The 72089-nt window shown below is 38.0% G+C and overlaps 4 protein-coding genes and 1 long non-coding RNA gene across 9 annotated transcripts; 3 read left to right on the top strand and 2 right to left on the bottom strand.

Annotated features, from left to right (window-relative positions):
* The first annotated feature begins 1992 nt into the window (after positions 1-1992).
* LOC105389702 (protein SYS1 homolog) lies at positions 1993-3481 on the top strand. Its single transcript, XM_011560864.3, has 3 exons — positions 1993-2394; positions 2655-2776; positions 2988-3481. The coding sequence occupies exons 1-3, from the start codon at positions 2035-2037 to the stop codon at positions 3175-3177; spliced, it is 672 nt and encodes a 223-aa protein (XP_011559166.3). The 5' UTR covers positions 1993-2034; the 3' UTR covers positions 3178-3481.
* Positions 3482-14964: 11483 nt separating this feature from the next.
* LOC125490094 lies at positions 14965-16071 on the top strand. Its single transcript, XR_007267435.1, has 2 exons — positions 14965-15494; positions 15945-16071. It is a non-coding gene; the product is annotated as an uncharacterized LOC125490094 (long non-coding RNA).
* A 20-nt stretch (positions 16072-16091) lies between these two features.
* LOC105389703 (mannosylglucosyl-3-phosphoglycerate phosphatase) lies at positions 16092-33210 on the bottom strand. Its single transcript, XM_048628228.1, has 16 exons — positions 33058-33210; positions 31748-31868; positions 30295-30402; positions 28250-28336; positions 27143-27309; positions 26274-26372; positions 25798-25920; positions 25283-25448; positions 24451-24629; positions 23022-23177; positions 22287-22388; positions 21873-21950; positions 19110-19234; positions 18514-18618; positions 18071-18167; positions 16092-17395 (listed from the first exon to the last, which is right to left on the bottom strand). The coding sequence occupies exons 1-16, from the start codon at positions 33208-33210 to the stop codon at positions 17315-17317; spliced, it is 1947 nt and encodes a 648-aa protein (XP_048484185.1). The 3' UTR covers positions 16092-17314.
* A 2041-nt stretch (positions 33211-35251) lies between these two features.
* On the bottom strand, positions 35252-36278 carry LOC125490090 (carbonyl reductase [NADPH] 1-like). Its single transcript, XM_048628224.1, has one exon. The coding sequence runs from the start codon at positions 36120-36122 to the stop codon at positions 35256-35258; it is 867 nt and encodes a 288-aa protein (XP_048484181.1). The 5' UTR covers positions 36123-36278; the 3' UTR covers positions 35252-35255.
* Positions 36279-43012: 6734 nt separating this feature from the next.
* LOC105391785 (lipase member H-B) lies at positions 43013-68867 on the top strand. Of its 5 annotated transcripts, none has more exons than XM_048628220.1 (5): positions 43013-43250; positions 47977-48107; positions 53232-53384; positions 63213-63366; positions 67583-68866. In XM_048628220.1, the coding sequence occupies exons 2-5, from the start codon at positions 47990-47992 to the stop codon at positions 68250-68252; spliced, it is 1095 nt and encodes a 364-aa protein (XP_048484177.1). In that variant the 5' UTR covers positions 43013-43250; positions 47977-47989; the 3' UTR covers positions 68253-68866. The 5 variants fall into 5 exon arrangements, with proteins under 5 accessions (XP_048484177.1, XP_048484178.1, XP_048484179.1 ...); XM_048628221.1 differs by lacking the exon at positions 43013-43250 and adding an exon at positions 47449-47602; XM_048628222.1 differs by lacking the exons at positions 43013-43250; positions 47977-48107; positions 53232-53384 and adding an exon at positions 57613-57761 and having other exon boundaries at positions 67583-68867.
* Positions 68868-72089: the final 3222 nt, after the last annotated feature.

Genomic DNA, 72089 nt, shown 5'->3' with positions numbered 1-72089 from the left:
CGGGGTTTTTTATGCATTACCTTGAGTATGGATCTTTGGGCCCGTTCTATGGTTATCATTTGTGATTTTGTGGAGCCACCCCAGCATGGGATACAGTAACTTAAGACAGATTCGCATAAGGCGGTATATACATTTTTAAGTGTTTGCAGATCAGCACTGTTTCGTAGAAGCCTCATTATATTGATGAGCTTTCTTGCTCTATTTGAAAGAGCGGTAATATGTTGAGAGAAAGATAGCTTTTCGTCAATGATGATTCCTAAGTACCGAAGAGAATCAACTCTTGTGATGGATTGGCAGTCACAGTGTTGAGATCGGTTAATGCATTTGGTTGAATGAATTTTAAGGGACTGTAAAATGAATTTGGGTTTGGATGCTGAGGTTTTGTGAAAGCACAGAAATTTTGTTTTAGTTGTATTCAAGGTGAGAAGATTAGAATCAAGCCAGTTCGAAACTTCAGATAAGCCTCTTTCCGCACTTAGAAGAGTAGCTTCCCAAGTTTTCTCATAAAATAGAAGTGCAGTGTCGTCGGCATAGCAGATTACTTGTGCGTTCCAAGAAGAAGATAGAGTAGGACCTAGTTCATTAATATAAATGAGAAAAAGGGTGGGTCCGAGTATGCTGCCTTGAGGGACACCAAAGTTAACAGGCATAGCATCGCTCAAAAGCTCGTTACATTTAATACGTTGATTACGGTTAGTAAGGTAGCTCTCAAACCAGTTTAGTGTGTGACCACGGATACCCAAGCATTCCATCTTCTTCAGTAGAATTTTTATGGACACAGTGTCGAATGCTTTCGCGAGATCCAGAAAAACACCTATGCAATGTTGTCCTTCATCTAGACGGGAAGATACCGAACTAGTGAGAGAGGAAGCTGCGTCTTCTGTGGATTTACCTTGTCTGAATCCAAATTGAACAGGAGAGAGTAAGTTGTTAGCTTCTAGAAATTTGACTAGTCGCAGATTAACAATTTTTTCCAGTAGTTTAGAGAAGACGGAAAGAAGAGAGATAGGTCGATAGTTGCTAGGTGTTTTTTTGTCTCCCGCCTTATGTATTGGAGTTACCACAGCTGTTTTCCATGTATCAGGGAATATACCGGTCTTTAAACTTAAATTTATAATGTGAGTGAGTGGAACAACTATGTATTTACAAATATGTTTGATTAGACTATTACGAAAACCATCCAAACCAGGAGCACTGTCTATTTTAAGTAGACGTATGAATGACTCTACTTCGATTTCATCAGTTGGGTTTAAGTAAAAAGAAACATGTGATGTGGTTGTTGCTATGGATGATGCAAGTTCTGATTCAGATTTGTTAATTTTCTGCATGAGATCTTTAGCTTTACATTTATTAAGTGATTTTAATGGAGTATCGTCGCAAGTAAGAAGTTCGTTTGGGGATTTTGTTTTAGCAGAGAGTTCACAAATACTTTTTATGGATTTCCAGAGATTTTTAGAGTTGTTCATGTTTTCTTGTAGCAATCGTTTTTCGTAATTAGATTTAACTTGATGAAGAAGGTCGTTACAGAAGTTTTTGTAGCGGTTGTAAACAAGCTTGGCCGTAGGATCATTTGGTGATTTTCGACATGTTAGGTGTAGGTAATTGCAACGACTGAACCGATTTTAATGCATCAGATAATGTTGTGTCGCTCCTTAGTGGTCGTTTCATTTTTCTGCCTATACATTTTTTCTCCCTATATAAAATGAGACCGCGGCCGATGTAATTATTTCGACGTCTGCCATTGCCGACACTTGAAAGCGAAGTGAGTGGTAGGGCAGTATGTAAACACACACTCCTCTCGATCCTGCTGCAGCAATATTTAGGGAATTATTGCCGGCAGCGCGAGGGGCAGCGGCAGGGGCTGAATGTAAATGGGGTATAAGATTAAAAACTTCGTTATGATTGAAATTTGTCAAAGTCGAGTTGTAAATGAACGGATCGCCACCATTGACATAAATTTGTCATCATGCAAATGTCAATTTGACAGCTGCTCATTTCATTTCATTGTCGATCGAAACGAAAACACAATAATTTATGCAACTATTTCATCACAAATTAATCAATTTGCGAATAACTTGGTTATTTTCTGACCCTAAACCCTCTCCAAGACCTCCAAAGTCGTCCTCTACCAAAAAATCTATCAATTTTCCCACTCCCATCCATGCCAATTCCCCACACTTCGCGAGTGTTTACTTTGTGCGTTCCCAGCTTCCAATGTCGAAAATGAAGAAGTTGACGGGCTCATTCCGCTATACGCAGTGGGACCCGTGCCTCATCACGTGCCAGATAGTGTCCATGCAGTCCGTCTGCTACTTGTCCCTGTGTGTGCTGGTGGCTATTATGGAGGATCTGACTTCTTCAACCAGGACTCTGGATCACATCTTTGAATATCACGTAAGAGTTATATTGTTGTTAATTTAATAGGTGGTCAGGTGGGGAAATGCCTCACCAGCTTGCAACAATATTCTGAACCTACATTGATTAGGTTATCATTGAAAATGACATGATCAGCACAACATAGCTCAACTGCTGTTTCAGTACCTTTTCCACCAATAATCATTAGTTACATTACAACCTTAAAATGATGTGTCACTGTGTCCCAAAACTCTTTCTTTTGATGGCAATCATACTCATAATCAATATAATGATTTCAGGAGATCCATGTAAGAGATGGAGAGGGTCGCTCAGTAATATCTGCATTTGTTCTGAATGCAATCATTGCAGCAGTTGCACTGTGGTTCATTGTTGGAAGGACTAAATTGTGTTTGGACTTCAGGTGAGATTCTGTTAAATATCAAGTTCTGTTATTATTTGATTAATATTGAATAATGAATGCTGGAGAAAAATATATTATATGAATATTGTAATATTACCATACAGCCATCCAATCCCTTTTTGTGACTTCATTGCTATGTATGGTTCCTGCTATCTACAAATTTATTTAAAGCCTTTTGCATATAAACTATAAAACTTACCTTGATTTCTAGTTGCACATACTACGGCATCCACCTCATAGCGTGCTGGATGTACAACGGCAGCTTTCCCACCACATTCTCCTGGTGGACGCTGAATGTGGCCTGCGCGGCCATCACATGTGTCTCCGGAGAGTTCTTGTGCTTACGGACTGAGCTACAAGCGATACCGTTGAGCAATATCGGTGCTAAAGTTGACTTATGAAAGTGTGGGAAACAGACAGTTGGATGTGCAATTTTAGTGTGAGCATAGCTCTGTGTACAGGGGAATAGTTGGAAAGTTAAGTTAATAAGAAATTTGATGTTTTTAGATGTTTAAACATTTTGTATACTCATACTTTGTTTAATATCTGGTAAGGCTCTTTGTTTAAATTTAAGTATGAGGCTTATAAATTTAATTTACTCATATTTAACTAAAATAACTACTAGTAAATTACTGACCAAAATGGTTTTTGATTGAGTTACTTTTCCTTGTATATTTTTGCCTCTCATTTATGATATAAATATAAATAACTATGATATCTAATACATAACATTAATATACCTACTTAAATATATTTATTTTATTCCATATATTCCTCAGCCTTAATCTGCTTCTGTGTATTCACTACGGGTATTTAATTAGCTATGGTTGGGATGACATAAAGAATCAGTTATTGAATAATAATCATATATTTTAAAAACAAAAACAATCTGCAACATAAGCAAAATATCACAAAATCTCACATTGTACCTATAGTATAAATTAATATCCACAATGTTATATCAGTAACGAACGCAAAATATATTCAGACACTCTTTCACACTTGCAACATTTTAAACTTTAGTTTATGTTTAAAATTACATTGATTTGTTCGCATTACTCAGTGTGAATCTCTAGTTATAATCGATGCGAATTGAGTTAATCTCAAGGTTATGACTACTGCCTATAATGTGCTTATAACTAGACTTCGCAAATTCTATACAATCAACAATTCAACCTCGTTACCCTTTCACAAGCAATGGTTGAAATATTACCACCATTTTGAACCGTAAGTATGCTATGGAGTGATGGTGGAAATAGAATAAAATATTTTAACTTTTCTGCCTTAGAAAGGGATAAAGAAGATCGACCTGACTGCTTGAGATTTATTCACTTGCACCTCATTGGTCTACCTATTCACATAACCTTTTTCACCTGTAGTAGATACAACAGCCCAGAGGGCCAAGTGTAAGTTTTTCTTAACCGATCGAGCAGTGAAAATCGACTCAAATTTGTATGGCGCGAAGCTAGTGCAGCGCGTATACCACTAGGTGGCGCGTGCGACTCTCCCGCGCTGTACAAATTCGCGTTTACTCGTTAATACTCGAATTTAATTAAGTAAAAACTCACACTTCCCATGCTGAATATATTATACACCATACATAAACAACTTTTGTGCAGTCAACCCTATTATACATTATACAAGTTTACACACGCATAATTATGCTAATAAAATTATATAATATTAACAATACCAGCAGTGCTACAGCAATCTTATTGCTCGTAAAATACGGCATACTTTCAAGTTTAAGCCAAGCGTAAAACTTGAGAATCATAGAGATATAAAACGATCGCAAAGGCACTGTAAAATATATCTTACAAGCATTTTTTAAAATGTATTGATATAATTTATTTTATTGGTAGGTACTCATACTACAGACTGCCGATGCTGAATTGTTTGATATCAAAAATCACAATTAACGGAAAAGACATAGGGGGTACCCCCTTATTCATAAAAACCGGCCAAGTGCGAGTCGGGCTCGCGCACAAAGGGTTCCGTAGCAGCAAATATAATATTACAGTTAAATCAACCTATCTCAAAAACTATAAGAGATACTTTGATCAAACCAAAAATCGTTGAAAGAGTTAATTAGCATGCATCACCTCTATTTTTTTTAGAATTTTATACCCCGTAGTTATAAAAATAGAGGGGGGGGGACATACTTTTTACGACTTTGAGAGCTGATATCTCAAAAACCGTTCACTTTAAGAAAAATGTTTTTTAGAAAACTTTATATCATTTTAAAAGACCTTTCCATTGATACCCCACACGGGTATGTACATCGAAAAAAAAAAATTCATCCCTCAGTTACATGTATGGGGGGCCCCACCCCCAATTCTTTTTTTTACTTTTTAGTGTCATATTTTTGTAGCGGTTCATACAACACATATTCCCATCAAATTTCATCACTGTAGTACTTATAGTTTCCGAGTAAATCGGCTGTGACAGACGGACAGACGGACATGACGAAACTATAAGGGTTCCGTTTTTGCCATTTTGGCTACGGAACCCTAAAAAGGGGGATAGTGAGCTAGAGTCACAGCTTAGTTTCTTAGAAAGGTGACTTTATTTACTGTTCTTATTAAAATATTTCATAAATACACAAAAATACTTTTCTTAGGCAGTGTTGAATTTAAATTTATGTTGTTATTTTTTTTAATAACACTGGACTATGTCTGCTCTGATACAGTAATAAATTAAGATATTCGTTAAATACATACTTATTTACTAATAAAAAAAATATTACTTATTATTTGCAGCTATGGTCGATTTCAAAAAATTCAAGATTAAAAAAATCCAAATCTAAAAATAACTATATTTTATTTGAGTAGATATTCTAAGAATATTTTGCTAATGTATCATTTTTCCCTGATAGTTAATGTATAATTTATGATTCTAAAAATAATTTCAATGGCTATTAAAATGGTTTCGAAAAAATCAGATCTTCTTATTTCGATATGCATGGATTTATGATAAATTATATAAAATTTAATAATTATAAGTAGATATAGGTATATGTCCAAAGCCATTTTAGTTAGCAATAGTCGGTTTTTATACCTATAAGTACTCGTAACTTCAAAAAACCATTGAAAATCCATAACGTAACTAGCCCATTGATAATTAGTTACGTAACCTTTGCATAACAGGCTTCGAAACATGCCATAAGCGGCCTTATTTCTCAAAACGTTAGGTACAGTATAAGGCAGAGAAATCTGACCCCTATCAGAAGCATTGTCACTATGAGAGGGGGGTCAGGTTTCTCTGCACGTGACCGTACTTAAATATCTGTGCCTTGAGTTTTCACCTATCGAGAAGTGAAATCGAAACGCAAATTGTATAATAAACGTATGGCGCGGGAGACACGCCACTTAGCGATTATTATTAGATTTCACTTCTCGATAGGTGAAAAAACTTGCACTCAAGGCACAGCCTTCTAGTCACTCACTAGCATTTACACATTTGTGAATAAATATCTATTAGCTATCTAGCGTGCATTATTTTAGTTTTAACATATTATTACACATGAAAGTTAATCATTTATACACCTTTGATACTGCGCATTTAATTAGCTTTGGATAATATGTAACATACTACCTTTATTATTATTTATGCGATGACATACATAATCCTTAAAAATTATGAATTCCTTATTTCTACCCCGTGTGGAAGAACTTAATACAGTTTGGCTGACTTGAAAAATATTTATAATTCTAGCTGTTAATATAACGTAATAAGATACTAGTTAAGAAGCATTAAAACTACACAAAGGACACTCTAGATAACCGAAAACAATGTTTCGGAGAACTTTTATGCTAATCTCTATACTATGTCGTATTAAGCGCTGATTTTTCAATGGTCAGATAAATGTTATCTGAGGAATAAAATTGTTACTGTCACTGTCTAATACAAACATTGACATGCGACAGCATCAGATTTATTCCTCAGCACCCCGATCCGGAAAAAAAACAGAGGTAACGTATAGAATCGAGTGCGAGTGTTCTATTCGAAAGTGCTGTCAACCTGTCAACAACAAAATGGTGGTGAATAGATTTGCGAAAGTTTGACAGCTATCATTCCATAGGTCATTCTATTCGATAGGTAAAAAGTGCTCGAAAGTGCTGTCAACTTGACAGCACTTTCGAATAGAATGCGAATTAAAACACTCGCACTCGATTCTATACGTTAGCTCTGTTTTTTCCGGATCGGGGTGCTGATAACTTTTATCTCACTATTGAAAAATGTGCCCTAATACCGAGTGCATGACAACCCTCGTTCGTACGTTTTGTGATAACCTAGAGTAAACCTCCTGAGTATTTCGACTTTGTCTACCAATTAAAAATATTTTTAGATTTAGAAATCTGTATATTTTTAGGTTTAGTTATTTCAGAATTAGCCACTTTATTAAACTATTTACTTATGAAGCACACAGGTATTTATAACAATTTAAAAGTAACTATTTAAATAAAATATTAACTAATAATTTTTCACAATATTTTTAAACTTACGGATAGCCAATGCTTTTAGAACGCTCACATATCAAAAAAACTATCTCGCCATTTGAAACTAACATACCATAATAAGCCCCATATAAAATACTGTTACACTGAGGTAGATGAATAGATTTTGACTATTATGCTCTTTAAAATTAAACTGATGAAAATACACATGCGATGTTGCCACCAAAAACATGATCTAAAATTATTACCCAATATTTTCAAACAATGTACTTATAAAAAAATATGGCAAGTTTTCATAATTGACTGTGTTATGAATGTCTTCAGTGTTTTGAAATGTACCTAATTCGCATTCATATAAAATAATGAGTTTTAGATTAACCCCCTTATTCATAAAAAGTTAGTGCACGCTTTAGCTATTGAACTATTTTGTTGCTTTCTGTCAAAGAACAAATTGTTCTCTGTCAGAGAGTGACAGAACAGTTCAATAGCTAAAGCGTCCACTAACTTTTTTTGCGGTTTTGTTTTTTTTTTTCCGGGGTTCGCGTTGGTTGGTGCTCACGTGTTCCTCAATTTTCGCGTTTCTTGGACCCCTTTCTGGGTCAATTTAACCAGTTAACTCTTGTTTTTTGTCGTAATTGTGGTGCTGGTAAGTGTTTAGTGTTGTGTTCGTCCATAAATCCCTTCTCTTTAAAAGTGTCGGTTCCATTCTAAATAATGGAGCATCATTCGGATCCTCCGATCCGGCTCCCGCCGGATCCCCCTGATGGCGAAATGCTTACACCCGATCAACCCCCGCTATCCCCCCCGATGTTCACGGAACCGTCCCAGGAGACGCGAAAGCGTCCCAGGGATGATCAACTACCGCAAACGCAAGGTAAGCGCGTTATTGTTAGTCCAGATCTGGCATCCGCTAGCATCCAGACTATCTATACCCACCCAAGCCTCGACGCCACCAAGGTGTACGACGAAACAGACGCAGGTCCATTTCTTGTTAATGTTAGTCAGGAGATCCCATCAGGAAATCCTGCTTCTGGTGCCCCACTTAGGGCTATCAAGTTTGGTCAATTTTTATATCAAAACAAAGTAGCTGACATAACACGAGGTGGTGTAAAAATGACTGGTAGAAACAGAGTCTCAGTTGAGTTTAAGACCGCAAAGGCAGCCAATGAATTTGTCCATCATCCCGCACTTGCACCAAACAAATTTAAAGCTGAAATCCCCACATACAACATAACCCGAATGGGTGTTGCCAAAAGAGTCCCGGTGGATCTATCACTAGATGACTTTGTCAACTCCCTTGATCTCCCACATGGCTGCGGGGTTGTCCTGAAAGCCCGCAGATTCAGCCGAAAGGTGGTCAACGAAGGTATAACAACACACGTCCCAACACAAAATGTAGTGATTACATTCAGGGGACAATATCTACCTGAGAAAATTTACTCCTTCCGGGCTGTAGTAGAAGTTGTGAGGTATACTTACCCCACAATTCAATGCTATGCCTGCTGTAGATTTGGACACACCCAGGCTCAATGCCGTTCAAAACCAAGGTGCTTTAAGTGTGCTCAACCACACTTGGGTGAATCGTGCAATACTTCCCAACCAACATGCCTTTACTGTTCTGGTAATCATCCCTCAACTGACAAGAATTGCTAAGGATAAGGATATAGTTGCTCTTTCTGTTAAACACCATATAGAAATTTCATGTGCAGAGCTTAATAAGTATATAATAGTATGTACCTACAGGCCACCTACTGGTGATTTTATTACCTTTGAGACTGTCATGGAGGATGTTCTAAGGTTAGCTTCCAATAGTAAAAAGGAAGTAATAGTGTGTGGTGACTTTAATGTTGACCTATTAGGTGACTCTCCTAATAGGTCGAAATTGTTGTTACTTTTTAAATCATTTAATCTTTTTAATGTTTTTCTGGAACCAACTAGAATTACACCCACGTCAGCTACTTGTCTAGATAACATATTCTGTAACTGTGAGTTTAAAGACAGTAGTGTGATTAATTGTCTGAGGTCAGACCACAGTGGGCAGACCATTACCTTAGTAAACACTGACAAGACAAATAAAACTAAGGTGAGATGCAGACCGATTACTACAAAGAAAATTGACAATTACTTGAAGAAACTAGACGAAAAACTTCCGAATGTTAAATTAGATTGCAATTCTAATGAGATGTATAGTAGCTTGTTTAAGATAATAGCTGATGAGTTTGAGAGTAATTTTGAAACGAAGGAAGTTTTGATTGACAATAAAATTAAATTTTGTGACTGGGCTACAGAGGGTATTCGCAAAAGCAGGGCGACATTATATGATCTGTATGAGATGAAAACATTCATACTCCGACCTGACTTTCAATCTTATGTGAAGAAATATAGCAAGATGTATAAATGTGTCTGTCACTGTGCGAAGACAATTTTTATTAATAACAAGATTAAAGACTCTGCTAACAAATCTAAGGCCGTTTGGACTATTATTAATAACGAAACGGGGAAGAATCGAACACGCGAGACAAATTTATCTTTGAAGGTAGGCAATGACATTATAACATCGAATGATGCGGTGGCGAGGGTCTTTGAAGAGTTTTTTACGAACATTCCTTTAGAGACTACGTGTAACCTGGATTCTTCGGCTGCAGCAGCTGAAACCCTGACGAAGGAGAACGCACCTTCAACCGATAAGGAATTTAAATTCAGATATATTAATACATTAACTATTATAAAAACATTTAAGTCATTAAATATGAAGAAAACTGAAGACTTGTGGGGAATGTCAGTTAAATTTGTTCTTTCTATTATTAATAAAATCGCCCCAATTTTAGCTAACATCTTTAATAAATGTATCGCTGAAGGTGTGTTCCCAGATCTTATGAAATTTAGTAAAATTATACCTCTGTTCAAAAGTGGGGATATGGAGGACCCTGCAAGTTTCAGGCCTGTCTCGGTTCTTCCAGTTTTGAGTAAAATATTTGAGAGGGTCATACTCAGTCAGATGCTTTTGCATTTCAATGATGCTCGATTGTTTCATAGCCAGCAGTATGGTTTTACAAAAGGCAAATCAACAGCCGATGCCGGTACTGCGTTGATTAAGCACATATTTGACGCCTGGGAAGACCATCACGATGCTATTGGAGTCTTCTGTGATCTGTCGAAGGCGTTTGATTGTGTAGACCATCAGACTTTAATTTCGAAACTTAGATACTATGGAATAGGAGGAAAGGCTTTAGATTTGATATCTTCATATTTAGACAAGAGACAACAAAGGGTCGATATTAACAATACTAAATCACAGGGGGCTCATGTAAAAATAGGCGTCCCTCAAGGATCTATTCTAGGACCATTTTTATTCCTCATTTATATTAATGACTTGCCTTTTATGGTTGAAAAATTGACTAATATAGTTTTATTTGCTGACGATACTTCTTTGCTTTTTAAAGTTAAAAGAAGAGAAAATAATTTTAATGAAATTAATTCAATTCTATCTGACATACACGATTGGTTTACCGTTAATAATCTTCTATTGAATTCTAAGAAAACGAAATGTATTAAATTTACACTGCCGAATGTTAGACAATGCGATACTAACATTATTCTAGATGGGAATAAATTGGACCTAGTTAATGATACTGTCTTTCTTGGGATGACTATAGATTCAAAGTTACAGTGGGGACCTCACATTGAAAAATTGTCTGGAAGATTGAGCTCCGCAGCTTTTGCTGTACGGAAAATTAGACAGCTGACCGACGTTGAAACCGCCAGATTAGTTTACTTTAGTTATTTCCACAGCTTATTATCGTATGGCATTTTGCTTTGGGGTAGAGCAGCTGATATTGAAACTATATTTGTATTACAGAAAAGAGCCATCCGCTCTATATACAAACTTGGTTCCAGGGATTCATTGAGAGAACTATTTAAAGAAATTAACATCCTTACAGTTCCATGTCAGTTCATTTTTTCCAATTTAATGTATGTACGAAAGAATATTTCAACTTTTGATACAATTGGCAGTAATCATGACATTAATACTAGGAACAAGCATAAGCTGGCTTTTCCAGCGATGCGTCTGGCGAAAGTTAATAAATCGTTTTTAGGGTACTGTATTAGATTTTATAATAAGCTTCCAGCAGAAGTTGCTCAAATGCCAGAGAATAAGTTTAAGTGTTACATTAAAGAGAAACTCAGTAAAAAAGCTTATTATAAAATTGATGATTACTTAGAGGACGTTAATGCATGGCTGTGATAAGTAGTTAGCTCTGCTCATATTATTATAATAATAATTATTAAGCTTATATGTATTGTATACCAACTAGTTTTAAGTCTTTTTTTGAAAAGATGGCTCAGGAGTTTCTTGCCTCCGTTCTTCTCCTTAGACAGAAAGAGCCCCCCCTTATCCGAACGGAGAGTAATTTGTAAAAATTGACGTTCATCAGAAAATTTTATATTTGTACGATGAATAAAAAAATTTGAGTTTGAGTTTGAGTTTGAGTTTGCCCTGAACAGTCAAGGCAAAAATCAATTAAAGTGCTTATGTCGCAGGACAGCATCTCATTTGCTGAGGCAGATGCTCGCTTACCCTCAAGCAAAAAGTCTTTTGCTGAAGTTGCTTCAACCAAACCAAATGGCCCGTCTCCCAACCGTTCCTACAAAAAAACTGTAGTCACACAACGCAGGCCTAGGTCTCCCCTTCGTCCTGGATACGACAAACTTGCCCATCAGGCTATCATCTCTTCTCCATCTTCTTCACTTCCTAATGGAAGTGCCCTGAGTGTAATCACTCCTAACGACAATTTGCTTGACCACCTCTTGTCTCTGGTTGTTAGTCTGCTGGCTAAATTCAGTGACACCCTACCGCCCAACGTTGCCCAAAAATTACAAGTTATCTCGTCTCTATGCCACAATGGCTCTGAACCCATCCCCAATGGCTGCGAACCCGATCCGGGTTCTTCAGTGGAATACTCAGAGCATTAACAGCAAGAAAAGCGAACTGCTCACATTAATTGATGACATCAAGCCCGCTGTCCTTGCCATCTCGGAGACATGGCTTGTGCCGGGTTCCCGTTTTCGGGTTTCTGGTTACTCATGTCTGCGGGATGACAGGGATGACGGGTATGCTGGGTGCGCTTTGCTAGTAAAGCGTTCCCTTACCTTTTCTTCTATCCCTATCCCCCCCCACGGGCAGGAGTTTAACGTCGTGGCTCTTAGGGCTATAGGCGTTACATTCGTGTCCGTCTACTTCCCTGATCCTCACCCTTCTCTTCTTCCTTCTTTCTTCAATTTAATTTCTTCCCTCCCTCATCCCCTCCTGATCATGGGGGACTTTAACGCCCACCATTCCTCTTGGGGCTCTTATCGTACTGACTCATTCTCTGTCGCCCTCTTAGACGTGCTTGATACCTTAGATGTTTGCATTTTAAATGACGGGTCTCCAACCCGTCGAGTCCATCCTCATCAAAACCCTAAAAGTGCAGTGGATCTTTCCTTCTGCTCTCCTCTTCTTTCATCATCAATATTCTGGAGGGTCCTTCCAAATACCTTTGGAAGTGATCATTTTCCCATTTCAATCACTATTCCCAACAGGTCCAGCATTCTTACCGACAGATGTGCCTTTCCAAGGTACATGGTTGGCGAGAAAGACTGGTCCAACTTCATCTCATCAGTAGAAGATAAACTTAGCCTGATCCAGCCCTGTACTAGTGACAATTTTCTCGCCAACTACGACATGTTTGAGAGAGCATTGACATCCTCAGCGAAAAACAAGAAAACTCGCAAATGCCAAAGAGTCTCACCGCCTTGGTGGGATTCCGACTGTACCACGGCCATAGACGAGCGCAATAATGCTGAGGGTGTTTATCTCTCAAACATGAGCATGGACAATTTTATTAATTATAAACACATTGCGGCTCGCACTAAAAGGCTTCTTAAAAAAAAGAAGAAACAGGGCTGGTTCAGGTTTTGTGAACGTCTCTCCCCCAGATCTCCCCCTTCCTTAGTGTGGAGATACATTCGACGTTTCCGTGGATCTCTGAACGTCGAAAACATCACATCCAATGATCCTTCTGTATGGCTCGAAGGGTTCAGCGACAAGCTGGCCCCTCCATATGTCCCACACTATGATTCTCTTCCTCCTCCCCCGTCTATTATACAATCTTCAGACAGATTGGATTCACCGTTCTCTATGGACGAACTTCAATCTGCTCTATCAGGTCTATCCGATTCAACTCCAGGCATTGATGGCATTCCATATTCGTTTCTTTCAAAATCAAGCCTCAGGGTCAAGCAGGTCTACTTGGAGCTGATAAATTACTTCCTTGAGTACGGAGTTACTCCGAGCTCATGGAGTAAACAAATAGTCGTACCTATTTTGAAATCCGGAAAGGACCCTCGTGATCCAAACTCCCGTCGACCGATCGCCCTATCCTCTTCCTTGGCTAAAATTCTCGAACACATAATAAAGTGCAGGCTCGAATGGCTAGTCGAAAACAAAGGTATCTTAGCCAAAACCCAGTTTGGGTTTCGGAAAGGCATGAGTACTTTGGACAGCCTTGCGATACTCACTACAGACATCCAAATTGCCTTTAAGAGGAAAGAATACCTGGTGGGTGTCTTTCTTGATGTAGCATCTGCTTACGACAACGTACTTCTTCCTGTGCTCAGGCAGAAAATGCGCCAGCTGAGTATTCCAGTGAAGCTTACCCGTCTTGTTTGCAGCCTACTAATGGAGAGATCCATATTTATAAAATTCCCATCATCTTCCCTAGACCACCCAAAATTTGTTTGGAAAGGCCTCCCCCAGGGATCAGTCTTAAGCCCTCTCCTGTACAGCCTCTATACATACGATCTTGAACGGTCCGTTGACTGCTTTTGCGACATTTTACAATATGCTGATGACCTTGCACTCTACCACGCCTCTTCTTCATTAGGAGAGACAAATGTCCAGCTGAACCTGGCCCTAAGATACCTCTCGGACTGGCTGACTCGACATGGCTTATCCCTCTCCACTCAAAAATGTACAGCAGTCGTATTTACCAAGAAGCGCAACGTCCCTGACGTGGACATCGTTATTGGAGAAGATTCAATTGCTGTATCAAGTGAAGTAAAATTCTTAGGCGTGATATTGGATTCCAAGTTATCAGGTACCCATCACATGAGCTATGTGGCTCGGAAGTGTGAGAGGGGTGTCAACGTCCTCAGATCACTGTCGGGTGTTTGGTGGGGTTCCCATCCTTACTCACAAAAACTGCTATATAATGCGATTGTCCGGAGCCATTTCGATTATGCTGCCTTCATTATAGACCCTTGCAATAAAGCAGCTCTGGAGAAAATTGACAAAGTGCAGTACAAGTGCCTTCGCATAGTTTCAGGTGCGATGAAATCCTCCCCTACCAATGCCCTCCAGGTTGAGTGTGTTGACCCTCCTCTCTCACTTCGGAGACAATACTTATGTGATCGGTTTTTCTTTCGAATCTGGCAATCTAACTCCCATCCTTTGTTGCCCAAACTTGATATCCTTAAGCGTCTGTGTAATGCTCAAGAAACCCATGGACTTTCCTATCTACTAAAAACTTATATCTTTTCTTCTAACCTCCCCCACCCTACATCCAAATTTAGTATTTACCCTCTGTTTGATGTTCCTTACGACGCCTTAGTTTTTCAGCCCAATGTAGTAATGGATTTAGGTATCAGTAAAGACTCTCCTGCCGCTGAAAAAGATCTAAGTGTGAAACTCAATTCAGAGTGGCCAGGCTGGCTCCCCATATTCACTGACGCATCCAAACTCTCCGAAAACAGCAACGTGGGTTTGGCCGTATGGCTGCCCAAGTACAAAGTTGCACTCAGTTTTAAGCGTCCCCCTGAGTCCTCGGTCTTCACGGGCGAGGCAACAGCTATTCTCGAGGCGCTTCTGTACGCTGAGTCACACAAACTTAACAAAACTATTATCCTTTCTGATTCGGCCAGTTCATTACAAGCAATTATTTCCTTTCCCTTTAAATCCAAATCCAAATTCCCTATCATTTTAAAAATTAGAGAAACCCTATTCCGTTGCATGACTCAGGGTATAGAAGTAGCTATCGCTTGGATACCTGGGCACAGTGGTATTATTGGTAATGAGTGTGCAGATTCCTTTGCTAAGGATGCCGTTAGCTTGGGCCTGGACACTCATTACCAAAATTTTGCCCATGACCTTGCCTCGCTCGCAGGACCGAGGCTGGATAGATCCTGGAAAGTGTCCTGGGACACTTCTAGGAATTTTAAAGGTAAATTTTACTCCCATATCCAACCTCATATCCCAAAAAAGCCATGGTTTTTTAAAGCAAAACACTTAGATAAACCAGCAACTTCCACTCTTTGTAGACTGCGTCTGGGCCACGCGTGCACCCCGGTGCACTTGGCTAGGATTCGGGCCCGTGATAGCTCTGTCTGCGACTGCGGTGCCAGTGAAGGATCTGTTGATCATCTCTTTTTCGAATGTCCCAACCTTCAAACCTCCCTATATGACATCCTCCCCCCCACCATTCCCAAACCTGTAAATACTAACTATCTTCTTACCCTTGTACATACTCCCCTTGTTAATATACTGTACAAATTCCTTAAGACTAACAATATTAAACTGTAAATGTGTTTGTACATATATACTAACAAATCTAACCATCTCTTGTGATGTCCACTTATTGTTTGTATATATTGTGTTTGTCTGGTTGTTTCAGGTTTTAACTGTGTAAATAGTCTAAAATAACCGTAACGACTGCTTTCCAATACTGTGAGCATTGGTCACGTGACTCTGGCCCAGTTAGCCGTGTTAGTCACACACGGCAAAGAGCCATTCAACCAAAATTGAATTGAATTGAAACTTTTTTATGAATAAGGGGGTTAGAGTGAACATTTTAATAGGCAAAGGTAGCGTGGGACGCCCTTTGCCTCGCTGGACCAACACTCAGATGCTGTTTTTTTTGTAACGAGAGAGAGTAAGAGAGGTTTAGATCTCTAGCAGTGGATGGATGGTAGTTAATAAAGAAAGCGTTAAACTTTTTACATTAAGTACTTATACGTAAGAATATGTATAAGTAAGTATTTCGATTTCATTCACAACTTTGGTTATATCGTAAAGATACATTACTAATAATAATAAAATAACCTGTTAGCTAGACAGGTTAAGCTTTTGTGGTTGGTGTCATGATTGAATTTCAACATCAACTTCTTAAAAGTCTCTCGGCGTATAGAAAACATAATTGGCTTTGAGTTTTAGGCCATTTTTGTCAGATAAAAGCTATATGATAACTTTATCAGCAGGCTAAGTACAGGTTTATTCATTTATGTATAAACGAAATAGTTTCCATCGTAAACCCAAAAATATACATATGTGAAAACGGAAACTTCTTTAGTTTAATTAAACTATCAAAACCTGTACTTGACCGTACTGATTGTAGATAAATAAGCTAAGCTTACGTACAGGCCTATACTTAAACCTTAACAAATGTGCGAACTATCTTATCAGACCTCTCGCTTGCACTTGAACATAAGTGCGAGTGAGAGGTCAGATAAGATGATTTATTACTGACGAACGAATGGTGTAGTGGTTAGTGACCCTGACTGCTATGGGTTCGATCTCAGCCGGGGCCGATATTTGTATAAAGACAGAAAGGTATTTGTAATCGGGTCTTGGGTGTATCTGTATGTGTATCTATATCTGTATGTATCGGGATTTATCTGTGCAGATATATCAGCTGTCGAATACCCATATCACAGGCTCTGCCTAGCTTGAGGTAGGATGGCCGTGTTCACACACGATTTTCCTAAATATTATAATCATTACAGAGTTCGCACATTTATGATGACTCAACTATAGGCTTACCCCCAAATTCATAGAGGTTTTTGACACTTTAAAATAGGCTTAAAATTGACGTTGCGATATACGAATTTTCAACCATTTCACTGAAGTAAAGACTCGTGTGTTTCAAAGTGAATTTTAACCTTGTTGTAAATTTACAATACGTTCTATGAATTTGAGGGTTAGAGTGGCGTAATTACAATAACTTGCCGTGGTATGGTGTATGTATTGTGTTAGGTACTAGTGACTCTAAGGCGATCCTTCGTCTACTTCTTTGATGACAGTATCAGCTTCCCACCTCGCCTTCTCTGCCAGTAGTGCCTGGAGTTTCTGTAAAGGAATATGCCCTTGTTACTAAAATTGTGAATACGAAAGTTTGTTATTACAAATGTGCGAAATCTCGCTGTCTAAAGTCATATCGGAACACTTAATCATACTTATATGGTTTGTGTGTAACCAGTTTTATTAGACTATAACATGCCATTACTCAATTCACACGATTATAATGGCTCAATTACAGCATAATAATGATGGCGATTCTGATGGCACTAATTCTAATTTCAGTATTACTTTCAAAACCTAAAATTCTTTGTAATCTGAACTTAATCAGTGTTTGTGTAAATCTAATTTTCCACGGCCAAAATTAATAGTTCGACATAGCTAAAATTTATTATTTCTCAACTCACCATGAGCATCACCATGTACGGTGGCCTGCGCCTAAAAGTATTCAGGCGGAGTTTTTAAATTAGCGATCTCAAGCTCACATGCTGCTCAAGCACATCCACATAGACACCACTGCTACACACATCACACACAACACGTCTCCGGATATATAACAGATGTAGCTGGTCCCTAATCATCAGGGATCGCTATTTTAAAAACTCCGCCTGTATTCTTTTGGCGCAGGCCACCGTACATATACACTTTTGAAACTACTCGAAACAAATGGTAAGTATTGGTACGAAACATTTGGTATTTTCTGAATGTATGCTAATAGTGGTTTACCTCTGGTTTGTCCAGCACGACGATGCGGTTCTCGATCTTGGGCGCGAGCTCGCACGACTGCTGCTCCAGGTCATCTAGCGACGCGCGACGGGTTAACCTGAAACATCATGTTACATTATATAATTATATAAATAATACGACCGGATTACAGTGGTCAGTAACTTTGCCATTGTGGTCTGAGGTGCAGAAGGGCTCTGATTCGATGCTAGGCCAGGACCATTTTTTCTCAAGTCTTGTGTTGCTCCAACCCGCCAGCCAACCATAGAAGTTATGGCTTAAGTCCTGAGGGCCGCCGCACCTTATATCTAATAAGAGCTGCATTACCGGTGTTGGTGCGGCAGATAGCTTATTTCAGCCACAGAGTAAGACCGGCGCAGTGACGGCGGTTACACTAGTTTATACAACTATAGTCCCTAAGCTGTATGTAGTAAGAGCTACATTACCGGTGGTGGTGTGGAGGATGGCTCTGTTCGGCTACAGAGGAGGCGCGGCGCAGTGGCGGCGGTCCGGCCAGCTCGCTGCCATCGAGCATCTTCACTAGACTGTGTCTGGAATTGTGACAGGAGGCTATTATTAAACATGGGACGCCTTGTGCTGCCAATATCGTGACCTAATTATTATTCATTGGTGATCGTAGGTCTCTCCAAGCCACGAAATACGAATGATTACCAACAGATGGCATTAAAAATGTGTAGGCAGCAAGAAATCGTACATCGCGGTATTGAAGTTAAGATAACTCAATCGCAATCGCAATGATAAACGTTGGGTTGCACGTTACACCACCCAGCCTGCTACCGCCACCACCGTACATTATCAATTAACCTGTCAAATCTGATGTTACTTGTGTGGATCTGACAGCTGTTTGACAGATAAGCGATGCAGGTTAAGGTTGTTGATTGCTAATATGTCGGTGGTGGTAAAACCTTACGGTCGGAAGATCTCCATAATGGGTTTCCATTCTGCGAATAGGGCACCAATCGGCTCGGAATAGCCAGCCATACAACACATGCTGAGTAAGCTACCTTTTATTTTTGTTTACCTGCGACTGAGCGTGACGAGCGACTGGCGGTGCTTGCTGTGGCGCGCCTTGCCGGTGCGCACGTCGATGGCCGCGAAGTGGTTCTGGATCGCCATGCCGATCTCGGGACACATGTCCTCTTCCACCTGAGAATCATTTATATTGTTACTAGCTGTTGCCCGCGAGCTTCGCTTCGCCTTAAAATTATTTTGCCGTGGACGACTCCCGAACTACCTACCCAATAACATGCCATGGTGGTATTAAATTAGATGAAAGTTGACAAATAAGTACGAAGATACTTGACTAAAAATGATTTTCATGACTTCATTGAGCAAAGACTTGTATAGCAATGGCAGAATAGTAATTTATAAATGTTTAATTTCAAGCATCTAACTTATGCAGTTTTGGTTTTTTTCATACTACTTTTTTTTTTCGCTTTAACTCCCATTTTTCAAAACAAAACCATAACTTTACTAAGGTGTGCAGACATGTTAGATTGAAAACATCTAGGTATCTTGCGTGTAGGGCATGCAATACCGTAATACCGGTATTGCTAATACCGGGATCCCGGACAAAATCCACGTTTTTTCAATACCGGTATTGAAAGTTAATACCGGTATTGAAGTAATACCGGAATCGGTCATTTTTTAGGCTATAAATCAAGCGATTAAGATGTAGTTAGCCTTGTGCTCCTATATACCATGAAAGTGCACTTGTTTTCAACCGTTACATGTGGTTTTTGGCCTTTGGAAACCTACTTGTTGTCCATGCGTTCTAAAATTTTAACTCTAATACTCAATTCTCGTAAAAAATATTACATAATACAGAATTTGATTGCTTTTTCTTGTTGTATTTTGCCCTATACGACCTTTAAACAAAATATATGCCATTTATAACAAGGAAGTCTAATACCGGTATTAATACCGGGATCCCGGTATTGAGTTCTAATACCGGAACTCAATACCGGTATTGAAAATATTACCGGTATTGCATGCCCTACTTGCGTGCGTGATCAAATCCGCATGCTGTTAAAAACAGCCTAAGTTAATGCCGAATTTCAACCGCTAACTCCGGTTTTTGTGGGAAAATACGGTACCTAAGCTACGTCCCTTCCAAATTTCAAGTGCCTACGCTACGTTTAGCCTGTGCGTGTCAGTCATGGGAATTCCGTATAGAAAATCTCTGCACATTTTCCCTTAAACAATAAACACCTACGTAATAAGTTTCATGGTTTTATCTTCAAAAATGACGCATAAGAACCAAATGACAATAAATGAAACCTCGTATTGAAAAGTACAGTCGTGTATAGGGTTGTTTTCGAGGACCTTCAAAACTTACTGCAAATAAATACAAACTATAAGTACATAAGCTAAAATCAAACCATACCGCGATCTATATCCGATCCGACAACGCCATCTAGGAGCGGACATAGCTACTATATAAATTAAACTTCTAAAACTCAACACCCATAAAACTTTCAACCCCTATATTACACCCCCACACTGGGCTTTTTTTTTAAATGCTAATTATAATTTTTTTGTGATTATGTAGTGCCTAAATACAAAATATAATGTTTTTATCTTCAAAAATGACGAACTTCATACAAAATATGAACCCTTATTTCATCCACTCACAGATCGAAGTTTCAAAAACGCTAGAACAAAATGTTTAATTATTGCTCATCAAGTGCTTAAATATAAAGTTTATTTAAAAAAAGATCTACTCCGGCCGGGAATCGAACCCGGGACCTTCGGCATAGCAGTCAGGGTCACTAACCACTACGCCAGATTTTTATCTTTTAAAATTAAGTATTCGCATACAACTTTTAACCCCCCCTTTTAACCCCTTACAACCTCCGTTTCGCAATAAAAAGTAGCCTATGTTCTTTCTCAGGGTCTAGACCATATGTATACCAAATTTCATTCAAATCCGTTCTGTAGTTTTGGCGTGAAAGAGTAACAGACAGACAGACAGACAGTTCCGGATATAACCAACAGATGGCACTAAAAGCGCAATACAGAGAGCTTGTATGGAACCGAGGGCAATTAATATGAAGATCCTACATCGCGGTATTAAAGTTTTTCAGTTGTCTGAAATAAATACAAAACCCAATATGTTAAATCTATTCTATAGTAGGAGAGTCAGACAGTGACTTTCGCATTTATAATATTATAGTTAGGATATATAGTTAGGATTACATCAAAGTACCTAGTGAGGATATTTTTTAAATACAAAGTTACGCCAGATGGCTATAACCAAGTCCCCAACCACCTAAGGTCTGTCGATTAAGTGAAGTATCGTTCTATTGGCGGGACAATAGACGGTTTATGAACCGTTCTAAATCAGATCTGTCAATTTAGTATCTGAGATTAAAAAACATATTTTACATTAAACAAAGGCATCCACAGAAAGTAGTGAGGATATTTGTTGAAACACGGGTAACCCAGATGGTAGCACTATAGGTTTAAGTCTAAGCAACCTAATACATACACTTTACACATAATATTTTCAGGTATATTTACATAAACATAACAAGAGGAGTATACACAGTTTTCCAAAATGGCACAGGGACTCCAAAGTATGCCTCTCTATATTATTATAGTGTGTCAGTTTTAACCGAGTCACTGGAGGTGGATTTTAAGCTAGCATCAAAAAATTACGACCAGTAATTTATCGCGTATATTTAACACAGTATTTGACATATCCATAAGATATTTTACAGGGCTAGACACCAGTTTTTGTGGCAAGACCATAAGAGTAAATTTGAATGTTTATTTAACTCACCAGTATTTTGCAACCGGGCAGCATCGTGAAACCATCATTACCCTGGTACAGGTACTGCTTCACAGCTAGTCGATACAACTAGATGAACAGAACAGAAAGAAACATGTTAGCTACTCACATAAATTGAAAACTTAACTTATGCTGTATTACTCATTTTTTTTGAAAGTTAGTAGGGTTTTTAGCAGATTAATTAGGAATTTTGTGTGTTTCAGCTAACTCCTTAAAATCGGTTTAGCCGTTTTGAAGTGAAGAAATAACAAACATACACACATAAATATACAAGTAATCACAAAGTTTCGTCTTTATAATATTAGTAGGATTCATATTATTTATTGTTTGTGTATCTAGTTTTTGTGGTAGGACCAACTATAACGGACATTGTGACAAGACAACAAAGTTACATAATCTATTCACCTGATCCTTGACGAGGTATTCGTCCCCGATCTTGACCACTTCCTCGGCGACCCTCTGGCCGGGCGGCTTGGACGGGTCGAAGGCGAACGACACGCCCGCCACCTGGTGGGGATAGAAGGAGGCTTTTTAATTATTTTAATCAGCAGAGCAGAATTTGAATAAGAATTGAACTATCATGGCGTTTGAATCTCTTTTAGTGAAGCCTTTATTTATATGGTCCCATACGTACAGCTCTATAGGGACTTTATCACACTAGCGAATTGCGAGCAGTACACGTGTCTCATTGGCAATGTTTTCCCCATTCGAAGCCTCACTCCTGAAGCAGAGAGCTTGCCGAGCAAATGGAGGCAACCCAAATACATATTAAACATTACCCTCCTCCTTCGGCAGTCGGGTAAAAAAAGATTTTTTACAAATAATTAATAGAGCCGGCCGGAGAGACGCAATACAAATCAAACGGGAATGTTCTAAATATTAGGATGCCAATCGAAGCGAGGAAATAGTGACAAACTAGCCTTACATCTCCCGAAACCTAGAGAGCCGAGCGAAGCGAGGAAATAGTTACAATCTAATCTTTCAACTCCCAAAATCTAGAGAGCCGAGCGAAGCGAGGAAATAGTTACAAACTAACCTTGCATCTCCCAAAACCTAGAGAGCCGAGCGAAGCGAGGCTATACAAACAAAACTGCCACAACATTTTAGTTAATTGTAAACCGAGTTGGTCCGTGTACGTACCTGCACGAAGCGTCCCTCGAGGCTGGGGTACTTGCTGACGGCGTTCTCGAGCGCCGCGAGCACGGCGCGCCCCGCCGCCGCCACCACCACCAGCGGGTCGCGCATGGGGATGATTGTTGATAAGTCGCGGAGGGTGAAGTCGCCGGCTGGGTGCACCTAGGGGAAGATTTAGGGTTAAGCTGGAGTTGGTGGGAATACTATCGCTAGCCTAGCACACTAGCTATCAACAATCCATAATTAGCATCACAATCAATCTGTAAATTCATTTGGAAAATAACCGTATTATTATTGACCCCGCCTCGGGAACTGAGTGATAAAAAATACTTGTATCAGTTTTGTTTTACAGATATAAGCAATGCTGATCTAAGATTGTTGGTTGCTTATTTGTGGTGGTGGTACAGTAGCTGAAAGAAGCTTTCAGTTGCAGAGAGGGCGAGAGAAAAAAAGATTTTACTTTCTGTGCATATAATCCATCGCTTATATGCACAGAAAGTGATAGTTACAGATTTTTCTATTTCTCCTAATGATAGTAGGCTAAACAGATGCACCTACCTGATTAGACCTAATAGTGCCAGAATTGATAAGCACGAGGTCGGCGCCGGTGGCGGCGAGCAGCACGTCGCACACCCAGTTGCCCAGGTTCAACTCCGCGCGCCGCACCGCCGAAAACCTTCCTTCTAGCGGGACGCAGACCTAGCTAGGAACTCTGACTTGCTGACTGCTGCGGGTTTCACTTCGCCCAACGCTTTTATATATAGTTATTTTTCCCGTGGGATTTTTGTAATATCCTGTTGTAACTAATCTTTATACTTACTAAGGTACCTGCATGCCAAATTTACTGATTTTTCATACAAAACGGCTTTCCCGCTAATTACCGTGCCCGTGGCTATTTCGGGAATACTTTTCTAAATGCCTATGTTTTGAAGTTTAGGCTATGCGTTGATATGTCAGTCAGTCAGCCAGTGTCTCCTTTTATTATTTAGACACATAATGCGTACAGAACCTACCTGGTCCGACCTAAAAGTCCCAGAGTTAATAAGCACGAGGGTCTGCGCCGGTGGCGGCGAGCAGCACGTCGCACACCCAGTGGCCCAGGTTCGACTCCGCGCGCCGCACCGCCGAGAACCGCCCCTCTAGCGGGACGCAGACCTACTAGAAGCTCTGACTAGCCGAATGCCGCGAGTTTCACTATGCCCTTAGGTTTTAAGAGAAAATTCCAGGTCCTATTTGCAACATAAGGCCACTACGCACCATGGTCCTTCGGGCCGGATAATAAAGTAGCTAATTCCCGTTCCCGTAAGTGTTTCGGGAATTCCTTTCTTAGTGCACCTCTACGGTGTATTTAAGCTAAGCCACTTCCAAATTTAAAGTGCCTATATTTAGACGTATAGGCGTGCGTGTTAGTCAGTATCTCATCTTACATATTTACCTGATCAGAGCGAAAAGTCCCCGAGTTAATAAGCACCAGGTCAGCGCCGGTAGCCGCCAGCAACACATCGCACACCCAGTTGCCCAGGTTCGACTCCGCGCGCCGCACCGCCGAGAACCTTCCTTCTAGCGGGACGCAGAACTTGCCGAGAACTTCGTCCATCTTGCCGTCTATCATTGCTGGGGATAAAATGTTATGTGTTTAGGGGGGTAGACAGCGCCTATATCAGCTATTGCAACACCCAGACTTGCTGCTCCAGTTTACTCGGGAGCTAGGCTGGCTGAGCTGAAATTAAGGGGATATAAGGGTTCCACGTTGCCACGTACAGGAACTTCGCCCTTAGAATAGAATAGGGGGCTAAAAAATAGTGGGGGCTAAACAGATTCGTGGTAAGAAGGCTGAAGTTCGATCACAGATTGTTGGTTTGTTATACGTAATGTATAGAAGTAAATAAACTAACTTTATGATTCGTTCGGTCTAAAGTCACGGTTCGGTTTTCAGACAACGATTTAAAATAAAAAGATTTTGCAAACATACGATAAGTACATGTACTACGAGCAGTTGTGTATAGAGACTTTTGCTTGGTAAGGTAGCCCTCCCACTGTCAGGCACCATTTTTTAAAGGCTATCCCATGTGTGTAGCCTCTCTTAAGGCGCCTGGTCATACATAGGTGGATCGCTTAGCATTTGGGCTTTTTGATTACATACATTGAGCACAGACTCTAGAGACATCGACCGTGGAATCGAACTCGCACCTCTTATGAAGCAAGCGTGTCTGTCATTCAGCAACAAACTACCACTATTTCATAATGATGATAATAATAATACTTACAAGAGTATTTCTCCACTTTCGCCTTCAGCACCTCATCTTCTGGTATAGCACTCGTCACTTTGACATCAGTGATATCCACTTTAGGAGTTTCACTCGCAAAAGATATCGTGATTTTAGAGAACTGCCTGAAGTCTGTGCCACTCTTCACTATGTATTTGTTGTTTACCTGTAATTTTCGAGTTTGTTACTTGGTTGTAAGAGTTCGTTTTGATGGAATACTCATGTTTTTCGGATTAAAAGTGTTAACAGTACGTTTATTATATTTGTTTTATTAATATTGGACGCAAATTGTGTGTGTGTCATGTAATAGTTAGTAGGTGAGTGTAATATCTGCTAAGAATAATTTGGAAATAGCTCTATAATTGCAGTGCAAATTTAACACTGAGCTTCAGAAAGGAATATCGGCATTATATGACGACATTTGAGGTCGACATTACCTTAAAGCCCTTTCTGCAACTCAGCGTTTTTCTTCCTATTTTTTTCTGAGTTTTGAAATAAATACTTTTTTTTCTTACCTCTAACACTTCGTAGACGTGGTCATGGCCGCCCAGTATTAGATCTATTTCGTTGCATCCTTCCGCCAGTTTTATGTCGTTTGGGGTTCGCATGTGCGTTAAAGCTATCACGTATTCACAACCCTGGAACCAAACATTCGATATTATGAATTATAAAATGTATCAACAGGTATTATTATTATTATCTTCAAGTCTAAGTTTTTAGATTGCTTAAGTTTAGACCCTTAAACTGTTTCCAAATATGCTTTATCTGATCTTCTAAGTATTGTGCGCAATTAATGCAAGTTTGAATTTTCGTAATCATCATCACTCAAAAACCGTCCACTTCTGGATATAAGTCTAGTGTTTCTTGAATGGACAATATACAAAATGATATGTAATTGAAAATGACACTAAAATCTCTTTTCATCTCAAACTTAGGTTAGATGTGCAATGTTTATGACTATGAATTTTCAAACGTATGTAAAAATGCTCACTTCTTGTTTCAGCTGCGAGGCGAGCTTGCTGCCCGCCTGCACAAAGTCTATGAACGTCACTTCCTCAGGGTTTATTGTTGCTAGCGTGTCCAGCCACTCCTGAAAAGAAAGGTTTTGTTGAAATTTAGAGTAACTGGCAGATATGTTAAATAATAATTCATAAGGTAAAGGTCAGAATTGAAACAGAATATTGGCGCACTTTAATGTCGGAGGCCAAGATCCACTTTGGGACGCTGAGCCAGCGGAGTAAGTAAGGAAAAGTTTGTATTTTTTAAATAGCTTATTACACATTCATGCTTATTGATTTGGGACAAAATTACATGCGTTGGTTGTAAGTTTTGTAATTCCACGTTTGACTACTCCTGCAGTCGTTCTATACCTGCTGTCGACTAGTCCCACTGTCGACTAGTCCAGCTGTCGACTATACCTGCTCGACAAGTCCGATGAGTCCGATCTTGTGGTCGCTGGCGAGCAGCGCGTGCGTGATGCGTCCGTCTCGTCTCGTTGTCAACTAGTCCCACTGTCGACTAGTCCCACTGTCGACTATACCTGCTCGACCAGTCCGATGAGTCCGATCTTGTGGTCGCTGGCGAGCAGCGCGTGCGTGATGCGTCCATCGCCGAGCGGCCGCTCCGTCTCGTTGTCGACTAGTCCCGCTGTCGACTAGTCTCGCTGTCAACTAGTCCTGCTGTCGACTATACCTGCTCGACCAGTCCGATGAGTCCGATCTTGTGGTCGCTGGCGAGCAGCGCGTGCGTGATGCGTCCGTCACCGAGCGGCCGCCCCGTCTCATTGTTAACTAGTCCCACTGTCGACTAGTCCCGCTGTCGACCAGTCCCACTGTCGACTAGTCCCGCTGTCGACTATACCTGCTCGACCAGTCCGATGAGTCCGATCTTGTGGTCGCTGGCAAGCAGCGCGTGCGTGATGCGTCCGTCTCCGAGCGGCCGCCCGGTCTCGTTGTCTATGACGTTGGACATCAGCCACGGGAATGAGCATTGGGAGACGAGCCCGGATAGCACTTCTAGGCCGAAGTCTGGAATAAACATCATAGTGACATTATAACTAGATTGAATAAATGTTACGCGTGAGATAGAGTTTGAGAGTGCTTTGGTGTGTTTTTAAGATATTACTTAGTAGTAGTAGTATATCATTAAGACGCAAAAACTAACTACTTTATAATTTAGTATGTTGATGAAACTTTACAGTATCTAAATTAATGTTGGTAACAGAATATACGCTACATGAAACACACACACACACACGCACTCACGCCTTGTACTAATGTACTCCCTTGCGGGGTAGGCAGAGGTGCATTGCTACACCCACTTTTCGCCAGAGTGTTATGTTAGTCCCAATGTAATAGGGGGCGGGCCTATTGCCATTTTACGGGCACATCCAAGACCCGAGAACAAATATCTGTGTTTAAACAAATATCTGCCCCAGCCGGGAATCGAACCCGGGACCATCGGCTCAGTAGTCAGGGTCACTAACCACTACGCCATTCGGTCGTCTACATTAAATGAAGTTTTCGAATAGGTAAAAGGATAACTGGGTAAACATTTTAAAGTGAAGAGAAGCTCGCGCAATCATTTATTAGAGGAATTCGCGATATTATACAAAATAATTAAAACAATAAAAAATAACGAAGTGAAATTCTTCTACGACACAACACAACCAATCAGTTAATTGCTTTTTGGCACATGATATTGACTCATTAGTAGATTGATATTTATCCATGACGCACCTTGCGTAGATACAAATACATTTGTCAATAATAAGTACCTGTACAATTGTCATCTGACGAATAAAATTATCGCTGTCACTGTCTAATACAAACATTCAGACGCGACAGCATCAACATTATTCCCCAGATGGCTTTTAACCGGCTATTTAGAGATCAGCCTTGGTAAGTTTTCCTGACAACCGTCAAATTGTAAAAATAGAATATTTACGAATCATAACGAAATACTTACCAAAGTCATGATTCCCGAAGACGGCACAGTTCGTCCCGACTTCGTTAAGTACCGGCACCATCTGTTCGCCCTTCGTGAACGTACTCACTGTGGATATAAAGAAAAAAAATATACTTTAATTATTAGTATCACACAATGATATTCTTCATATTGTAGTAACCTCATAGTGCTATACCTATACATTTCGACATAGTCATTAAAATCTTTAAGCTGAAGTGGCAGTGGGCCAGCCATATCTGCCGAAGATTCAAAGAACTAATAACCGTTGGAGTAGGCTACTTCTCGAGTAGCCTATGTCTAGCAGAGGACGATTCATCACCCAACTAACAACGTAGCGTTAAAAAAACTCTCATATAACTTGTATAATGGTTCCATTCGAAAATTAAAGTGTTAAGACATAGCTGTATAAGAGTGTAGGAGAGTGCTCTAACTCACTTATAACCACGAAAGAGGCCCACGATTTTGAGAGTAAAGGCTTTAGAAAGTCTGTAAAACGGTGTCATTGAAGTGTTTAAGTTATAGAAAGCCTGTAGTACGGTGTCATTGAAGTGCTAAAGTTACTATAGAAGAGCGTTTAATCACTCTCAGCTAGAACTTTTACCGGTATAGTTGTAGTTGTAGAATGGTTATTTGACACCCGGACTCTTATTTGTTTGGTAAAAAAGGGTTAAGTGAGTATGTTACCGTTTTTCGAATACACTTTTACCATACAAGTTGTATGTGTTTGAAAATAATAGTGTCAACAGCAATCATACGCGACAGTTTTAAAGTGACAGTATTGATTAATACTAAATAACAGTAAATATAATATATTAACTTGACTTAACATGTTTTGTGAATTGAAAATAATATGCCATTGTAATTTTACTGTAATGTATACCATATTTCCCACCTCAATTTTAATGCGCTCCGAATTTATTAAGGATTTCATATGAAACATAAGTAAATATAAAATAGACGACTCAATTTTGTATTTTTTTGTATCCTTGCTGTATGTCCATTTGTTTCATAAATCGATTGGCATGACTGGAATGACAAAATTCACTTAAATAGGTAAGTATTTTAAAGCAAAATATTGTTTATCCCAGCAATTTATAGGTTAGGTCGCCAATGCAAATGGCGAACTTACATTTAAGACATATAGACTCACCTAAGTCATCTATTACACTTTTTGAAATAGAACACCCTTAGCCAAGGGTATTATGCAGTCTTAGTCGATCCGCACAGTCTTGCTTAACACCGTTACTTTTACAGTCTACTTGCCTAACGCAATAAGCGTAAGTTAAGTTAACCTTAAAGATTAAAACTGCATTGTTGAGTTTTCCAACACTGTAAGAATCTTGTCTTACTGCACTCTTGACAAAATCTCTTTTGTAACCAATTCCTGCAGCCTAAATTCAATATGACACCTAAAGATTTATATGAGTATTAAAGGAAACCATTTAACCACCATAAGTGTTAACAGGTGTCAGTGAGCACTCTTGTATAGCTTTAGGTTCTAGAAACAGTTTAAACCTATAACATCTTAATTATAATTGCTTTGACTAATACCATTTTAACACTGAAACCTGCTGTTGACACTAATTTAATTTTTTAACTCATCTTTATCGCTTTATGTTAGAACTGAGATAATTATAACACAGTTATACAGGTTAAAGTTATAAAAATAGCTGTAACTGAGGGTAAAATGTTTGTTGGGCATTCAGTAATGATCCACTGCCGGACGTAGGCCTCTCTAGGAGCGCCCCGTCACTCTGCCCTCTACCTTCCTCATCCAGCCATGATATTATCATCATGTCATGTCAAAGGACGTCGATCCAGCTACGGGCCACGCTGGGAGATGGCTAACGCATACAGGCTGATGGTCAAAATCCTTAAGATAATGATGATGATAACGCTACGCTCACACATGTGTGTTGTGTTGTGGCGCTACAAGAATCCTATGTTCAGCAGCAGATACAAACGGGCGCGTGTTTAGGTGCTCTTTACAAATCCTATGCTCCAGTAGCAGATGGTAACGGGATGATGATGATGATGCCACTCACGCATGCTGGGCGAGAAGGCGTCCCCGCTGAACAGCACGAGCGGGTTCAGGTGCTGCAGCTGCCGCACCGCGGAGCAGAACCGGAGTGCGCCCCCCACCGGCTCCGTGTCTGCGGGGTGAAAATAGAATAGAATGATGTATGAATTTATAGGTCAAATAGCAAAACTTACAAAAAATACTTATAAACTAGGAACAATGAACAATAGGCGGCCTTATCGCTAAGAGCGATCTCTTACAGGCACATTAGAGGCTGGTGTAGGTACCTACTACCTACTAACAATATACTTAACTAAATAAGGGGATTGGTTGTTATTGTATATTTTGTATTTGTTGGTTTAAACATCCACCCAAAATCGCCCTGACAAAGTGGGCTGCATCTGGCAAGCGAAAGAGGAGACGGCCAAAAACCACGTGGCGTCGCACTGCCGTGCAGGAGGCAGCCGCCCTCGGCATGAGTTGGCACGAAGTCGAAGGCGTGGCACAGGACCGGTCAGAGTGGAAATCTACACTTCGAGCCCTGTCCCTGATTAGGGATCCCAAGACCTGATGATGATGATGATGATGGTTTCATCACAGCAGTTAAATATATTGTAAGTATACTAAAGTAATATTTTGTAAAGATTTTAAGGTCCGAAGTTGCAAAGGATTGCGATCGTTGGACAAAATATAAGAAGGCTTTTTTACCCAGCAGTGTGACACATTTTATAAGATATTAAAAAATATATGAAGATGGCACCTTTGTGCTGACTTCTCCTGTATAGGGGGGGAAGTAGGAATAAGTCGGGACTGTAGGGTACTCTTTCAAACGAGACAATCCTTAATTTTTTATAGAAACAAGTTAGTAGAATACTTAAATAACTAACTATTCCAATATTAGTATCTAACCTCATCAAGACTATACACAGATAGGAAAGAATATGCCATAACACACAATAGTTTAGTGTTTTATTGCGTGTCTAGACCCATTAAGAGAACTTCAGCAATAAACCTAGTATTTCCTCAATAAATTGGGAAACTAATTAAGTACTGCAGTAGAAGTTATAGGAAAGCGACGAAAAGTGGGCGCGGTTTCGTAACCATGTTAATAAACTGGTAGAGAAAACTACATTTGAATATTTTCATTTTTCTTTTCATGTGTTACTTTCTGTAACATTTTGTTACTTGTGCTTTTTTACCGTACAGTACAGTACCGAACGTACTATACCGCATGCTTAGATAAATAATATACGAACAAGATGGTAAGTATGTTACAAAAACAAAGCCAAAAGCCGTTTTTTAAGTTCAACCTAATGGCAACTATTGTACCAATGCCAATGAGTAAATGTTCTAACCGAACTAGAATCAAAATAAGAGCTCACTGGTAGTAGTGGGGTGTTATTTGTCGAGAAGTACACTTTATCTTATTCGCATATTGGTTATCTAAGACAGCATGTCACTATTTACTCGTTACTCACTAGTGGTCTGTTCGATGTTGTACACGTCATTGTAGTGTATGATGACGACCTCGTCCCCCATGCCTCGCCCCGCCAGCTGGCTCACCGCGCGCCTGCCCACCTGACGCACCTCCAGGGACGCCTGGAATGTCAGATGACACGGTCACTCTTGAGCAAGTTCGTAGAGTTGCCGCTAGATGGCGCTAATAAGCAAAACGAGTAAGTATAGAACGAGAAGACGTGCTAAATGCAGCTGATATAAGGCTGAAAGAGACGCCTGCAACGTCACATGGATACATTTGAACAAGTTCACGGAGCTGCCGCTTGGTGCCCCTAGGTGACAATTCTGAATGCAGCTGCTAGATGGCATGATATATAGTTATAGTTGCTACTTACATCGCGGTGTTAAATTTACTACTATGTGCAGATAGAAGCGCAAATAATATAATTAATACGAATTAAGTAATTTAGTTGAACTTTCTTATTGGAAAATTTAATTTACATACCGAATAAAGTTTGTGTCCTACAAGTAAAAAAATCTGTTGCTTAGGGCCTGTTCCACAATGTCTGGTTAGCGGCTACCTGTCGGATAAAATACATGCTGTCACTCTCTGTCATTATTTTTTAGACAGTGACAGTATGTATTTTATCTGACAGGTAGCCACTAACCAGACATTGTGGAACAGGCCCTTAGTGATACATTATTTTTATCAGTGTTTAGGGTCAATTACATCATTCTTCCATGTTTCCACACTTCATCGTCCACAAACATAAATGCTTATTTTAAAATCCATTTTTCATTTATATCATTAATTTGAATTTTTACAATTTATAATAACAAAACAAACAAAATTGTTATTTATAAAGCTTTTAGAAAATTATAACTCTTATATAAGTACATAATATATTAATTTCATTAACATTAATTAATCTAAAAAGTATTGCATAAATAAGAAACATTTCAAAAAAAACATCAAGCGAATAAACAGACAACATCTAGACTGTACAACTAATAGGTTACTACTGCCATCTTTTATTTTGTTTTTCATGAACTTACTTTATAGCACATAATATACACATACATTGCATTCATATTGAGCAATTATGTATATATAAAAATGTTATCATCGTCACCAGCCCATAATCATTTTTTTTATTTGCAAACATTACAGTCACATTTTAAATAAAAACCTTGGTCTTCAAACTAAGCTTCCTGTTCTATGAGGACCAAAGTTATTATTTTCCAGATGAATTTTGCTAAGTTTGGTGCATAAGAGTCATTGGTAAAGCAGTAACCCATCAATTGCCAGCATAAAGGATGAATCTCGTGCCTGTTTCAGCCATCCGACCACGGAGCGCACTCCGTCTGTGACCTCCCCCGGTACGTCCACACTGGTCGACTCTATCAGGGAGCTCCATCGAGACCGCAGGGCAGCCTGCGCTGCGAACGATGCCATCGCTCGCCCTGCTTTCACTACAACCATGTCCGTTATATTTATTGAGTCACTGATTATTTTTCATACTTATTTTGTTTTGGTTATTACGTGATTTAAATTAGCTAATTTACAATAATATTTTTTCGAAAAATATGTATTTGAATAGGCTAGACACAATATGAGGTCATTTTGAGCATTTTTGTTACCAATGATCACTATAATGTGTTAATCATTTGTGGCAAATGGTTTTAACAATACATGTAAAAAGTGTGTAGTAGTAGTAGGTAGGCAAATATATTTTTTTATGGTAAAGGTTTATTATAGATAGTTATACAATCTACATGTATAAATTTGACATAAATACTACAAATCAGTTATTTTGGTGATAAATGTTACCAAAATAGATTGCAATAAGTATAAATAAAACACCTAAAAATAAACCTGTTAAAATGCAAATTCAACATTATGATGCACAGTATAATTAATCTGTAAGTACTTATACCCAATATCCTGATCACTGATAATAAAAATGTTAGGTATAATAATAATTAATAACAATTTATGAACATGATTTTGAGTTTGGCAAAGATCAACGCAAATTAATCTCCATAAGAATGCTTGTGACCTTTACTGAACTTCCTACTAATTTATTAGATAAAATATCACACTTTTTAAGTCACTGCCCGAATCAAATCAGTCTAACTAGTCTTTAATTTAGTCTGACTTTAGGTATTTAATGTAGTTAGCACTTTTCACTTATGGAAGCTCAATCTAGGTCTGCGCAAATCACGACTTTGCATTCAATGCTAGGTCAAGGTGCCTAAATGTCTATTTTAGGACATCTACAAGATCCTAAGCACTAGAAAAACTAGCAGCAATAACAGGTACCAAATTGACACTGAAAACTGTTGTAAATACACAGCTATGTTTAGAACTTCAGTGTTTTCACGTTGTTCCTTTCCCAATGCAATTATTATCAGTAAATATGTTAGAAAATGCAGTGAAAAATTAAATGCATTTCTTACCCTGTAAACAGCTGTTTTATTTGGCCCAATAAAGATGTTCACTAAGTTACTGGACACAAGTTTTCATTCAGTATTTCTGTAGGATTACGATTACATTCCTACTATTTCAATATTTTGGCGAAATTCAATAAAATCGAATAAATAAGCACACCCTTGAACGGAATGCTATGAACAGAACTGTCAAACTAACGTCATTGTCAAATCAAATCGATCAGCTGTCAAATTGTCGTTCCATTGTACGCGGATTCGGATGTGAAAAAATATATTTTCGGAGCCCCAATCTGTTATTATTCTGAGGGGTTATATCTTTTAGTATGGGACTCTCGGTAGAGAGTATTATGTGCCTTGGTATGTAATTTCAACTATAGAACTTATTCGATTAAAATTTTGGTTAACATGACCCTGATCATCAGCTCTTTAATAATAGCCGCGTATCCACGTCCTGTCGTAACGCGATCCAATGCTCGGTTTGTTTAAAAGTACCCTCGGTGATGACCATAGAAACAGAGCATTAGATCGCGTTCTAGCAAAGCCTAGGCATGCGACAGGGTGGATATGAGGTTTATCGTGTACGAAAGTTTTGTAAGTAGTTAGTTACGTATATTGTATTTTATGTACATATACATTTTCACTCACAATCAATAATCTACCCGACTTAAAAAAATCTTGCTTTTTTTTGAAGTAACTAGGTACCTAGAGATATATCGAATAAAACAATAAAGCTTCATAGTTTTTTGTTTTATTAGATACTTATATACATAATTATTTACTTAGGTATTGACAATAGGCATTGAAAGATGTATGACATAATATTATAATGTAATGAATATAATAAAAATATAATGGAACGGTAGATAGGTAAATGAAGAGCTCTCGTTCAATAAAATATAATTTTCTGCGATGTAGGTAGGTACTAGTAGGTAGGTAGGTAGGTAGGTACCCATAAATTAAATTTAATATTCTTCAACTTCTGTATCTTTAACAGTGGTGGTAAACAGGGGTACCTAGGTAGATACCTACTTATTTACTTTTTTACTGTACTTTTAAGTGCCAATGTTCGTTTGAAATCTACCAGAGACCTTTGCAATAATGCACACCATCTTTATCTTCGGCATCAAGCCAATCCACCAGCTTACGATCATGCCACATGAAAGTACCTTTCAAATTAGGAGACGCCTCCAATATCAGATACAGAACCACCTTCGCAGCCTCATCAGCATCAATCTGTCCTCCACCTTGAGCCATGTCCGTTTTGATATGCCCCGGGTACACTGCGTTGATCGAAATATTCCTTTTGTAATACTTCCTCTGTTGAATAAATGTTAGGGCCGTAACACCTATTTTAGCTACCCTGTGCTCAGCATGCTTACCCTCATCGGCAAAATCCTCCTTCCTAAACGTTCCGTTCCGCACAGACTGTAAATAATCATCGACAAATCCGTTTAGTTTGTCTGTGGTTAGATCGACACTTTTTAAAGTTTCGATCCACTTTTGGTTTCGTAAGTTGGATAGATGGCCACAGTTGCTGGATACGTTGACTACCCTCGCTCCATCTCTTAGTAAAGGGTATAATAGCTCCTCAATTGTTAGTAGGCTTCGGTAGTTCACGTCAATGGTCCTTTTAGCAACATCGTAGGAAGGATAGACAGCGTCCCACTCAAGCATAGCAGCGTTGTTAACTAAAACATCAAAGCCTCCATGTCTTTTCTTGATAAAATCCGCAAATTCGCTTATAGATTCCCTGTCAGTGACTTCAAGAATGTGGAATTCTGGTCTCAATCCTATTTCGTTTAGTTTCTTCACAGCTTCCAGTCCCCTGGTTTTGTCTCTGGCTGTAAGGTAGACTATTCCATCAAATCGTTGGCATAGTCCCTTAACAATTGCGAACCCAAGACCTTTGTTGGATCCGGTCACCACAGCCACTTTTTCCACCATACTTTTAGGTATTTTATCACCACGGTATTTCTTGCTAGTACAATATTATACACATCTGCTCAAGCATTTAATGGAAAGTTTACTGAGATATTGTTTTGGTGATGAGTACAATTTATACTTAAGCAATTTCAGTAGGCGTTTACGTTATCACGGTTTGTATAGTAATGCCGTTTGTTTTCCTACTGTTATCACCATTCCCAAGCTGAGTAGAGATAATTTAGTATTTAGGTACATATAGATACAAAAGGTCATATTATACCTACCTATATACCTAACTTTTAATTGTATAGGTAAGTAAGTATCTAATTAAGATAGATACCTGTGCCTACCCACTCAATAAATCTTTCTTTTAAATTTCAATAAAATAAATAAAAACTTATTCTTTACAAGAAGATCAGCATAATATAGGTAGGTAGTAGGTACACCTAAATAAATATGATTCTACATAATATTTTCTTATCACTAACCGCATCTCTAGGTAGGCATCTACATTAAATAGTGATCCATCCAGAATACTAATTCATCATCATTATAATAATAATGATTATTCTAAGTCACGTAGAATATTTAAACTACATTACGTAAACTTCCTTATGTACCTATCATCATCATTGGCCACAGCATCTATATAGATGGTTGTTGCAGCGCTCGTGGGTTATGAGCTACGACGGCCGCACCGTCGTTGATGGCTGTATAGTCCAATAGCAGCACGACATTTTTTGCCACAACGGTTGCAGACGAAACGCGATTCCAACGGAGGAGGCATAGCACGGCGATTTTTTTTCTGCTTTAGATTTTCAAGCCAGTCTTCATCTTATGTACCTATAGCTTGGCAAGAACCCTTATTTTCCGAAAGACGGGTCAATGATAACCATTGATTTATGTATAAGAAAATACATTGTTGAGCGATTATTTACGAGGATTATACAGAGTATACCAAAAGTCAACATCATGCCTTGGATATGATAGGCCAGCTGAGTGAACAGAATATCGTAATATGACCTGTGTAAAAAGTCGATAGTTTTCGATATATTGACACTTTTATTATCCTGAAAATCGACACTTTCGACCAGCTTTTTGCGTGGCACTGCTAGCCGTGGTATGCTGGATAAGTAGCTAGAACTGGAGGGGAGAGGAAGGGTAAGGAAAGAGTGATTGGAAGAGACGCGAGTACAGGTTTACAGGTGTAACAAAATTGGTAATAGTTACTAAGCCAAACGGTGTGACAAGTTTAAGTTTAGCACAAATTAAACAAGGAAACTGTTCTGTATTTGACTGTTCTATGATATTTGATAAATTATTATGAAAGGGTGATTAATTATTTTAGGGAAATACAATTGATTTCCGGTTTGTGTATTTCAGTGTCAGGTATTTTTTACTCCCAACAGTATGAGGGGGTTGTTAACTATGTGGCACATAAAAACGGGTAAGTACCTACTTTAGTAAGTTTTTTTTTCAAACGGTGTAAGTAGAGTTATGTTATGTCATTGGTTAAAATCGAGCAATTTAACTTCGTTTAGGAAACATAGTAAGGCGTATTATCTCGTACTGTACTGCAAACAAACGTATAAAAAATGTTTAACGGGTGTTTAGAATTTAAAAGACTGGGCTAATCATCGGAGTATTATGGTACTCACTTATAGGTATATATTTGGTGGTCACACTGTTTATTTAAAAATAACAGACAAAAATGTATGTCACGTTTCTAACCCCTGGGCTGTGTGTTTACCTGGTTAATTTAAAATAAAAACAAGTGACAGCCGAGGCGGAATAACAAGTTAACAATGCCATATTGTTAATTGACACCTCACAGAGATTCTGGGACAATGAACTGAGGGTAATTTGCATATTTTAGTAAAATGTAACAGGATGTTGTAGTAAACGGCAGCGAATCTACCATATGAGGATTGTGAGACACATACTGATGACCCAGTGAAGGCCAACGAAGAATATTTGTAGTGGAAAATTTAAATCTGTCGCCAAAAATGCTCAAAAATAAAATAAGCGGTAGCACTATGTCTTTGCTTTATGCAGACAACGACATTTTAAAACGAACTAGATGGAGTGTCAGTGCAAAAGAAACGTCTCCACAAATAACACCACACTTCTAGCACAGAGCTCTTATTTTGAATTCGTTCAGTTAGAAGATTTATTACTTATAGCTGTTCCCGCGCGCTTCGCTTCGCATTAAAAAGTTTTCCCGTGGGAATTCCGGGATAAAAAGTAGCCTATGTTCTTTCCCAGGGTCGTATGTATACCAAATTTCATTCAAATCCGTTCAGTAGTTTTGGCGTGAAAGAGTAACAGACAGACAGACAGACAGACAGACAGACAGACACAGTTACTTTCGCATTTATAATATTAGTTAGGATGACTTTATTAATTGGTACAGCGAGTGGTTGTCATTAGGTGGAAATTAAGACGGTTTAGAAACAAATTCCAGATAGTTTTTTTTTTGCTTTGTTCTTGTATAACCATCTAGTTCATATATCGTTTATCTAAAATGTAGCAGATGTCAGTCTGAGCATGTTTTTTGATGACGTTTTAAAATTAAGTGGCAACCGATCCTGAATCCTGATAAAGCTGCGTTTACCTTTTAAAATAAATTACATACTGCGGAGGCCTCTGGACTCATAGATAAAGAACTCTGACTTCAGGTAGCGTCGTGGGACGCCATTCAGGGGGCTTACTCTATCTATACTGAAGAAAAACAAACACACGAGACTTGTCGGGCAATCGGTACATCGAGATAATTCATTCGAGTGAATATTCACTCGAGTGAACGGTTCAATTTTGTTTGCACTTTTGTTTCATTTTAAGTTGAAATGCATGTATCATTTCGAATAAAAGTAAAAAATAAACGAAAAATTAACCGTCTGATCCCGCCTTTAGTGGCTATAGCTATTAGTCATATAGAGACCCCCGCGGAGATTGGAGGATCTTAGAGAATAAGGTAGTGTTTGGATTAGAAAGTCCGGAAACATGGCTGAAGCACAGAAGCAGTAGAATATTGGATGATCATTCGTTACACATGCCATTTGGCCGCTGAAAACTTCGACAGGCTGTCAAGAGAATCCCTTAATTACAATATAAAAAAACCGTACAGAAGTGACGTCGCGATATTATTGTGTCGTCCACTGCTACCACATTAGGTCGTCGACAGTCAATTGACACCTTAAAACTATCATATCAAGGTCAACGTGATAATCACTTCTGTTGTTGTTAGGCCGAATCGAAGGTCAACCAGACAGAACAGTGATTCATCAGTTCGGTATTAACAACAAACACAAGAATAATCTTCGGCTAATGCCCTCAAGGTAAACAATGAAGTTTGTGACTTAAATGTCGATAACGGGACCTTAGTACTGCACGCACGATCGGTGGCCCTAACGGGACCTAAAATTCAAATAAGTACCTAACTATAGGCTGTAGAATGTACCCAAGAGTATACCTATCTGTAATCAAAATCTGAAAACGGTAAAATAAAAACTATGCGACCTGGATAGTGGTATAAATTTGTAAACTTTTAAGACGTTCACAAGACCATATTTATTTATTTCTTTGAACACTTTTGTTGTATACAGAAACATGTTTACAAAAATGGACTTAAAAAGTAGTGTATACTAAGGCGGGCTTATAGCCAAGAAGCAATTTCTTCCAACCAACCTTTGTTTGGTGGAGACATAATAATTATTTAATATATTTTTAAGTAAGTACCTAAGTAATAAAAAATAACGTGACAAAACTAAGCACCTTGGTACTAAATACCTCGTAAGTAGTAGCAAGACTCTGAAATTAATTCGACCTGTAACTTTTCTGAAAACTATTTTCAGTTTTGTTTTATAAGGAATACTTACGGGTAAGTAGGTATAACTACGTATTTCAGAAGCTGACGTTAATTAATGATCGCGATAACTGATAAAAATTGCAATAAATTGTCTTACACTATGACGTTCACCCCAGTCCGCCTTGACCTCTGTACCATGTATCTGCAGGGTGAAATTTAATGAGTGCACACGACAGGTTTAAGGTCAACCACCTCTCATCGGAAGGTATCTACACTAAAGACGTACTTGTATAATTTATTAAGTACTAGCTGTTCCCGCGCGCTTCGCTTCGCCTTAAAAAGTTTTCCCGTGGGAATTCCGGGATAAAAAGTAGCCTATGTTCTTTCCCAGGGTCTAGACCGTATGTATACCAAATTTCATTCAAATCCGTTCAGTAGTTTTGGCGTGAAAGAGTAACAGACAGACAGACAGACAGACAGACAGACAGACAGACACAGTTACTTTCGCATTTATAATATTAGTAAGGAAGTAAGGATGAAATTGTGAGGATTCTTCCGGGAGGGAGGATGTACTTAAAATTTGTGTGAGAGGTATAGTCAGCCAAAGATATTTATATTCGATAAGTATACCACACAAACTCAATTAGTTAGATACCGCCGATACTCATGGGTAGATGATAGATTAATTAAAATATTAAGTACCTTAGTACTTTTTCGATATTGTATTGTATACAAACAATCTCTATACATACTTAGGTTTCACTTCCTAGTCATCGGATCATAAAATTAAAGTACTTATCTTCTATCTTCCACCCATGAGTCTTAGGATCAAACTGTATGCCCCGAGGTGGCATAGGTACTTACATCATACATTTATCTCTATTGCTGACTGTACCATGGTTCAATTGATAAGTAAGTTACTAGTCAATACAGTAGCTAGGTACTATTAGACAGTCTGGCCTACGAATGTATTATTCAGATATCTGTTAGGGCCTAATGGATAGGTGCATTAGTTGCATATACTAGACACGTAGTACATGGTAGTACCTACATTACAAACTTAGATTAACAATATAAGAACTAGATGGAGTCTCAGTGCAAAAAATATATCAACAAGTAACACCCCACTTCTAGCACTGTGCTCTTATTTTGAATTAGTTTGGTAACAATATTTGTGACTACGTTATCCATTAGTACCTACAATGGTTGTCATTAGGATGAACTTAAAACGATTTGTGACTACGTTATCCATTAGTACCTACAACAATGGTTGTCATTAGGATGAACTTACAACGGGTTGAAAGTAAACAAAATGCGGACAGTTTTTACCCGACTGCCGAAGGAGGAGGGTAATGTTTTTCGATTGTATGTTTGTATGTAGATATGTATGTATGTATGTCTGTTTCTTTGTTCCCTCCTGTAGCCTAAACGACTTGATAGATTTTGATGTATGAGGTATCGTTAGAAGCGTATTGATTGCGCGATGGTTATAGGCTATGTGACGTTACATTCAAATGTATATAGCGCCATCTAGAGGACAAAAAGTGATGATCGAAAAAAAAATATTTCCAACAATGCCGTGTAGGGTATCAAATGAAAGGGCTTGATTAGCACATTACAAAAATGTGCATATTGTAGGTATTTAAATCATAACACCAAAATTATTGAAATAAAAAATGTTCATAAACTAAATCCCGACTACTGACATAAAATTTCATAAAATAAAAACAACTAAAATGTTACAAATAAAAAAATATCATTATAAACAAACAAAAAACCCGACTGCACGCTAAAAAGATGAAAACAAGCCCCAATGTTAATGGAAAGTATCGCAGGCGGGGACCAACTTGACCACAACACAAGGTAACCTATCTAGGTAACATTCAGCTAAATGGTCTCAAACTCAAACTCTTTGCTGGTCCCCGCCTTCGATACTTTCCATTAACATTGGGGCTTGTTTTCATCTTTTTAGCGTGCAGTCGGGTTTTTTGTTTGTTTATAATTATATTTTTATATTTTATTACTTTTTTATATGTAACTCACCATCTTATTCGTTTATTGTTAATCTAAGATTACACATTACTTAATGTTAAAATATCTTAACTAGGTTAATATATGGTACACAACTAAGTAAGTATATAACTACCTACCAAATACATGAAATTGCACTTCGGTTAAAAAGTATGAATTTATTTGGTTATTTACACCAAAGTTCACCAGCAAATACCTATTCTAAGCTAAGTTAAAGATTAGGAAGAACAGAGTCCCAATGGCGCTCCTTGGGAGAGACCTGTGTAGTAGTCAATTAACTATAAAAGTATATTTAATAAATTTAAATGTAATTTATCGGCAATGAAACTGCATAAAGTTTTGATTAAACACTTGAGTTAAACGCATATTTTTACCTGACAGAATGCATAATATTATTATAGTTAGATAAGTTATCCGAAACCTGAATGTCAAGGTTAACGTAACATGATCAACTGGTTATAAACTAATTGGACGTTATTGTATAAACGACATAGAATAGGTTTAATAGTTTAACTAAAAGTAATTATTTAATAGATTACTTAACTATGATACCTTCTGTAATGTCGTATTCACTTAATGACACACTGAAGCAGCTGTTTGGAAGGCGTCATGCAGTAAAAAACCATCACATATTTAGTTAAATAACATAAAAGCTATTATAAACTTGGGAAGGCCTCACTTTCACGTCATTTTAAGTTCACTCTGGTTTAATAACTATGTTGTATTAAAATAAGTTCATATCAATAGTATAAAAAAATAAGAGATAGTTGTTTGTGTAAAAGCACAAGGAATCTAATATCATTTTAAACCAGTTGCTGGTGAGTCTGGTGACCTTCTATTTTAAACCATAGGACTAAGATTTAACTTTATTTGTAACCGATCTTTAGTAAACGATAAACCTTGATGCCATTCATATGTTTTCTGTATTAGATCGTCAAGCCAAAATATTTTAATTCGATTAGATTCGGGCGGTAAAAAAGTTTAAACAGTGATGCCAGTGTCAGGTCAGGTGGCAGTGAATTTTCTTTTTTCTTGGTTCTCTCTGGTACAATACTGGCTGGCCAGTGTGCGTGCAAGGAGTTTATGCAGTGCCTTAACCTTAAACTTCGTGGTAACCAGTGCGGCAGTGGCATTCGGAAAGCGAACTACATACGGGATACGCAACAAAACCCGCGGATTCGAAATTTAAAAGTTTAAAAAGAAAAATAAAAATGCATTCGGTTTTGTGATTGGACAAGGTTTTAAAAACTTTTTGTGTAGTTCGTAAAAGGATATTGGATACATTAGTTACATTATTATTACGTACCTAAGTAAGTACCTTTTGTTTTTCTTAGCATTACATTTTATTTTTTAAAACATACTCTACTACCTGGTTTCTGTTCTCTGCCTATACCATAATGTAGCTTAACAAGACTATCTGGCAGGATGCAGGATACATAATTAAACTTTTCGGACATCAGTTAGACAATTAGATAGGATCCATTTCCGTTTTCATGACTTTAGATGCTCTGTAGTTATAATGAGAGCGATGGTGATCTTGTGTACTTTACACACTTGGACTCTAGGCATAATCTCCCGTAAAGTTTGCTAATCAAAATTCTTTTTAAATCGAATAAAAAAAAGTAACATTTCATCATCGACTTAGGTAGTTAATAATATCCAGATGCATTGTAATATTTATGCACAATTAACCGGTTAATAGATAAAAAGCTATTCCTATTCATATTCGATTTGCATCATCTGTGATTAAATATTATAAGTTTCGTCCTCATTCGTCATAATTCCTAAACTAATATAAAAAAATTACCATTATTTAACATTCTGGTGCAGAAAGTTTTTGCTGTGCCGACTAACCTAGTTATAGTGCCACAAACTTATCTGTTCCGGTGACAGCTCACGTAAATGTGTAATATTTCTTCATTCTATAAGATTTTAAGTTTGCCAGTAGTGGTAATTCGCTCTTGTGGTTTTAATTAACCCATCTAATCTATAATAATATATAATTCATTAGTAAATAATGAGATATGGATCAATTTAGTTCGCTCTCACCGGAACAGATAAGTTTGTGGCACTAAACTAATAATATTGTAAATGTCACTTAAAGATATAAAGCAATAATATCAAGTGGGGTCAATATATCTTTATATATCTGTGGGGCAAACTGTACTAATATTAGTTAGTTTACCGCTGGTATCTAAAAGCTAAACGGATTGCACCAGGCAAGTAGGTACTTATCAACGAGTTCAATTCAATCAACGGTTTTTGATACACGTGCTCTTACGGTGATGGAAAACATCGTGAGAAAATCTGCACATCTAAATTTAGCACATTTAGCCGCAGTTTAGACACTAAGAAAGTATGCACGAAGGTTCCCTTCGAGAAAGTCAGGTGCAAGAATAGAATACCATCCCCATTTTTTATGTTGGTAAAAAATAAGAGAGAAGCAAAATTGCGAGGGAGTAACAAATGATCTCTTCCGGTTAAAACGGCAACATGGGCTGGAAAAGCTTTGAAAAATTATATAAATATAGCTTCTTTACAAAGTGCCTCCGAAATTACAAGAGATTTACCGCTAATGCCATTTAGCTCCGGAACGACCCAGTCATCAGCTGAAGATGATAATCAGCAAAATTTGGAAAATAAGGAGATTAAAAATAATTTCTGTGATCATAATTAGATTTATCTTTCTGCAGCGTGAGCGTAGTTCTATACTTCACTAGCTGTTCCCGCGAGCTTCGCTTCGCCCTAAAAAGTTTTCCCGTGGGAATACCGAAATATGTTCTTTCTCAGGGTCTAGAACATCTGTATACCAAATTTCTTAAAATCCGTTCAGTAGTTTTATTTATTTATTTATTTATTATAGAAACAATAATGCTTAACAGCTATGAGCAACACGCGATTATTGCTAGGTAGTACAACAATTATGTATTTACAAAATAGAATTTAGCATTCAACCATTTTTGGCGTGAAAGAGTAACAGACAGACAGATAGACATAGTTATACCTACTTTCTAATTTATAATATTAGTTAGGATAACTAATTTACTCACAAGCAATGACAACATTTCACTTACAAAATGACGAATATTCAATTTAGAGTGTTACCATAATATTTAAGTCGGTAATATTCTGATGCGCTCTTAAAATGCAATTTATTTAATCAAAACAGAAAATACAGTAACAATTAACTCTAAAACTAAATCAATCAGTTAAATATTTAAATATACTTCAATAATGCATACAGCTATTCTTTTCCATTTAGGAAAAATTTGTTTGACACTGGATTTTTTTCATTGCTTGTGAGTGTATTAGAGGAAGGGTGGGTGTTGGTGTGGTTGGTAGTTGGTTCATCCAGGCATTCCCACGGGAATGTACGGGAAACGGCGATATCTGCGAGTTCTGCGAATCCTAAAGAAGTTATTGACAGTGGTGAATTTATTGTAAAGACATCAGGTCACCATACACTCACGGTCTCACGTGCCATGAAAAATTTACACGAAAAAGCCTCCCAATAAAATCGTTAATATTGTTGTCAATTTTTTTTTTCAAATAATTAGGACCTTGGTGTCCGCATTTTTTAAGTGGACCTTTTTCATTGCTCGCGAATGTAATTATAAGCTAATCGATACACTTTGAACTCGAAGAGAAGTTAATGGGAAAAATGTGTAACATTGATCAGTAAAACCAAAGTCTAAAGATGAACTAACCGTTATTATGTACAATGACTGAACTGGTTATGTGATAAATTGCCCCTGTTTAACCACAACATTGTTACTTTTTCAGTGGCATTATAGATAATAAATACACGTAGGTAAGCACCTACTGACCTATTTATTAGCAGACACAGGTTATAAATATAAGATTGCATAACAGCTCTCGTTCGTTTGTTTTTTGTATGGTACTTTTAATGCTTAGATTTACAATGTACGAATACGATGGAATGTCAGTGTAAAAGAAACGTCTCGAAAAATAACTCCTAATTTCAACCACTGTGCTCTTATTTTGAATAAGTTCGGTTAGAAAATAATTTGTAAGTGTATTTAGGTTGAATTTAAAACTGTTCGACAGTAAAACAAATCGGATAGTTTTTTGTATTATGACCACCTTGTTTGTGTATTGTTAATCTAATGGGCAACAAGGCAATAAGTCAAAGAAAACAAAAACCAGTGCATCTGTTATTTACCCTTGCAAAGTTAACGAAGTTTGACTTTATATGTCTATATATAGGTACGGTCAGCTGCATAAGTAGATATACACTTTTGTTCCTTGTCAAATTAGCTACATAACAAACTGTCAATGTTTTAATAGGCAGTTTGTGAGTTTGACAAGGTACAAAAGTGTACAGCTACTTATGCAGCTGACTGTTCGTAGCAACAGCCGCATAGATACACACGACAAACTTAGGTAGTTCCATGAAGAATAGAGCACTTGAGATTTTCAATAAACTCAAGTTATTTATTTAGATGATGATGATGTAATTGCTCACCATTTAATTTGCATAATTATAGGTATGGGTATGAGTACCTACCTACATACCTAAAATGTAAAACAAATATTTTATTTGTGTCCTTCCCAAATTCTGTTCGAAATAATAAACGCTCTTGAATATTATAATGCAAATATACTTTTGGTTCCTACTTTACGCTACCCACTTTAGTAAATCGAACTTAATAATGTGTACGAAGTGGTCAGAATTCATAATTAGGTACAAGTATGTGTTGTTGACTTATTAAGTACACTCATGAGAATAAAATGCCCCTCTTGTCGAATTTCGACCACAGCCAATCTCATTTGAGATCAACCATCAGTGCGGTAGTAGATTTTAGTGCCCAAGTGTGTGCGCAATACACAGGAGCACTCTCTGTTCCATCACTCTCATAGCCCAATGGGGCGGATTGACCGACACGACTGGAGAGAGCTAGGCGCAGGACCGACTGCTTTTCATGCCCATCCGACAGCATGGATCGTTTCACTGTTTCGGACATCAGGTGATCAGCCTTCTATGCCCTAACCAAACTTGAAACACAAATTAATGGTCCCACCCGGGGTTGAACCCGGGACCTCTGGGTGGTTAAGAGGAGCTTCTATAACTAGATCACAGAGGCAGTTAAAGCCAGTAAAGCCCAGCCTGAAAGAGTTTTTGTAATGTTTTTATTGATATTTGTTCAGGTTGCGATGTACTTCGTAATATTTACATTTATAAGTAGTGCAGTCATTAATTAGATTTCTTTCAATTTGAATTTTTCTTATAGTTTTGACTTCTAGAAATAGAATTGTATCCAAGTTGGTAGGTACTAAAAATTCAGGTAACTTTTTATGCATTGTAGGTATGAATATGAGATTTACAAGTGTGTTTGCACTATGTATTGAATCTACCGAATATGAGTGGAGCCGAGTGATGATCAGTCAAATATATTTTTATTTATTCCTACAAAGATATTAAAGGAGCCAAAAAAATTAAGCCAATAAGACATTAGCATATATTTGAAAACGTATGAATATATTTTTAGTACCGATTTGAGTTTAATCTAAGGTGGTGTGCGGTTAGTGCATTTAAATAAGTTTAGTTTTTGTAGATTTGTTAAATGGTTTTATTTGATTCTGCCGTACAACTGTGATGCCATAATTGTTTGTAAACTCATCAAGACTTCTAGGATCTCAGGTACCGTGATAGATATTTTTATTTTTTACCTAATTGCATACATACCTATACTTACTTCATTTAGTTTTTGGTACAGAAAGCTCTCTTTACCATAATAAATACTCATTCAGCTATAGTGCTTTAAGATTCACAACACGCTATATCCCTTGGAAAAAACTTTTTCTTACATAAACCAAAAATTCCTAGCGTTATTTTTTTTATAACAGAAATACACAGAAGGTATCTTAAATAACTTATAATAGTTTGCTAACATTGTTTATAACTAAGGCTAATGGATTTCACAATGGTAACTTAATACATATACTTAATCGTTATTTTAGCAATACAACTTACCAGCTTCCTCACTCACAGTTTTAAACCTCTTACATTTCCAGAGCACCCGTCACCATGAGACAGCTTGCCGGGGCTCCGACGCTGCTGGCGCTGCTGCCGTGGCTGGCGCTGGCGGCTGCGTCCTACGAGCCCAGGCCCAGGGTCGGGGTGCCCGCCGGACTTATACCTGAATGTGAGTCACAGAGTACTTTATTATACTGGAAAATGTAATGTAAGGAGATGAATACTTGCTACATCTTCTTCTTCTTCCTAGACATTTCCTTATTTAGTTTAGGGTCGATTTTGAGCGTCATGTCATATCCTCATTCACTTCACACCCTCTCATTTAACATCATTCAACATAACATCATTTAACATCATATTTTGCTAAATGCAGTGTGTCAAAAAGGGTGGAGTAAGGTAGCAGAGGTTGATTCTGGATTCATTCTAAACACCTTTTATTCTATGACTAAGTAAGTATAAAAAATTGGCAAACAATTTAGCTTCTGCGAAAAACTTTTTGAGTCACGTGAATTTTAAGTTTATGGAGTGGTTTTTTAATTAATTTCCAAATGGCGCCCCTGTTTCACACTCGATGACTCGGCTAGCAAGATCGATGGGTCATTTGTTTTATTTATAAACTATCGAAACTCAACCTAGGTATATGTGGAATTATCCTTATTTCCGATTGCACCAAAATAGCATATCAAAAACCGGATTTGCATTTTGCCATATTTTGAAAATATTTAATTAAAAAAATACGAGTTTCTGTGGTCAAGGCTGGCCAATTTTTTATTAATAGAATGTACCTAATCTTCTTTTATACTTCTTTATAAATAAATTAAGTAAGTAAGTATACTTATATATAAGTTATAAATTTTAAAGAGCGAAAAGATGGGATGGTTTTAAGTATAAACATGCACAAATGGCTGGTATTATCCATCAAAGGTAGGAATTACCTATAGTTCTTCCGAGTGTTCACTTAGTGAAGTTATTAACTATATTCTCGATGGAAAGGCATTAACGGCACTCTAATTTTACTAGGAAATAACATTAATAGGTATTTATAGTTATTGTAAAAATCCCACGAGTTCTAGTTAAACGAGATTGGAGAGAAATACCATGAGAAATAAAGAAACCCATAGGTAGTTAGAAAATAATAAGACACAACAATATTTTAATACAGACTAGATGGAGTGTCAGTGCAAAAGAAACGTCTCGGGAAATAACACCACACTTCTACCACTGAGCTCTTATTTTGATTTAGTTCGGTCAGAAGATTTTATTCATTGGTACAAGGTTGTCATAAGGTTGAACTTAAAAAGGTTTGACAGTAAACAAAATGCGGACAGTTTTTTGCTATTATTTACATATTTCTGTATTTGACACACCATCTTGGTCGTATATTGTTAATCTAAGATGAAAAATAAGAAAAGTCGTAGTTAGAAAATAAGACAAGTCGCACAGTGATTGGCCTTGACATAGACCGGAGCATTATACGTTTAATTATGTGTGTATACGGACCGGCGTAGTGTATTGATGGTTTCGGTCTCGGGTTACATTTACCGCGGTACATATGTAGGTACCTACCTAGTTAGTGTGTTTTTTAAATGAGCCACTAATACTCTATCATCATCAGTCCGTAATTGTCTATTACTAGCCATAGGACTCTCTGAAGGAGCGTGACAATACTCTGTCCTTGGCCTTCCTCATCCAGTCACTACATATCTAAAGCCCTATACATAAGAAAAGCTGATATGTTTCTGTTTCTGTATTAGCGTGTCGGTGACAAACTGAAAGCTAGTCTAGAGACATGACAGAGAACATTTTGTTCTTTGACAGAGAGCGACAAACCAGTTCAATAGCTAAAACGTCTTATAACTTTTTTATGAATAAGGGGGTAGGTTTTGTCACCGTGTAAAGCTCTACTCAGATCATCGCAGTGTTTTTTATCAATAAGGCAAGACGCCGAGCAATCAGATATTTCCACGCGTTACCTGACTCTATGCGATTGGCATTGACATCGACCGGCGGCTCGTGTGACCGCCACAGGTTACATTACATTATGTGTTCACTTATGTAATTGTGTTATGTAATTCACACACATCTTATTATATATTATATCAGTCAGTCAGTCAGTCTGTTCCAGAGCTAGTGGAACAGAACGAACGTTTTTTGTTGACTTTGAAAAAAGGAGGAGGTTCTTAATTCGTCAGTTTGTTTTTGTATGCCACCGATATTTTCGTCTGTTATGGTTTGATTTTCATAATTACTTTTTTGATTTTTTAATTTAATTTCAAAATGTAATTTGGTATGGTTTGAACCCGATAACATAAATATGTAGGGATGTATGAACATATTCGCGCGCAATGAAAAGGTTCCACCGGTCATTGCCGTTCTATATTACTTATGTCACTTGCACTTTTTTATAGCTCGCGAGTGTATAATATTAGTGATATCATTGGGTTCAATAAGTTCTTCGGATAACATACTAAAAATCATGGAGATTGGATACTATTTAGAAGTTGTAATTTTTTTTCTCCTTTTGTATGGACGACCAAGTGGTATACTTCCCTCTTAAACAATAGAGTGGCCGTTTGTGGCTGGCGGTTGACATTATAAAGATTAGAGTGGGAGAGACTGAAAAAAAAAAGTTTGGTGTATAGACGTCTACATCAGTTTAAATTTTTTGTCACCATTGTCAACGATGAATTCTTCTAACAATGTCTGTGACTAGGGAATTAAACCAATCTAGGCACCTAGAGGATGTACATAAAAACTGAAATAAGAATTTCAAAATTCGCGAAAAAAAAAGTCATTCTCCATAGTAAAAAGTCACGTGACCAACAAAGTTTCTATGGAAAATGAATATTTTTTTTCGCGAATTTTGAAATTCTGATTTCAGTTTCGGGCTTAGATATACCATGCTGCACATGTAGGTTTCGGCTTAGTATACCCTTTTTGCAACACCCTGTATACCTTCCATCGCTCTTCCCGTGAAGGCATCATGAGGCAACATGTAAAGTTATACCATGGGTGTATGTTATTGTATGTAGGTACCTAATTGAACTTGTAGTATTTATCTAGCTATTGAACAACCTGGAATGATAATGATAATCAGACCTGATGACCTTACCTTAGACCTTAGCCTTATAATCTAGAACCGATAGGTGACCCTCTGTGCCTAGGCTAACAAGACAACTATTATTTGTAACTACAAATGGCATTCCACCAGTGTGTCAGACTACTTTGTAATTAAATAATTGATGTGTTTATCTGATTCTATTGCTCGTTTAATTGGAAAATGTAGCGAACAATTAATTTTGCTAACTACTAACTAATGTTAATGGTGTTTAAATAATTTACTTTAACATTATTGAATCGAACATCATTATTATTTACTTACCTGTCACATTATTGAGAATGAATTTGACTTTTTATATATTCTCCTATTTATAATATTCTATAACTTTTCACAACAATTTACATTATTTTCTTCGATGCCTTTTGATACTGATTGGTTTCTTATCTTTTACAAAATGACTGTTTTTCATAAGATGTCTTGCAATCGGTAAGATTTATCATCAGTTCCGAAGTTCGTATTTCCTGAGCTTTGGTGTACTATAACACGACCTTCGATATCAATATGACAGCTCTCATTCATTCATACTTCGTAAGTTATTGTGAGCCCCCTGCGATTACGCCACCACCATTACTCTACCCCAAGGCCTAAGGGCTACCTAACTAACATAGTAAAATGCCACTTTTTCACCTACCTATCTTACATACGCATCTTTTCTTATGTATAATTTCTCTCCTCCGAGGTAGTCTGGAAGAAATTACTCCTAAATAAGGCTGCCAATTGTACCGTCTATCTTCTTCTTCTTCCTTGCCTTATCCTTATTTAGGGTCGGCTTTGTTGGTCATGTCACGCCATTTTACCCTATCCTCTGTCATATCCTCATTCACTCCACACTCTCTCATATTTTCTTTCACGCAATCAAGCCACGTCTTTCTTGGTCTTCCTCTCTTGCGCCTTCCTTCGGGTCTAATTTCCAACACTTTCTTTGTCACATAATCATCTTCTCTTCTCATAACATGCCCAAACCAAGAAAGACGATGGCTTTTCATCTTCTCCACTATAGGAGCCACTTTCATACTTCCCCTTATATACTCATTTCGTATTCTATCTTTTCTTGTAACACCACACATCCATCTCAACATTCGCATCTCTGTCACATGCATCCTTTTCTCATCGCATACTTTGGTTGCCCAGCACTCAGCCCCATACAACATCACCGGCCTTATGGCGCTTTTATATATTTTGCCTTTGATCTTAATTGGCATCTTGCGATCACACGTCGTGCCGGTGAGTTGTTTCCATTTCATCCATCCTGCATTCATTCGTCTCGTCACATCCCTGTCAATACTTCCATCACTCTGTAGAAGGGAGCCGAGGTATCGGAAATCCTCACCTACTGCTAGTGGCGAGGTACCCAGAGATATCGACGCAGCTGAAGTAGGCCCTCCGAATTGACAGAACATATATTCTGTTTTGGTCCTACTCAGTCTCAATCCCACACTCTCTAGGGTATCTCGCCACTGGTTCAGTTGCACCTGTAATTCATCCCCACTCTCATCGACAAGCACGATGTCGTCTGCAAAGAGCATGCACCAGGGCGCCTCCTTCTGAATTGCAGATGTTAATGCATCCATTACCAATAAAAATAGGTATGGACTCAGGGATGAACCCTGGTGCACGCCTACTCTGACCTCGAACCTGTCGGTAACCCCGACTGCGGTGCGGACCTGTGTGTTGGCACCTGCGTACATGTCCTGAACAATACTTATGTACTTTACGGGTACACCCTTGTTCTGCAAGCACCGCCACAACAGGTCTCTCGGGACTCGATCGTAAGCCTTCTCAAGGTCAATGAACACCATATGCAGGTTTCTTTGTACAGCTCGAAACTTTTCCATCAATTGTCTCACTGCGAATATGGCGTCCGTTGTACTCCTTCCAGGCATGAATCCAAACTGGTTTGCCGATACTGTCGACTCCCTCCTAATCCTACTTTCGATAACCTTCTCATACAATTTCATGGTGTGTGCCATCAACTTAATTCCCCTGTAATTTCCGCAATCTTGAATATCTCCTATGTAAATTGTACCGTCTATGTAGTGTATAATTTATATGTTTGTGTGCAATAAAAAAATATCTCGAAGGAAAGAATAAGCCAGGTGATTGTCGACCTCCGATAGGAGATGGTACCCAAAGAAGAAGACAAACAAATTTATCTATCTATCCATCCCACAGGTCCAGGAGTAGACAAGAACGCCTCAATATCCCCCCGGATGCTGCAGCAGCTGCAGGTGGTGTCCCACAGGGCGTCTCCCTCGGGCCCGCCCGTGCGACGCGCCATGCCAGTGCTAGCTGCGGCTAAGATGCTGGCCAAGGATAAGTTTATTGGTGAGTTCTTTACTTCATTATTAGTACAACACCTACTGTTTATTTGCGAAAAATCCTACTTCCTACAATTCCTAACTAATATTATAAATGCGAAAGTAACTGTGTCTGTCTGTCTGTTTCTCTTTCACGCCGAAACTACCGAACGGATTTGAATGAAATTTGGTATACATAATATATCGACGGTGGAAAGGCAAAATGTATTATCCGCCACTTTTGGCGAATATGAGTTATATATACCGTTGGAATCGCCTGATTTTTCTCTTTCGAATGGTGCGGGTCTCGTTTCGATCTGAGCACTTTTTGGCGCTTAAGACAACGGTGATTTTGGAAATCTTAATACTTTTTTCTTGTATTAAGAGCCACTTTTTTAGTCATTTGTATGTTCAAACATACTTGATCAAAACTAAAGTTATATAAAACATTGTACCCTCACTAAAACAGTAAAACATTGTGACTTAATTCATTTTGAACTAATGTGAATTTGTATCATTAGTTACTTAAGCGACCTACCTGATTGCGTAATTGATATAAAACAAAATGCCTTCTGGTCAAAAATAACATAAAATCACTTAATACATTTTACAATTTTGTAATTTGAAGCCATACTGGCACTTAAACCATTTTACCAGTCAGCCTTACTCGCGGCGTTTGGCGGTTAATACAACTTTACCTAAATCTGTTTAGTGGTACAATTGGCACTTAAGCAGCTTTTTGCGATTTGTAGATAATTGATATAAGTGATATAAAACAATTCAAAAGAATCGCAATGAAGCGGTCTATGGTGTTTAAGCTGTTATATCCAGAAGGATATTGTGTGAAAACGCCAATAATATAAATAGGACCGGTTGGAAAGGTGTCGCTTCAGCACCCCGCCGGGACGTTCACTGGGAGAGGACGTGCGTCTATGCGACAGTTGGCGCCGCGTGCGCAGCGTAATTACGTAGGTACAAACTCAGATTCGTTCGCCAGTATAAAACTGTAAATATTTTTTGATTATATCACCGATAACTACATTAAATTATGATATCTATTATATTACTCTTTACACAGGTTCTAAATAATAGTGTTGCTATAATTAATATTTATTGAGTTATAAATATGCACTTGGATCCTTTCGCCTAAATTGCTGTTTCTATGCAAGTAGGGAATTTTAACGTTTCTCTAAAAGGATCCAACCAAATATTTATTTTTTATAAAATATTTTTTCTATGACAATATGGTTCTTAATGTAAAATATTTGTATTGTATTAACATGACATTACTTTTTATACAAAATAATAATTATATATCATAAATAAACTTATTCATAAATAATTTATATCGAAATCTAGTCAGAAACAGGATTTCTTATCTATATAAAAATCTAACCGAAAATGTGTTCCCAAGCGCAAATCTCTAGATCAACTTAACCGATTTTGATAATTGTTAGGTAATTATACGAAATAGAAGACCAGTGACCACGAGTACCACGACCTGTTTGTATCCCATAATTTTCAGAATAAAGTATTTCAACGAAAAGCAAACCTTATAGGAAAAAGTTGGACATGAATTAAATTAACTTTTCTCTAACTTCACTTCATCATCCTCCATCGCTGAAGAGTGCAATATCTGGTATATTCCATCTATCCTGCTTTTTATGCCACCGTAGGAAATCCATTGTTCCCTGGTACTTTGCCACTCTTCAGCGATCGTATGGTCCGTATCAATTCGTCTTATTCGGGGGTTGGATATTTAAATTTCTGTCAAGATGCAGGATAGTCATAAATCTCATCACGAACCATTACGTCCCCACTCCTGGGGCACGGGTCTCCTTCCAATGAAGGAATGGTTTAGGCCTAGTCTACCACGTTGGCCTAGCGCGGGTTATTGGGCCCCAACACAACCAATCTTGTGCTGAGAGAGTTTTCGGGTAAGTGGGCTACCCAACTGTCAGACGTTTTCAAGCCACCCGAAGGCCTCTGACTAGCCTGTAAGACCTGCCGATTTTATTAATCATAATGATTACGATTATGCATCAAGATACAAGATGCTCCTGGTATATTTGCATCTGCATCCAACTCCCCAGGTGGTGGTTAGGATCATTAAAAACTTCGGCAATGTGGCTATACCATCTTGAAAGTCAATCTTTCATAGTAACAAGGAGATATCCTGGGTTTTGTTGCAATGTTCTTCAAGATGCTTTGTATAGATCCTTCATGTTTCCTATGGCAGCCGATGAGACCATCGCTGGATATAGGGTTACCCCTAGCAGCGTTTGTCCTTTTATAAATTTCGTTTGATATTAAGTTCACAAAGAAAATACTCGTACGCAAGTGCTTCTTTAGAATGGTCGTCTAGTTCGACGTTAAGTCTTCCTTGATGGTTGATCATATCCCATGTTTCTTTAGACATCCATTCATTTTTTAAGTGTTCCTTGTGCCTTATTATTTCTTCGCAAATTTTTAACAACACGTCTTTGATGCCAGTTGTTGCCGATCTGGATACTAAGTTTTCTTCTAACTTGTGGGTCCTGCAGCTTATTTACACGACACCTTTGGCAGATCTTGTGGCCTGCTCCTAAACTCCCGCTATCTTCAAGCACATTTTTCCATCGACTAAGTGGTGATCACTATTGACATCAGCAACCCTCTTATTCCTAACATCCAGAAGTGTCTCCATTTTCGACTAATCGTCGGTCGATTTGGTTCTCGGTCCGGCTGTCGGGTGAGACCCAACTCACATTGTGATAGTCCTTTGGGGTTACCACCACTAAAACTTAGCCATTAACAATCCTAAAGCATCGTCGCTTGCTTATCAAATCTAGCGTATCTTGTATGAATCTGACAGATAGTTTAAAGCGAGCGACGCTGCTTATGGATTGATAATTGCTTATGTGTCTTGCCCACACTAACATACGGTGCCGATACATGGACGCTGACCAAGGAAACTGTGCACCGAATCAGAGTTGCACAGAGAGCTATGGAGCGATCCATGTTAAGAATTTCGCTTACAGACCGTATTCCCAGCGTGGTAAATCACCAAAAGACAAAAGTCTTCGACGTCGGTATGCAGGTCACGGAACTGAAATGGGAGTCGGCAGGAAACTTGGCTCGAAGGCAGGACGGAAGGTGGACAAAGGCGGTGACAGAATGGTGGCATAGAGACGGACGAAGAAATGTCGGTTAGATTATGATTATTAATTAATGAATAAGTAAACCTGCTGATCACTTGGATCTCAATCTCAAAGTGATTTCGCGGTGAACAATATGTTAATAAAGTTTATAATAAAATAATGCTTCGAGAAAAGGTACGGCCATGCCGCTTCTTTGCTCGACTTGGTGAGATATTATGAATTTTTTGTTTTCAATCTAGCTGGCCCGCAGGTACCGCTTCTTACCCTACCCTACCCTAGCCTACCCTTCTTACCTTTTATACCTTCCCTGGACTTCCACAAATGTTTCTAGACCAAAATCGGTTCAACCGTTCTCGAGTTCTGAGGTCCAATTATAAGTTCATTTATTCTTTAAGTCATTCATCTTAGATATAAATTGCCTTAGTCTGGCGGTTAATTCATTCTTATGGAATGTTTAAAGTAACATAAATTATTATAAAACATTATCCTGGTGTGATGGTTAAATCTCCTTGGTGTTTAAATTGTTTTTACTTGTATTTAATTAAAATGTTAATGTCGTTTAAGCCAATTTTACCTGACTGAGATTTCAGATGCCTATGTCTTATGTCCCTTATTTCAGTAAATAGAATATGTACATTCATTTTATATACAGAATAACAAAGAAAACTATTTCAATTTAACGTATTTTAATTTTCAAAGCCATAGCTAGAATAATTACAGAGATATGATTTTTTTTCGAAAATTTCAAACTTTAAATCGCTCTGGTGAACATTTTATGTCATGGCGCTTAAACCATTTTGCCTTTCCACCGTCGATATGGTCTAGACCCTGAGAAAGAACATAGGTTACTTTTTATCCCAGAATTACCACGGGAAAGGTTTTAAAGGCGAAGCGAAGCTCGCGGGAACAGCTAGTAGGTACTTATTATAAATGCGAAAGTTTGTCAGTATGTGTGTGTAAATATTTGTTACTTTTTCACGTCCTAACGGCGGAACCGATTTTATCGAAATTTGGTATGGAGTTAGCTGAGATTCCTTCGACAAAACTTTTTAAGGAGAAGCGAAGCTCGCGACAACATCTAGTACTTCATAATGAGTTTATCATCATCATCAAAGTCGGCACCACATAGAACGCCTCAATATCACCCCGGATGCTGCAGCAGCTGCAGGTGGTGTCCCACAGGGCGTCTCCCTCGGGCCCGCCCGTGCGGCGCGCCATGCCCGTGCTGGCCGCCGCTAAGATGCTGGCCAAGGATAAGTTTTTTGGTGAGCACTTTAATTGATCATAATTTAGTATAATACGTTTAGTATAAACGTACAATGTCAATAGCTACTCTTTATTTGCAAAAAAACCTACTTCCTAATAATAGTTATTATAAATGCGAAAGTTTGTGAGTATGTGTGTATATACAATATATATGTGTATGTTTGTTACTTCTTCACGTCAAAACGGCTGAACAGATTTTAACGAAATTTGGTATGGAGTTAGCTGAAATTCCCACGGGAAAACTTTTTAAGGAGAAGCGAAGCTTGCGGGCTCGCGGGAACAGCTAGTACTTCATAATGAGTTCATCATCATCATCATCAAAGTCGGTACCACATTGAGCGCCTCATTATCACCCCGGATGCTGCAGCAGCTGCAGGTGGTGTCCCACAGGACGTCTCCCTCGGGCCCGCCCGTGCGGCGCGCCATGCCCGTGCTGGCCGCGGCTAAGATGCTGGCCAAGGATAAGTTTGTTGGTGAGTACTTTACTTCATGATTAGTACAACACCTACTGTTTATTTGCAAAAAACACTACTTCCTACTAATAGGTATTATAAATACAAAAGTTTGTGAGTAGTAGGTGTTATTACTTATTCACGTCAAAACCAGCTGAACTGATTTTAACGAAATTTGGTATGGAGTTAGCTGAGATTCCCTCGGGAATACTTTTTAAGGATAAGCGAAACACGCACGAACAGGTAGTACTTCATAATGAGTTCATCATCATCATCATCAAAGTCGGTACCACATAGAACGCCTCAATATCACCCCGGATGCTGCGGCAGCTGCAGGTGGTGTCCCACAGGGCGTCTCCCTCGGGCCCGCCCGTGCGGCGCGCCATGCCCGTGCTGGCCGCGGCTAAGATGCTGGCCAAGGATAAGTTTGTTGGTGAGTTCTTTATTTATTTATTTATTAAAACACAAAACGGATTTCATTTAATACGTTCTTTACTTCATTATAAGTAGAATACCTACTCATTATTTGCAAAAATGCAACTTCCTACTAAGTAATAGGTATTATAAATGCGAAAGTTTGTGAGTATAAGAGTGAGTAGTAGTACTTTTTCACGTCAAAACGGCTGAACCGAAATTAACTAAATTTGGTATGGAGTTAGCTGAGATTCCTTCGACAAAACTTTTTAAAGAGAAGCGAAGCTCGCGACAACAGCTAGTACTTCATCATGAGTTTATCATCACCATCAAAGTCGGTACCGCATAGAACGCCTCAATATCCCCCCGGATGCTGCAGCAGCTGCAGGTGGTGTCCCACAGGGCGTCTCCCTCGGGCCCGCCCGTGCGGCGCGCCATGCCCGTGCTGGCCGCGGCTAAGATGCTGGCCAAGGATAAGTTTGTTGGTGAGCTCTTTAAGTACTTATTTATTTACTAGCTGATCCCGCGAGCTTTGCTTCGCCTTAAAAAGTTTTCCCGTGGGAATTACGCGATAAAACGTAGCCTAACTATATGTTAATCAAGGGTGTCAGCTAACTCCATACTTACAAAATTTCGGTTCAGCCGTTTTCACGTGAACAAGTAACAAACATACACATACACACACACATGTACTTGTATGTAAACAAACTTTCGCCTTTACAATGTTAGTAGGAAACACCTTCTTTTATTTGGACCAAAAGAAAAATAGCTCATGAACTAGAACAGTAAAAAAGGCGGACTTATTGCTTGAAGCAATTTCTGCCAAACAATCTTTGGATATAGTAGAAAGAAAGAAAGAAAGAAAGAAACATTTATTTGACGCACTGAACAATAAAAACAGAAACAAAAAGAACAAAAGAATACTACAAAAAATATATATGAAAAAACACAAAATAATACAATATAAACAAACAAGGTTGCTGTCCAGAGCGTCAAAAAGGCACCAGCTCAGCGTGTGCTATGGCCAGAGAGGCCACAGCGCTGGTTTTCAGCTGGCTCTTAGTGTTGTGACCTCAGTCACGAACGCGAGGTATATTAACTAGGATGGGTTGTGTTGTGTTGTGTGTATGTGTGTATGTGTGGAATGTGTGTATATTTGAGTAAGCTAGGTAGGTGTATAAGTAGATATAAGTAAGTAGGTACATTAAGTAAAATATTTATATTTATAAATAATAAGACGCATAATACTAAGTTTATTAATAAACGATAAATAATACAATAGGTACAATATAAATGCATAACATAGTATGATAAGAGTTTAAATAAAAGTACGTCAGTATAGTAAATAGGTAGCCGGTCCGGATATCGCGAATACATTATATACCTATATTATGTAGGTGGGTATAGGCCATTATGAAACGGCACCCACAGCCTGCAGCGGCGTAAAATATTTTTTTCAGTATCCGGGCGCGACCCGTTCAGTGCGCCCGCGTCATCCCGCCAGCCGTGCGTAGATAACGGGACGAGGCGGCGACCGCGCACCCACGCCCGGATGTAGCGCCCAATAGTACGGATTGTAACGCAGATATCTGACCCCCTCGGAATTCAATATGTGAGAAGCAAGTATGTCCGATATTTGCATGGCAGATTGGCAGAGTATACGGAGTAACTGTTGGATTTGCCTCCTCTAAGTTATATTTACAGGGTGTTGCAAAAATGGTATAGTGAGTCGAAAGTGTGTGACTCATTGGCTGGGCATTCAGAAAAACATAATATGTTCTAAGACTTTAAAAACTCTAAATGTGCAGGTTTATTCACCATGTTTTCCTTAACCGTAAGAGCGATGATAGAGATTGTACATAAATTCAAATAAAGTACTTAATCTCATTAGGTATACATGTCACGGTCAGGATGTGAACCCTTTTAGTGAGAAGCGAGCAGACGACTGAGCTCGCAACTATACTCTGTCCATTATATTATTGGTTTTTTGACATTCGAAATCCCTTACATATTTGATGACTGCAAAGGAAAACCAACTTTACGTACCAGACATAAGGAAACGTAAAAAATGCAATAACATAGTGGAAGCTCTATAGATACCTACTACAAATACGTTGGATCGAACGTACAGCAAAGTAAACAAAACCTTTTTCATTAATTATGACTATTCGTGTTCCTCTATTTTGGATTAAGAACAAAACCATTCATTTATACCACATAACCACACCTTGTATACGTATATTACAGGTAAGAATACAAACGCTAAATAAAATAACATCAAAGCCACAGAAATCACAATAACTGACTCATGAAAGTAGTGATTCGGAATCGCAATGAGAGATAAAAACTGTATCGCAGTCGAGGCACGTCCACGGCCTTAGATTAACAATGTACCAACAAGATGGAGTGTCAGTGCTCGACAAATAACAATCCGCATCCACCACTGAGCTCTTAATTTGACTTAGTTTGATTAGAAGGTTATTCATTGGTACAATAACTTTTTTCTGACAGTTTTTAAGTAAGTATTTAATTAATTAAGTAAGTAGGGATTAAATTGATTTGTTAAGTAGATTAGTTTATAAACTTATTGGGAAAGAGCGTTCATCCCTAATACAGGTTCTGCGAACCTAAAAGGGATGTACTTTAATATAGATTAAGACTATTTACTTAATAAAGAAATTTTTGATTTGATTTGATTTGACAATTGTTGTCATTGTTAAAACGGATTTAAACAGGATTCTTAGAACGGATGTAAACAAAATGCGGACACTTTTTTTTTTTTTTGTATGTGACACACAATCTGCTTCGTATATTGTTAATCTAAGTCCACAGCCGATAGAATCTCCACAGTGGCATTTATTTACTTACTTATGCTTAATGGGGTAAACCCCGGATAAACGTGGACTAGCTAAATAGTATTAGCCCTACCGGAAATGCAGGGGGCTACTCTTGATTGACGAAATACGAAGTTGTGAAGAGTTTACGCTAAAAATGTTGAGCTTTTTGCATCGTATACAGATTAGGTACATGCAACATGAGCTCTCCTAAAAAAATTATATGTCGTAATCGTATTTCGTTCACTAATATGTAATAGACCCCCAGTATCATCGGAACCTCAAGAAAGCTCAAGAATTGGACAACACTAAATTTGAAAATAGTAAAAGATGGCAGATTATTTTATTCCTTTGACTACTCCTTATTATATTCATAATAGTAGATCATAAACTTTTTTCAGTGTTAGCAATCTGTCAATTTTTCCCCCTGCAAAGTAAAAGTTGTCGGACATCTCTACAATATACCTATATTCAAACACCTGAAAATGTTAAAACGATTTCTCTACGAATATAGCGATATCCACTGTGCGTTGTGTTTGTAGTGAACCCGTGGGTAGGATTCAAGCTGTTCTAATTCTAAGCCTTACATTAGGCCACGATTTCCTGATAGTACCTAGCTACCTATCCACTTAGAACTAGATTTTTAATTATTATTATGTATTATTATGTCGGCTGAGCACTAGGTCATGATCAACATCTGTTACATAGTGGGTAGGATCTTTACTTTATACTTAGGTAAAACGATTAAATATACAGTCATGTTAAAGTATAAATACCTAATTGTATTTAATTAAATGCAAGACTCACGATTCCGCTTTATTCATATGAGACATTAGTTTATTCTGAAGTAGATAAGTTGTTATAAGTACTTGTTTATGATCATGTACTGACCTAACAACCAATTTTAATTTTTACAAAATAATTTTGGTCAATTGAGGAATTTCTAATTAATTTTGTAAATTTTAGTACTTAGTCTTTATTGGAACCAGGTTGCCATCAATCGAAATACCACACACGATCATCTCATCACTATAATAGTCGTTACAAAGAAATTTAATGTAGGTAGTTAAGTTCCATTTAGGGATAAGCAGCAAGACCATAAGTATCACGCTCAGTAAAAAAAAACTCATTCACGCACTATTAAAAGAACATTAAAATAGAATATAAGTAATACAGTAAGTAGAATTTCTGCAATTAACTGCTCTCATTATGTGTTCCATTAGTCCTTAACGAATCAATTAAATCCGGTCTATTTCATTTAACGACAAATTAAGAATCTATTGAAATATTTCTACTAAGCTTCGTTAAAAAGCATTAAGATTAATTACGGTTTACGAGTAAAGTGAGCCTAAAATCAAGATCAAAAACAATAATCTTTGTAAAGATAGGCAAAAATAACAGATGTTCAGTACAATAATTGAGATCTCTAAGTATATTTTATTCGGTCGCAGATGTACAAAATAAATCATCATGTCTAGGTTTGTATAAACCTCTCTATTCTTTTCTCTGTGGGGGTCTTTGTACCAGCACCTGGCTTACTCAAAAGGAACCAAGATTGTGCCTATATCCCCAAGAACCTAACTCCTTTCTTATCCCTTTCGTTTTAACTTCTAGGGAATTTAAGGCTGCCTTTTTTGTACTGTTTTTCTTTTTAAGTATTATTTTCTGTATTTCTATGTTTTTTGGACCAATGACCATGTTGTATTGTATTTATACTTATGACAGCTGTTCACCTCTCTCCCTCTTCCAGACTTCAAGCGCAAGAAGACCGTCCTCTACGCGGTGGGGTTCTTCGACTCCTCAGTGTTCCCGCACAGCCAGGCCGTGGCCAGCTCCTACAGCCGCCGCGGGTACAACGTGCTGGTCTCCGAGACCTTCAACTTCCTCACGCACATCTACCCCGTGTGAGTACAGTCAGCAATAGAATACACATGTACCCCGTGTGAGTACAGTCAACTACAGTCAGCAATAGAGACACACATCTGCCCCGTGTGAGTAAAGTCAGCAACAGAGATACGTGTCCAACCCGTAAGGAGGCCTTAAAATATGCCAAATATATCTTTGTAAAAAAGTGGTATAGTCAGCAGATAGGAGGTGACTAGGATCTAGTAGCTGAATGCCGACTTTCTGCAAAATTTTATTTTTTATTTATTTTATTTTTATTTATTTATTTACAGTAATCCACAGCTCAACATTATTACTTATTAACCAACATAATTTAACTTAACATAGGCCATTTAAGGATTATTATTACGTTTTTTTAACATTTAACGACAACATATTATATTACTAAGCAAGTATTACATAATAACATGTTATAAAGTAAGTTGTAAGTAAGTATATAAGTAAGCAAAGAAACAAATACTCGGGTAGTTACTGAGTTCAAAAAATAACAATATTAATAAAATAATAGCAATTAAACTTTATACTGGAACATTATGAAAAAGGAGTGGAAAATGGAAAAGGCTTAAGTATATCCATTTTTATGTATGTTGTGTGGTGTATTAGTATGTAAGTGGTACGTGTGTGTTTGGGTGTGTCTGTGTGTGTGTCTGTATGAGTGTGTGTGTGTGTTTGAGCATGTCTTTGGGAGTTTTATTTATTTAGGAACGGAGACAGGACATTATAGATTTCTTAAACGATGGCTTAGATGAATGAAATATGTCGAGTTCACGGAAATTATTATTAAACATTCTGGGCAAACGACAGCTGATAGAATTTTGTGCATAATCTGTGTGAACTGACGCAGTGTAAAACAGGGGAGTATGGCGAGTGCGAGTGGTAGGAGTACGCAAGGCTAGAGTTTTGGTTATAAGAGTCGGACAGTCTATACTCCCATGACAAATATCGTAGAGCAGAAGCATGTCCAACAGCTGACGGCGTTTCTCCAGGGTCATCATTTCTAAAGGAGAGAAGAGGCTTGCCCGGAATCTATAATTCATATGGTGGAGGAACTTACGCTGAAGGCGTTCTAGCATGTTTTTATATATGAGGTAAGAGGGATTTCATATTGAACTGCAGTATTCCAAAATACTCCTAACATAAGCGCAATAAAGACTGATAACACACTTACGGCTTTGAAAAGGTTTGCTCACTCTCAACACAAACCCGAGGTTTTTAAAAGCTTTGGATGTTATTGTTTCAATATGATTGCTGAAAGTAAGTTTATGGTCTAGGATAACGCCTAAATCCCTTACTACATCAGTATTTACAATTTGGTAGTTATTTATGCTGTATGTGTGTAAAATTCTTTTGCAAAATGTCTACTAATATAAAATTTGATACTAATTATCGCACTATGCCAACTTTCTCAAAATAGTGTAGGTACTTAGTGCTTAGAGATCTCGGCATGCAGACTTTTTACAAAATTTCATTCAACTTATCGTACTATGCCGGTCGCTGAATGCTGACAATCTCATAACGTTCGGTCGTTGTAAATGACGAGAAGCAAAGTTATTCTGAGTACTGATATAAAATATATTTTCTAGACACGAAATAAGAATAATAATGGTCCCTGGGGCGAAAGATGATAATTATGTAGCCCTATAGCCTCTGATCCCTAGAGTCTATTCTTTACCAACATGCATAGTAACTATATTGCATTATTTACAGACACTAAGATGGATAAAATCTTTATGTCCTTAAATAAAATTAGTATGATCATCTCATATAATTATGATTGATAGCGCTTACGCTGATATAAAATATATAATAAACAGAAGATAACTTAATTAATAAATGTCTTCCTTAAACATAAAGCATCATCAATAAATATTAATTTTACAAACCAGAAACTAGTATATTGACAATACCTACCATATTATAATGATGTAGGCATAGTAGGCAATTATGATCCAATATATTATGAATATGCACATTAGATTAGGGTTTAATTATGTAAAAACACATATTTATTGACACGGTAACTCTAAACGACTAAAGGTACAATCTGGCAGCAGACGATCGACATGAGGTTGCAGCACTGCAAACGACTACAGTTACTGGTTGTATGTATTCCTAGGCAAACGTAGTGTAGGCCGTCCTCCGACTACATGGGGTGACGATTTGCGAAAGGAGGCTGGTAATGATAAGATGCTAAAGCTTAGATCGATTCCAGTGGCGAGCTTTGAAAGAGGCTTGCTATATGATGAAGAGAATGTATGTCTATAAAATATTATGTCGAAGTCGTTAGCCGTCAAATGATGCCCATAAAACACATAGGAACCTGCTAATGTACCACCACCGACACATTAGGAATCAACAATATTTGAGCGGCATCGCTTATATGTCAAACATCTATCACATCCATACAAGTAACGTCAGATTTGACAGTTAAGCGATGATGCTTAAGGATTGTCTATTGGTAATGTTCAGCGGTGGTAACCCCAAAGAAATGACGTCACGAAACGTGTCGTCTCCTGCAACCTCGTCGTCCGCAGCGTCCGCTACCAATTTGCACCTTAAAATACTAAAGCCATATAAAATAAAACCTTGTCGGGACAATAGGCAATACGCAAACACAGTTTATGATCGCAGAATCGTATGAATAATCGTTATATTACATTTATGGGGTGGCAAATCGCTTGTTTATTAACGTGGCTATTTTACTGGAATAACCAATTGTCTATTTTAGTTAACCTAGGTTGTATACTGAAGGTCCGTTTAGTACATACCTAGAACCATGAACGTATATAGAAAAAACAGATGAGATTTACATACAAACGAAAAACTAAGCTTTGGAGAGTTCGCAGTGTTGCGGCGTTAACCACGACTGTATCTCGTTGCATGAAACGTATTGATTGCATCGTTGGTTTATCTTTAAGCTAAAGTAACCCTACAGGTTCTAGGTTTGTGTTTTCAAAGTTTACTATGAGAGCCTACTCTTTAGTTCAAGTACAATTTGTATAAGATTTCGGCTGTTGTTTTTTGTACACTCACGGACAATGAAAAGGTTCCACTGAGAAAAACACAAAATTACTCCTAAACGGAGAAGGCTAGCTTAATCATGCCTTCTGCAACATTGAAGTACATTTAACAGAGCATCAGCATATTACCGACTAAAAACGGTAACATTTTGATGAAATTTTTAATTAAATGTTTGAAAAAATCGGGGTTATTTGGTGTCGACATTTTGTGAGTGGAACATTTTTATTGCCCGTGAGTGTATGTCAATTTCAGGAACATTAATATTCCTGTTACGGTGACATTATACTCTACCACAATTTCTGTCCTGAAACTTTTGGAGAACAACTTAGTTAAAAATAAAAGAATATAATCATGAATTTATACGCAGTATGCTTCACCTCTTAACAAATCAAATTGATCAGCAAGCATGTTTAGTAAATAAGTAGGTTCAAGTCATCATTGTTAGTTTACGAGCCAACACTATTATGTTTAAAATCATTTTGTACAGTTTATTTTCTATATTTACGATTATTAGTTATTTATTAGTGACAATAATGTATTGTTTATTTTGTAGTAAACAAGGCTTTGATTTATGATGTTTGCTCGGCCAAGTGTAAGTACTATTTGATTGATAAATGAAACTAAATTGTTTGAATAATAAATCATAATAGCCATCCAGTAAACACGTTCCAATTAAATTGAAATTATAAACATAATTAACTGACCCAATGTGGTAAATTGTACATTGCGTGTCAATTCATTTAATGTTTTGGATATCGTTTTATCAAAACTGATAGTTTCCCGGAAATTTCTAATATATTGAGTTTGACAAAGTTGTAACTTGCAATCGAAACAAATTCCTAGACCATATTTTTAATGATGACTATAATTTTATTAATCTTGTAATTTGTCACACTATGACGTGGTACGTCTTATTCTTCTTCATTCATCTTTTACCAACCCGTTGCAAAGTTAGCGTCCTGAGGCTCTACATACATACAACCGTTCAATCCTTAAACTTATGTGCTTTGTCAAACTAACCATTTGTCAATCTTTGAAAAATTAAAAGGCGGTTCGTTAGTTTGACAAGGTACGAAAGTGCATTCGTTGCATCTTCAGAACTACCGATTTGTTTGAACAATAATAGGTACACCTTAATTATTAATCCTTTAGCCTTTTCCTCCACCTGTCACTAAACCACCTATTCTTCTCCAGGTCCGTCCGTCTCTCGCGCTCCATCGGCAAGAAGCTCGGCGAACTTCTCGTCAAGCTGACTCAGCAGGGACTCACAGCTGACAACCTGGAGCTGGTGGGGCTCAGCCTCGGAGCCCACATCGTCGGCTACGCGGCCAAGCACTTCTACTCCGTCACTGGGCAGAAACCCTCCAGGGTAACCGGGTTAGACCCGGCTGGACCCTGTTTCAGGTCTCTACCGCCAAACATGAGACTTGACGCGTCAGACGGGCAAAGAGTGGATGTCTTACATACTAATATAGATGGATTCGGTATGGCGGAACCTATAGGACATGTCGACTTCTATGCCAACGGCGGAGAATTCCAACCAGGCGATATTCCGTATGTTCCCTGTCTAGTTGTTTGTAGTCATTTAAGGTCTGTGTTGTATTGGTGGCAAGCTTTGGAGCACGCGAAGAAGTTTATAGGAGTGCAATGTGACTCGGTCCAGGAAGCTAGGTTCGCGAACTGTTATAACAATTCCCAGACTAATTACTTAGGGTCAGAGACGGATTTCAGGAAGCCAGGCATTTACTACTTGCCGACTCATAATGAGTTTCCCTACTACAGGGGGAAGGAGGGGCTGAAGTCTGAGAATGAGATCTACAAGTCCACGGTTAGGGAGATTAATAGGGATGAAATTGTTATTTGATGGTAAATTAGGTTATATAGATTTATTAAGTAGGTAGCTGTTAAATGTTTGATTAGGTACAAGATATATACTTAAGTAGGTACTAAAATACTTAGTTTACGTAAATATATACGACATATTGTCGTTTATTGTGATGTGATGGTTTTAGAAAAAATTATTAATAACCAACCCTACGAATTTTGATTGACCAAGTAAGTTTCTTTTTTATTAACGTATCTAGCAGTTTTTAACGGTAAGATACATATTTTGTGCCATACATTCTGTAAGTAATACTTTTTTTTAGCAAGTTTACCAAATCCAAATTGTATTTATTTATTTATACAGATTGGTAGGTATACGTACATAACTTGTTAGGCGAACTGTTTTTTTTTTAAGTTTATTTTATGTAATCCCCAATCCCTATATAGCTGTAGGTAGTTTAGACTTAAGTAATGAATGAAATATAGGGAAATATCTGTGATTTTAGTGTGTATGTTTTATGTCGTTTTACTTCTATAATGTACAGTGGGCTAAAAGGAAACCTGATTCCCACTCACTAGCAATGTCACTAAGACGAGTCATGATTTTGTGCAGGTAACTGAACTTACGGCATTGGATAATAAAATGAATGTTTATTTTATTAAAGCTGTCTTTTATTACCTTTTAACTGCACCTACTGAAAAACTGTTGCATTAAAATATGTACCGATAAAATGACAGCCAGAGTAACCCTCCAGGATGGTTGCTATACAGGATGTTGCTAAAAGGGTATACTAAGCCGAAACCTATATGTGCAGCATGTTATATCTAAGTCCGATAATGAAATCAGAATTTCAAAATTCGTGAAACTACATTCTCCATAGTAAAAAGGTTCGTTATTCTCCATATGGAAAATGTTATATTTTTTTCACGAATTTTGAAATTCTGATTTAATTTTCGGGCTTAGATATAACATGCTACATATCTAGGTTTCGGCTTTTTGTATACCCTTTTTGCAACACCCTGTATATTGACGAAAACTAACGAAAGAAACCATTCGTGAAATCGGCACGTTTAATACAACGAGATAGAGTCGTGGCTCGCGCAACAGCGTTAATTTAACATTATTTTTGCGTCATTATAGAGTGACCCCCTGGGTCTAGGTCTAGCCCTGTGAAGGCTTCCACTTGGAAATCGTCCGATAATGCAATTTGCACCGCCGCGACTACTCACCGACTATTACCGACGAGGCCGTCACGACGGGGACACTCGCACTATGGTCACTCACATTCTACTAAAGATTTTTCAAAATTTTCTAAGCCTTTGTGGACAGAGTTACGCCACTCTGGCCTCATCTCAGCTAGTTCCTCCCAACTGTCCGGTGATATGCCACAAGCAACGAGGTGACGCTTAAATTTTGAAAAGTCTCGACTTCAAGCCCTTGACGTGAAACGCCACTCTCGGAAGACACGCCCTAAGCCCTCCTACAACTATACATACAACAGGATGGGACAGCTCTACTGTGCTCAGTGTGACAGGGTGTTCAAGACGAAGTTCGGACTTGCCAGCCACATAAGAGCACATAACAGAGTGTAGCAAGAGTCGCTGTTGTCGGATACGACGAAGAGGACATCACTAAAGATAAATTAAAGGGTCTTCTACAGGTGACGTGCCGCGCCAAATTTGGGTTTTCAGTGCTCTTCACAGAGCAAGTAGACACACACATGTAAGTTTGCACAGTGGGTCGATAAACTTTTACTCGCCATCTTTATTGACAATTATTTTCAAGTACAATTTGGGTGATTTTAGGGTAAGTATAATTTTTACTTACACTGGTAGGCACCAGGAAAGAGTAGAAACAAATGGTGTCTCCAGGGGTCAATCTAATAAACTTTGGTTCTACGACTTTTGATTATTCGCGAAAATAATTGTATCTTCATAGTAAAATGTCAGGTGACCATCAAAGTTTCTATGGAGAAGCATTTTCTTTAGTTACTTAGATATACACGTGATGGAAAACTACGTGAGGAAACCTGCACATCTAGATTCTAGATGTGTATGCTAAGTGCATTGTACTTATCCCAAAACGGCGATATGGTTCGCAACCTATCACGTGAGTACAAATGTGCTGCGAAAAGTGGGTGGCTCACTTGTGAGCCACCTCTGACTACCCCTTCGGGGATTACAGTCGTGAGTGCATATGTATGTATAAACTATTTAACAGTATTTTTGTTAGTACCTATTGGATTTCAACAATGAGACTGCATCCATTAACCACTTTACCGGGTAATCGATCGATTTTAAAGCATTTTTTATTATATTTTTCTTAGTTGGTTTTCCACGCTTTTCTATTTTAGTTCTCATCACCGCTTATCAGCTTCATCATAATAGAACTACCCATAATACATGATGTTGCAAAAGTAGTATACTAAGCTTAAAGGGACTGAATCAAGGGGTCATCCTGACTCCTTAGCATGAATTTTCATCGTGAACGTGACGTGAAATTACTCGATGAATTTTGTAGGGAAATTTTAGTTCTGCTACCGACCGCCAGGGGCGCTGTTCATATTTTCATACAAAATTACTCCATGAATTCTACTTCACGTTCACGATAAAAAATCATGCTTAGGGGTCTGAACAACTTTTGTTATAAGACTTTTGGAAATTCACGAAAAAATAATTATTTGATCTTTATACAAACTTAAATCTCCATTCTTTTACGTTTTACGCCCTACATTTAAGATTTTTAATTATAACTTTACAAGTAACTAGTACATGCAGTTTAAAGAAGTGGTCTTAAATTTAAATAACAAACAACAGTAAAAGCTTGAAAAACTTTTATTCCATAAGTTAGACATTCAACTGGAATTGTGCGAAAGCACATCAGCAGTACCTACATAATATTATGAAACTTTAACCGGCTTGACCTTTTCCTTTATAATTTAGGAGGCTGAAATATGGCGGGGTTTTGTCGTGAAATAAAAGGTGAATTGAATGGGGGCCGTGACAGGCTCGGTTACCCTACACGCCTACACCGCCAAATTAGATGTTCGGTCATATGCTACCATCAACATAATCATGCTTGGATTAACGATATACGAACAAGATGGCTTGTCGAATACAAAAAAATACAAAATATATTTAACCCAAAAACAAAGCAAAAAAATTGTTTACTGTCATTGTTTACTGTTTTACCTAATGACAACAATCGTTCTAATGAATAAAGTCTAAATCATCCAACCTACCTAATTCAAAATAAGAGCTCAGTGGTAAAAGTGGGGTTTTATTTATCGAGACATTCCATCTAGTTCGTATTTAAATATCATTGATGGTAAAGTATCAAAAAACATTACCCTCCTCCTTCGGCAGTCGGGTAAAAACAAAACACAATCATAATTAATTAGGTAAGTATAAGAGCGGTGGTGGCTCAGTCGGGTAAGCGCTTCGATGCGGGTTCGAATCCCTGCGCTTTGTATGTAATGTACCAATGAGTTCTTTTAACTTAAGTACAATGTATACCATCGCTCTTACGGTGAAGCATTGTGAGGAAACCTGCATCTCTAGATTTAGCACATCTAGATAATTATGTGAACCCACCAACCCGCAGTGGACCAGCGTGGTGGGAAATGGTCCAAGCTTAGGAAGGGAGTTTAGACCTTGGGGATATGCACAAAGGTTCCACTCGAGGGAGCCAGGTGCAGGTACTTACACCCCCACAAAGAATAGAATAGAATAGGTAAGTATAATGGCCCCATACCAGAGCATCGGTATTACTTTCTGAAATTGATACTGAATACCTAACTGAAACAATGTACATGAAATTAAACAACAAACCTCCTGGTGTAGAACTGATGCTCCGAAAATAATATCACGCCATCCA

This window comes from Plutella xylostella, chromosome 20, assembly GCF_932276165.1.
Source record: "Plutella xylostella chromosome 20, ilPluXylo3.1, whole genome shotgun sequence".
In the NCBI taxonomy this organism is placed as follows: domain Eukaryota; kingdom Metazoa; phylum Arthropoda; class Insecta; order Lepidoptera; family Plutellidae; genus Plutella; species Plutella xylostella.
The sequence above is the reverse complement of the archived record's forward strand: the minus strand, read 5'-3'. Positions and strand labels throughout refer to the sequence as shown.

Bases quoted from the DNA above. Each gene is read 5' to 3' on its own strand.
- LOC125490090 (XM_048628224.1), bottom strand. From the start codon at position 36,122: ATGGTGGAAAAAGTGGCTGTGGTGACCGGATCCAACAAAGGTCTTGGG.
- LOC105389703 (XM_048628228.1), bottom strand. From the start codon at position 33,210: ATGGTTGTAGTGAAAGCAGGGCGAGCGATGGCATCGTTCGCAGCGCAG. The intron at 22,389-23,021 runs GTACGTACACGG...TATCCCCACCAG, and splicing joins TCGAGGGACGCTTCGTGCAG to GTGGCGGGCGTGTCGTTCGC. The intron at 18,168-18,513 runs GTAATGTAGCTC...ATGATGTTTCAG, and splicing joins CATCCTCCACACCACCACCG to GTTAACCCGTCGCGCGTCGC.
- LOC105389702 (XM_011560864.3), top strand. From the start codon at position 2,035: ATGCAACTATTTCATCACAAATTAATCAATTTGCGAATAACTTGGTTA. The intron at 2,395-2,654 runs GTAAGAGTTATA...TAATGATTTCAG, and splicing joins ATCACATCTTTGAATATCAC to GAGATCCATGTAAGAGATGG. The intron at 2,777-2,987 runs GTGAGATTCTGT...CTTGATTTCTAG, and splicing joins AAATTGTGTTTGGACTTCAG to TTGCACATACTACGGCATCC.
- LOC105391785 (XM_048628220.1), top strand. From the start codon at position 47,990: ATGAGACAGCTTGCCGGGGCTCCGACGCTGCTGGCGCTGCTGCCGTGG. The intron at 48,108-53,231 runs GTGAGTCACAGA...TCCATCCCACAG, and splicing joins CGCCGGACTTATACCTGAAT to GTCCAGGAGTAGACAAGAAC. The intron at 63,367-67,582 runs GTGAGTACAGTC...ATTCTTCTCCAG, and splicing joins CTCACGCACATCTACCCCGT to GTCCGTCCGTCTCTCGCGCT.